The following is a 72089-nucleotide window of genomic DNA, read 5'->3' on the forward strand; positions in this document are numbered from 1 at the left end:
TATCCAAATGGACGATGAAGGAAAGAACAGAAGAATCTATGCGTAAAGACAAGGCTGTGTCAAAAGAGTATCAGAATATGGACAAAACCGATGATCAGTAATGTTTGCGACAAAGAAAAGTGAATAGGTATGGTCAATGTGGTCCCTTTTGCCTACCCCTTCAACCCCGAATGAAGATACTGTTCAACTATTGTCAAAATCGGTGTTGTTATGTCTTTTGTCTTTCACACCTGAAACCGTAACCACCTTTCACCCTTCAGTATTGTGTTCGATATTATATCAGCATCTGTTTGTTTTGAATATTTCTACTGTTTTCTCGATTTTCCGTCCAGTTCTGGGTTTGTATCTATGTAGGTGTCAGAAAGAGGTGACATTTAGTGTACTCTATCTTCTATTTGAAAACCCCTTCCACATCACATGCTAGTGATGAAGTGTGGATGTCGGTCGATAGGTATAGTTGTTGTTAGTAGAGGTTAGTACTAGTCAGTAGGTCTTGGTGTTGGTCACTATGTGTCTGTTTTATACATCATCATTTCTCTTGCGCTCACACAGACGCACACTGTTAAATCCATATAACTTTTTAACATTAGCTTTTCCCATTGTGCCCATACAGTCCCATGATGAATACTTTTGACATTAACATTTCCAGTTTAGTCTAATAATGTTAAACCTATGGACCAATGCAAAATGCCACTAATGCCCCTAGGATCATTTTTGGAAAAAATGGAATTGATGGGGACTTAATGTTAATTTACCCTTGTACCCCAATGGTCCATTTTTTTGCAAGTATCGTCTTCCGTTACTATTGACCTCATATTAAACTTTGTGAAGCATCAATTGCTATTTTACGTTTTTTAAATGGTGATCACATTTTCGACATGGTATTCGTAGTTCGTCTACCTTTTGATAAAGAGCAGATCAGGTTTTGGTAACATGTGCGTTTTTTAATTATAAAAATATAATGCTAAGTGAGTACAGATAATTTGTTTAGCTTGCTGCTTTATGGCACATCCGATTATTTAGTGCCGAGGCAATTGAGTACAATGTCTACAACGTGGTTTCCAACTCGCATTTACCTTAGTTGAGCACTCTGCGAACTGATCCACATCAAGTCCTCATCAATTCTTTTTTTCTCTCCAAAAAGTGAGTGCAGACCATAAATAAAGGACTTCACAATTAGCTGACGATTAAGAAGGACTGCGCCATTGGCCAATGATTAAAAAGGAATTCACATTTAGCTGACGATTAAGGAAGGATTTATTCAAGACACTTCAGAATGTATGTAGTAATGAGGCAATATTCTGGAGTGATAGCAAATCGAAAAGAATTTAAAAAATTCATTGGGACGTACGTTCTTACTGAACTAAAAACGCATAAACTCTATCGATTATATAACACGTGTAGCTTTCCGTAAGATCACAAGAAATACAGAGCACTCTGATCAAAAAGGAAAATATAACACTAGTTTATCAGTCAAGGTCAACTATCCCAAACACTTGAATCTTCAAACCCCCTCCTGGTTCTTAACCGTGTAGGCCTGCATGCATTATGGGTTGTCCAGCGTTACCTTTAGCTAGGAAGCCGATTCTGTGGGGGTGGGGCTGGGTATAAGGAGTAACGTGCTTCACCGCATAAAAATGAGCGCGGAACGACTGGAACATTTCCTAGCGTAAGTTTGCCCTGGAAACTATTAAATTCAAGACCTACTGTGGGATTCCCCATCTGGGCCTCCAACAGACTCCTCGCCTACTTGTTTACGCTTCCCCCTCCCGCAGTGAATCACCTATTATTAAGCGCAGTTGAGATTGACTGTATATTATTTGGCAGTGCATACAAATATAAACATTGTTACTTGCTTTGAGATCATGGCGTCCTTCAAGTTGTTTTCTGCCATTTTCGTCAATATACTAATTGTACGAATACAAATAACCAGCTGTGAGAAAGTAGTGGATTGTCCTCGATTTGATTATGAATACAAAGTACTGGAAAAGCTCATTAGGTTGGAGTTTCAACAGATGGAGATGAGGGAGACAATTCGATCACAAACAGAATTAATACAGAGGCAGGAAAAACGTCTAGCAGACTTGGAGAAAACGCAGTCTACAGGTAAGGCATTTACTTTTCCATAGGTAATGGTAAATTACAATGATAAATAGCAAAATTAACACTAAATAAAAAAATAACAAATAATTGCTTATTTTTTATAGTTAATTTTTTTGCGATTCATTAAAGTTGAACCATTTCATAATTGTAGATATAATTAAATTACGTATGATTTTGAAATATATATTCCAGATAGAAATTTACAAAGAGTTACGACCAGATATATAAAATATTGTTTAAATTAGAATCACATTAAGATTTGTAATGCCATCTAATGTGGAAAGAATTGCTGCTTTAAGATATCAGATATGTATAAGATGAGAGTTGATTATCGGTAAATACTCTGGCTAATGTCTAAAATGAGTGGCTTAATGCAAACTGCGAGAGGATCATTTTTAACAATCTTCGTAACATAATCAGTTTTGAACGGTACGTATAAGTCCTAATCATTTGCAAGAACAAACTGAAAAGGAAAACATGACCTAGTAGATCATGAAATGTTATAACGTTATCTCAGTAATATCGATTCTCATCTGTTAATACTGCTTGGTTTTAATCATATTTAACAAATATGACCCGAATTCTTAATGTTAACAATCTTAGTTCTCAGCCACTAAATATCACAACTGGTGTGCTACAAGGATCAATTCTAGGACCAACACTGTTCCCAATATCTATAAACATGTACCTTTAGTTGCAGAAGCAAGTTTATATAACTTGTACGCTGATAATAAATTTATGAAGCATACCAAATGAATTAGAATCTAGATTACACTTAATTTAGAAAGCATAAAATTTGTTGTCTAAGAATAAAATATTGCAATAAATTCGCTTAAGAAGCATTATGTGTGGGCGGGAAGACAGCGAAGTGGAGACAGAGATGACAACAAAAATTAGGAATCGATAATAATGTGATATCTATTGTATATGTAAAACAACATTTGGTATATACCGATCCAGCTCTTAACTGAATTACACAAATGAATACAGTTAGTTGTAAGCATCATGCAAATTGGCTCTCTTAAGGAGAATCTAAATTGTAATAAAAATATTCTACAATGCCTACACTCTTCCGTTCTTTATATCATGGCTATGTTACGTAGTTTAGGAAAACTGGAACAATCAACAAATTGACAGAATTATAAAATTTAAGGAAACAAAAGAAAACAGAACAAAAGAAGCTTGCTGCAAGACTGATACTTAATAGACCTCCATACAACGACTTTTTAAACCGCTACTCACAGCATATAACGAATTGGTAAACCTCTACTCAAAGCATGCAGCAACTTTGTCCCATTTTGTCCCATACCATTTTGTCCGTACCATTTCATAGGCACCATTTTATCCATACCAGCTTGTCCAATACCATTATGTCCACATAACATTTTGTCCATACCATTTTGTCCGCTACCATTCTGTCCGGCCACCCTTTATTTCATCTGGAACTAATACATGCGTAGGCCAGTAAACATTCCTTTCACACATCGGTGAATAAGCATCCAGCTATTGCAATCAATATATTAGAACGTGTGTGCATAGTAGTGTCATATTTCCACTTCCGAAACAAAGTTGTTTGCGTTTTTCTGTCACAGAAGTATCAACGTGTGACTAAAAAATATCGACAATGAGCGAAAGGCTACTTAATACGAGGTAAATCTCCCCGCGCAAATACGTCATTCAGTTCATTAACCAGAACAATATTTATTGCAACAAACATTTTCCCACTGCTAAAAATGCTCCTCAGTTTTACTTCGTGTAAAAATGAGTGAGTGGCTGGACAGCATTGTAAAACTCACAGCTTCATCCGGCCCAGAGAGAAGGCAATATTAAAAGAGAACAATTCTGGAGCATCAATAGACACCAGGACCGGCGAGGTCGGCCCTTGTGGCTTAAGAAAGGGTACTAAGAGATAATCATATTCTTTCAACATTTCTAAATGGTGTGTTGCTTGGGGATGTTTTAAAAGAGAGTATGGTTTTGTAAACTTTGTGGGTCGGCTAGGGTGGTTGCTGACACTGAATGGATGGGGACCCCGCCTATTTGGTCCGATCACCATCGCTGCTGCTAGTCTGTTGCACATTGTGTATTTTCAAATCACTTTCTTTAAAATCTCTAACAAGAAGCGTGGTTTTTGTGTTAGTGCAAACAACATGCCTCAGAAAGTCTTTTCTTCAATGAGAATTCTCCCAAGATCTGTGAAAAGCATTCAAAATTATTTATTTATGTTCTCGCTTGATCATTACTAGTTTAAAGTATTTGTAGTTATGATTACATTTGTGTTGTCTTTCGATGTTCGTTTTAGTATGTTTATTTTTTATTTCAGCATTTTGTCAATAAAACAGTAAAGAAGTTTGTCCACTGTTTTGATCAATTTCATTTCAAGTTAAACAAACAAAGTTTCAAGTAAACCAGTGATAAACTCAGCTGATTTCTCTGAGGGGACTTAAGATTTATATTTCCTGAATCTGACAGTTTAAGTAAGTTTACGATATCGTTTAAAAATGTTCTCGAGGGCAGCATGCTCACATGTTAGATATGAAATTAACCCTCAGGTTCAGCAATTCGACTTTCACAAATTTGCGATCTTGATTGTATCGTGTCACTTTCTCATTAATATCTACAGCACAAAACATTTACACCGTTTCCATTTTGCAGCGTCCGTGGCATTCATGGCGACCTTGAGCACCACAATATCAACCCCAGTAGCTGGACTTAGAGTTGTGTTTGACGTTGTCATCACAAATCAAGGAGGAGCATACGATCCCTTCACGGGCGTCTTCGTGGCTCCTGTTGGCGGTGTGTATCAGTTCAATCTTATAGCCAGCGTACAACACTCACCTGGAGTTCATGCCATACACCTGCTGATGATGCGGGCGAACACGAGGATTGCTTACACGTTCTTAGATCACCACGACAAGTACTGGCTTCAGAGAACCGTCTCTGCCGTCGTTTACGTCAATAAGGGAGAAAGCGTTTACGTCCAAATATCTGAAGCAGTGGGAATCACTTTTTTGAACGGAGGAGCTCTACACACGCACTTTAGCGGTTTTCTGATCAATTCACTTCCAGTAATTGCATCCTAGTGAAAGAAGATCGAAACTCCGGCTGCATAAATTCGTATTTCTTGCCCTGAATTCATGAAACGTTGAAGATTGAGATTAATGAACATAAGTTTTAAAATTAGATATCTCAAAAGCTGTGAAAGTAATTGCGTGAGATTTCCATAGTAGGCGATTTTACTGTTGTGAACTATTAGTGAAACTTTTTAAAAGCGTCGGCTTAGTTAAACTCTATATTCTATCGCTTGAAATCGATTAGAAAGTTCCAAAGTCTTTTATTGAAAAGAAGTTAGACCTGATCAAATACCGCAGAACAGAATATATTCAACTAATTATGCATTTTAATTATTGCGTGCATCCCGATACGTATAACTGGTTTTGTATCGACGTAGTTCACATCTGTTCCATGTGGGTTAAAGATGGCTTTCAAATACGTTCTCCGAGTTGATTAACGGTAGGAATACCCCTCGACCCATCTCCCGAATCCAGTATAGGTACCGCTAGTTTTACGCTTGTGATCTGACAAGATCGTTTGCTTCGTCTCCCGAAATCCATTGGAAGTTCGTGTTACTTTTCATCCCATCCAATGAGGATTTTGTTATTTTTAGATGGAATAAGGGTTATTCTATTGGTGTTATTTTTTTCTTCGTGATCGTAATTATGTGAATATTTTCAGCTATGCGGACTACGTTCCCGAGTTTTCTGTTTTTATGGCTCTGCACGGCTACACTGTAATAGAACAATTTGAAGTACTTGCTCGCGCACAATGTCAATTTATTTATCATCCCTGGTATAGTGGGTGTCTCTGGCGTTCGTAACGCAGTCAACTATGCATTTCTTTTTTCTGTTTTCTTTTCTTCCTTTATCGTTTTAGAATTAGCTATGACGACTATGTAAGCTAAATGCAAGAAGGCAAAGCCAGAGAGAATTTTCATGACTTCTGTCTCATATATACAAAGTGTACATCGTCGGCTACTTCAAGCATGTTGAGCCAGTTAGTCTTGAATGTAGAATACATTGTCGATACTTCGATGGAAAAACTGAAAGAAACAGGGAGTGAAGTAGGGATTCAAAGAACAGAAAGTACTGATGTTTTGAACATCTGAAAATCAAAGGATCGAAAGCGTTAATGTTTGGAACAGTCACCTTATACTGAGTATTTGGCCAACCTGGTGGGCGTACGAGGATTACGCAGGAGGCTACGCTTTGTGGGCTTTCGATTTCACTCCAGACCAAGGCAGCGATGAGGGACATTTCCACCCTATAAAATCTGGCCAGATTCGAGTGGAAATTCAGTTTACTACAAATCTTACAGAGACGGTGAACGTCCTCCTGTATGCAGAATTCGATCATACCATAGAAATCAACAGTTTGAGAGAAGTCATTCTAGATTACTAGAAACCATGGAAGACTGTTATCCCTCTTTGCCTAGTGGAGAAACTTTAGACATGGAATGTGAGGAGACTGTGAAAGAAGAAGAAGTTATCATGATGAAGTCAAGATGGCCAGAACATGAAGCCCATTTAGTCTCCTGTTTTGCCAAACACTTGGTCGAAACAATGACGGAATTGATCAAGAAAGATTGCTATGGATGTCAAAACGATCATCCCAGTCAAATTCAACACGATAAATGCCTGATGCTGAGTCAAGAAGAAAAATTGGACGAGTATCTGGATGAAGCTTGGAGTCTCATCTCGGACGAAATCGTGTTGCACCAGTGGTATAAAGACTTGCGTGAACATTCTTGTCCACCATTAACCACTCAAGAGATCCATCGTATCGAAGCTCTCCTGAATCAGAGTGAGGAGACGAAACGAAGAAACGGTTATTTGTCAGACATTTTCAAGCAAAAATTCAGGATCGAATTGATGACTTATTATTACCTGTGAAGAAGAAAAAACCACACAAAAAATGGATACCTGGGAACTTTATTACCTTTTGAACCACAGCTCGTACACGGCTTCTTGGAATCCTGTCATCTGTGCTAAAGATGAATTCCCTCATCGCAAATCTCAAGACCATCAAACTTATGTGATCAACACGGACGACAGTCATCTCCCAGGAACCCACTGGGTAGCCGTTTACTTTCCTCAAGAAGGATGTGTGGAATATTTCGATTCGTATGGATTCCCTCCTTTGGAAGACGATATCATTGACTTTATGAGAAGAAATGCTCAGACCACCCGATTCAATAATGTGAAATTACAAGGCACAGATTCCTTGGTGTGTGGACAATATTGTGTGTATTTTCTGCATCATCGCAGCCTGGGCTATTCCTTAGAACATTTAGTGACTCATTTTGATCCTCGTTCTTCTTCTAGAAATGATGTGAAAGTAGATAGATGGTTTTGTGACCATTATGCTTATCTTTTGTCTCAAGCTAGGAAACGTAGTGTCCATCAATGTCCTAATGACTTCCAACAATGGAAATCACAATTTCATTCACAATGTTGTCAACCCTGTTTAAAGTAGAGTGTTAATTTAAAAAAATGTTTGTCATTTAAAAAAATGTTTGATGTTATATTGTTGGATTATTGTTAAAAATGTTAAAGTTGTTGGTTAGTGTTAAGTGATTTTGAATAAAAAATGTTGTGTTTTGAAAAAAATGCCTTTGTCTTTTGTTTGGCTATAAGAATGTTGATTCATGCTCTTTGACTTCTTTCTATCCCTCTCATGACACTCATTGAACGTTGCGGCTCGAAAACCGTAGAGGGATGTTTTCCTTCACGTCCGCGCTTTGACTTTAAGAACCGGGGAAGTTTCCAGTCTAACCATCCATTGTCGACTCATCCTCCTACGAAGATGTGCTCCAAACTAGCTAAGCTAAACGAAGCCTACGTGAATTTGCATACGGTCAGACATAGTCTGATACCGAAGCTAGAAGAGATAGAGAATGTGAGAATGTTAAAAGCCACTGAAGACCTGATAGAAGAGCTCTTCAGAGAAGAAGTGAACAGGGAGAAAGAAGAATGGACAGAGAAGTACAGACTTCAGAGACAGCAGCAACAGCAACAGCAACAGCAGCAGCAACAGCAGCAACCTGAACCTGACAGAGGCTTTGTCGATTGTCGTATCGACACCAAAGAGTTCTTCTTCTCTTTCCGAAGAAGCAGACCTATCGTCAAAAAGTCTATCCTCAGAGGACGTCGCATTCTTAGAAACTAAAAGATTGCCATAGCAAACAAAAAAAAAAAAACAGCCCTTTTCAGGGCTACCCCATACTCTAGAAAAGAAATAACAATCCATTTGCCAATGTGTGTATGTAGAGTAGTGTGAATATAAACACTAACTCTTTTTTATAGTGTGAGGGTATGTGTTTGTAAGTGCTCACGTACGTTTGTGTGGATAGTAGATTAAGATCATGTGTTTTGCTGTTTGAGGTGTGGGGAGAGTAGATTTGGGGTTTGATTGGATTGCTTTGAGTATGTGAATAGTATATGATTTGTTTAATAATTTTTTTTTTGAATAGTGATGGGCAGTATAAAAAAGTGAGTGAGTGTTTCTTTTAGGTCCGCGCGTTGTTTGGTCATGATCTAGGTAAGATCAATTTTGTTTTAGGGGGATGTTTTCCATCACGTCCGCGCTTTAAGTATAAATTGAAACTCGCTTGGCAGTCTAGCTACCCCGTTCATTCGTTAACAAGACAATGAATACCAGAATCGTAAAGCTTCTAGAACTCCAGATGCACCTGGAATATGCCAGGCGCATACTAAATGAACTGGCCGCGGAGGCCATTGTCGAAGAGGGAAGGATGAAAGAGGAGGAGGAAAGAAGAAAAAAAGAAGAGGAGGAAAAGGAGAGAAGAAATTTCAGAATCCCAGAGACAAAAAAATTGGGATTCTGAAGCCACTTATCCCGCCTCTGCACTCCCAAGAAAAAAGGTAAAAGGAGACTGGGGAAGAAGATGTGTGTGTGGTGCCAGGCCTGGAAGGTGCCATCATTAACCAGGTGTCATGGAGTTCAAAAAAAAAACAGCCCTTTTCAGGACTACCCCAATCTCTAGAAAAGATATAGTAATCGATTTGCCAATGTGTGTATGTAGAGTAGTGTGAATATAAACACTGACTCTTTTTTTTTCCTAGTGTGAGGGTAAGTGTTTGTGTTTGTGTGTTTGTGTTTGTAAGCGCTAACGTAGGTTTGTGTGAATAGTAGATTATGGGTTTGTTTATTGTTTCTTAGCGTAAGTGGAGAGTATAGTTTGGGTTTTGTAACCGCTCACGTACGATTGTGTGGATAGTAGATTATGGATTTGGTTTTAATGATTTGCGTGTGTAAATAGTAGATTTGGGGTTTGTTTATTGCTGGTTCACGTATGTGGATAGTAGAGAAAAAAGTAGGGATGTTTTCCTTCACGTCCGCGCGTTGTTTGGTTATGATCTAGGTAAGATCAATTTTGTTTTAGCGGGATGTTTTCCATCACGTCCGCGCTTTCACTATAAGAACCCACAGTATTCGTCGTTCAAGCCATTCTACAAAGAATAAAAAAGAAGATGGCTTCAAACCAACTTGATAAAATGAAAACATTGCAAGACGTCCTGGACAATTTGGGTATGATGGAACAAATGTTGGTTAACATAAACGAGGATCACTATTCTTATAGTCCCCATCGTGTGAAGATGGAGATAAACAATTTAAGAAAAGTAAAGGAAATGATCAGTGCTCTGATGAAAGAAATAAAGGAGGAGAAGGAGGATGAAGAGGAAAGGATAAGGATGAGATTATGGAACGAGAAAATTGAAAAGGAAGAAGAAAATGAGAAGAGGAAGAAAGAAGAGGAGGAGAAACAGAAAGAAGAGAAAAAGAAGGAAGAAAAGAAAGAAAAGAAGAGAAAGAGTGTAGGACAGAAAATAAGAAGCTGGTGGAGAAATAGAAGAAATTAAAAGAAGAAGACGAAACCCAAAGGCCCTTTTCAGGGCCACTCATAGGTCTCGAAAAGAGATTGACTTTCAATTGGCAACCCTTTTTAAAAAATTTTTTTAAAAAAAAAATCCCATGTTAAATTCCCCTTGTCCTTAAAGTAGTTTTTTTTTTCTCCCATGTTAAATTCCCCTTGTCCCTAAACAAGCCCAAAATATATTCCCATGTTAAATTCCATTGTCCCTATAGTGGCCCAGCAATTTTTCCCATGTTAAATTTACATAGTCCCTATAGTGGCCCAGGGGGTGTTTTTAATGGTAAGTCCCATTGTCCCTATGGTGGTCCCCTTAACTACTGGCATGCATCATTATGAACCAAGAAAATGAAGTGGTACGAGAAACCGCGACCCAACGAATTTATCATTTCCTCATTCGTTTCTATCTGTACATTACTACTACTCGTGAACTCCTGGTATTTCTTCCTCATTGTTAGGTTCTTCTACCACTCTTCTAAGTCAAGTTTCTTTAAAGGCCCTAACGAAAAATAGAGATTGTCCTTCTCTAAATTAGGCTTTAATTCCACGTTCACTTTTGGCTTTTCTACCACTGGCTCTGTCAAATTTTATTCTTTGATGAGCCACTCACAATGTCTTTGTCATAATTAGTCAACTCTTGAATCCAAGTATCGAAGTCAATCCTTTTCCAATCAGGTACAGCCTTATGTCTTTCATTTGTTGGTGTAACCAACTAGCTTAACACACGTCTTGGTACTTGTGAAGGATGGATATAGTACGACGAAACCCTTCTATACACAGATGTATACTACTCGTGTTCATTCGTAACACTTTGAATACAATGACTTTATCTTGGACCGATAAAGCCATGGTGGTTATATATTTGGAGGTGCTGTTCATGAATTGTCCACAACGAAACTGAAGAAAAGTACTCACTAGAACACACACTAAACGTCGTCCAAAATTCAAAGAAAATCGTGTCATCTTGTGGAACCATTTCTTGTAACAGTACTCGATAATCCACCAAGCTGTGAACACTGTGACTGAGTTCCTTCCATGGAATTTAGTGTAACATTGATGACAAAAGTTGTGGTAAGATTTAAAACAGCGCATTATGATACAAATGACCCCATAAAATCATGCAAAGGAGCGACATAAAGACTGAGGCATCCAATATATTCCAAAGTAGTATATCTACACTAGTCTGCAGTTTGGTCCAATAAAATCATTATTATACTCGTCACGCAATAAATTGAATCTTACTTGTGTGCTCTTTTCAAATTAATTTTATCAATGACTATTTACTTCCACCAACCGCTACGTGTCACTACACGAGCCCGTTATTAAGATGTTGATTACGGGTACTAACTTTACGTTCGCCTGACACTGGGAAGACTGTATAAAACATGACATGCCGCAAACACTTCCATATTTCTTTATTACTATCAGACAAATTTATTTCCGCATAAATCTTGCACAATATGTTCTTAAATACATCGGAAGGTAAGTAAGCAAAAATGAATAAATGCATAAATAAATAAATAAATATTAATAAAGATACTGAGCCCACAAAATTGAGATAAATAATTCTGAAAAATTATAGTGATGAAAAAATGAGCAACTGTTGTCCATTTAAATGAAACTGAGGGAGAAATCGTACAAATTATCTGTACAAGGAAATTATACTGAAATGACAAAGTAATTGAAGAATCACCCATTTGATATATTTGATGGTTTCATTGTTTCCTTCCCTGATATGAATGTACAAGCACTATATATATATATATATATATATATATATATATATATATATATATATATATATATATATATATATGAGCTTTGTGATAACTTGCCGAGTTTCTATTACATGAAAATTTAAAAAGCCCTTACTATAATTTCCTATTTTTGAGAGGTACAGTCTTTGTAATGTCATCTTATTTGTACGATTTTGTACCCAAAAAATTCATTTTGTGGAAAGAAGTTAAAAAAGATTTCATACTGTTTTTCCAATTATATCTATAGTATGTACGATGTATCAATGATATACCACGATATGTATACATCTTTCATTACAAGGAAACGAGACTTGAAAAATGTATACAACGAGTGATATATCATTGATACAGCCTACATACTATACATATGTTTTATTTATATCACATACAAATACACATATTTGTCTTGTGAACGGAGCTACGACTGACTAGGGGAAACTGTGTATTGACCGAGTGAACGAACTCATCCCTGCCGAGTGTGTCTTCCTCAAAATGTAGTTCTGTTCTTTACTTTTGGTTATGCACAATCGCCTTTGCACATTGATAAGCTGATTGTTTTCTTTTTTTAATTTCTATTTTTATTCACATTTATTAAATCAATATAAAGCACTTTTATGATTTACTCACGAAAAATGGTTTTAATGAAGAAAGCAGAGCACTACAAAAACATCGTTACAGTCTTGAACATTAAGATGTCAGTCATTCATGTACACGCGCATAGAATTTAGTGTGGAAAAGAAACTAAATGACGTACCAACAGGAGGTAATTAAAATATTTTATTATATGTACAACTGACCTTGTCATTATTCCGCTTTAATTAACACTACCTCCGACCATAAAATTCTCTCTGTCTCTGTCTTTGTCTCTCTCTCGTCGGTTTGACTTAACATTTACCATCATTCTTCATAGATTCAGAGATATCATGGTATGACAACAAGCGAAATAAAAATTTCATGGATTTTCGCCCGTCTTCCTACGATAGTCAACAGAGAGAGAGAGAGAGAGAGAGAGAGAGAGAGAGAGCATTTTCATATTTAATTAATAACAACAACAATAAAGCCTTAAAACCCTTATTTAACGTGTGCCTCGTAACCAAGACATGCTATTGCAACTTTGTATCATTGATCGTATGAACCCTGTAGATTGATCAAAAGGGAAGTGTACACATACCGTTACGAAAAACCATATTTCTTGTAGGTTACTTAGTGCAAGTTCAGTTTCAATGTTATCATCCAGCCAAAATTCTTTTGTCTCTCACTCCTGATTTCTGCGTATTTTGTCCCTTATGCATGAGAGGGGAGGGGGAAACGGAAAAAGAATGGAATACAATGAAATTGTGTAGCATGTTTAGAAAACGGGGACTATTAATTATTACTTTTATCGTTATTTTCATACGTCACTGATGATAAATAAGTTAAAATTCATCATTGATCTATAGGAATAGAACCGGCAGCACACAGTTCTAAGAATGTTTATACATTCGTATTATTACGCCATTGGCGGATCACATTTCGATATATCAATAGCATTGGTATATGAAATTGCTTTATACCAACAATTTGAAAGCCATGTTATTTTTAATATATATATATATATATATATATATATATATATATATATATATATATATATATATATATATATAGATAGATAGATAGTATGTACGCTGTATCAAAGATACTTGCCGAGTTGCCTTTTAATGAAAAATGTAGACGAGTGGTATATCATTGATACAGCGTACATACTCTACATATATTTTATTTATATCACAAACAAATACATATATTTGCCCTTTGAACGGAGTTAAAATTTACTACAGGCAGCTGTTTATTGTCCGAGTCAATGAACTCACATCCCCGACTGTGTGTCTGAAACAAAATGTAGTTCTATACCATTTGTAGCTATATCACAATCACGTTTGCGTGTTGATAAGTTGCTGTTTTCATTTTTTAGTTTCTATTTTCCTTCACATTGATTAAATCAATATAATGCACACTTATGATTAAAACATGAAAGATGGTTTTAATGATAAAAGTTGAGCACTACAAACACTTGGTTAGCTACGCTATTCACATGAACGCTTAGACATTTACGTAGCGGCGCATGAAATTAATGTGGAATAGAAACTAAGTAAAATGACGAACCAACATGAGGTAATTAGAATATTTTAATATATTTTCAATTGATCTAAGTCATTATTCTGCTTTAGTAACAGTACCACCGACCATTAAATCTCTCTCTCTCTCTCTCTCTCTCTCTCTCTCTCTCTCTCTCTCTCTCTCTCTGGTCGGTTTAACTTAACTTTTACCATCATTCATAAGTCCAGAGACATCGTGGGATGACACAAACGAAAATCCTCTACGCTAGTCATTTCATAGATTTTAGCACGTATCTTCTGTATCTTGTTACTATAGTCCAGAGAGGGAGAGAGAGGCCGGCCTTTGGACATTTTCATATTTAATTAATAATAATCGATTTTTAGAACATTATAATATTATAAACAAAACATTAAATAAGTCATTGATAAACACTGTAGATAAATCCATTGGGAAGTGCATACATATCGTTACGAGGAACCATATTCTTGTAGGTTACTTGGCGTAATTTCTTTTCCAAGATTTAATCCAGCCCAAATTCCTTTTCTCTTTCACTCCACATTTCTCTTTCACTCCACAGTTTTTCCGCTATGAATGAGAGGGGAGGGGTGGAACAGAAAGCAGAAAGGATTGCGAATGAAAATGCGTACCATATTAAATTCATATAGAAAATGGGGATTATTAATTCTTTTGATCGTTATTTTCATACGTCACTAATGACTAATGTGTGGAAAATCATCATTGATCTCGAATCAACTGCACACCGTCACGAGAACACGAGAATGTTTATATATGCGTAGTATTGCACCAGATCACACTTTGATATACCAATAGTATTGCTATATCAAATTGCTGTATACCAACACTTTAAAAGCCATGTTATTTTTAATATATATATATATATATATATATATATATATATATATATATATATATATATATATATATATATATATATATATATATATATATATTGAAAGCGACAACACGCGTGCCCTGTACTCTGACTGGATAATAGGGAACACACCTTGACTGGATTATGCGACACCCGTTCTGATTTGTGCAATGTCTCATTTGCGATCCGTTCTTAGACTACATATTTATATCATCCGTAATCAAGAGAAATCAAGATATTAATGACTAGTGTATAGAGTTCGACCGCCGTCTCATATAATCTTGTATGAATAGAACATGTCGATCAACGCCATATCCAAATGGACGATGAAGGAAAGAACAGAAGAATCTATGCGTAAAGACAAGGCTGTGTCAAAAGAGTATCAGAATATGGACAAAACCGATGATCAGTAATGTTTGCGACAAAGAAAAGTGAATAGGTATGGTCAATGTGGTCCCGTTTGCCTACCCCTTCAACCCCGAATGAAGATACTGTTCAACTATTGTCAAAATCGGTGTTGTTATGTCTTTTGTCTTTCACACCTGAAACCGTAACCACCTTTCACCCTTCAGTATTGTGTTCGATATTATATCAGCATCTGTTTGTTTTGAATATTTCTACTGTTTTCTCGATTTTCCGTCCAGTTCTGGGTTTGTATCTATGTAGGTGTCAGAAAGAGGTGACATTTAGTGTACTCTATCTTCTATATGAAATCCCCTTCCACATCACATGCTAGTGATGAAGTGTGGATGTCGGTCGATAGGTATAGTTGTTGTTACTAGTAGAGGTTAGTACTAGTCAGCAGGTCTTGGTGTTGGTCACTATGTGTCTGTTTTATACATCATCATTTCTCTTGCGCTCACACAGACGCACACTGTTAAATCCATATAACTTTTTAACATTAGCTTTTCCCATTGTGCCCATACAGTCCCATGATGAATACTTTTAACATTAACATTTCCAGTTTAGTCTAATAATGTTAAACCTATGGACCAATGCAAAATGCCACTAATGTCCCTATGATCATTTTTGGAAAAAATGGAATTGATGGGGACTTAATATTAATTTACCCTTGTACCCCAATGGTCCATTTTTTTGCAAGTATCGTCTTCCGTTACTATTGACCTCATATTAAACTTTGTGAAGCATCAATTGCTATTTTACGTTTTTTAAATGGTGATCACATTTTCGACTTGGTATTCGCAGTTCATCTACCTTTTGATAAAGAGCAGATCAGGTTTTGGTAACATGTGCGTTTTTTAATTATAAAAATATAATGCTGAGTTAGTACATATAATTTGTTTAGCTTGCTGCTTTATGGCACATCCGATTATTTAGTGCCGAGGCAATTGAGTACAATGTCTACAACGCGGTTTCCAACTCGCATTTACCTTAGTTGAGCACTCTGCGAACTGATCCACATCAAGTCCTCATCAATTCTTTTTTTCTCTCCAAAAAGTGAGTGCAGACCATAAATAAAGGACTTCACAATTAGCTGACGATTAAGAAGGACTTCGCCATTGGCCAATGATTAAAAAGGAATTCACATTTAGCTGACGATTAAGGAAGGATTTATTCAAGACACTTCAGAATGTATGTAGTAATGAGGCAATATTCTGGAGTGATAGCAGATCGAAAAGAATTTAAAAAATTCATTGGGACGTACGTTCTTACTGAACTAAAAACGTATAAACTCTATCGATTATATAACACGTGTAGCTTTCTGTAAGATCACAAGAGATACAGAGCACTCCAATCAAAAAGGAAAATATAACACTAGTTTATCAGTCAAGGTCAACTATCCCAAACACTTGAATCTTCAAACCCCCTCTTGGTTCTTAACCGTGTAGGCCTGCATGCATTATGGGTTGTCTAGCGTTACCTTTAGCTAGGAAGCCGATTCTGTGGGGGTGGGGCTGGGTATAAGGAGTAACGTGCTTCCCCGCATAAAAATGAGCGCGGAACGACTGGAACATTTCCTAGCGTAAGTTTGCCCTGGAAACTATTAAATTCAAGACCTACTGTGGGATTCCCCATCTGGGCCTCCAACAGACTCCTCGCCTACTTGTTTACACTTCCCCCTCCCGCAGTGAATCACCTATTATTAAGCGCAGTTGAGATTGACTATATTATTTGGCAGTGTATACAAATATAAACATTGTTACTTGCTTTCAGATCATGGCGTCCTTCAAGTTGTTTTCTGCCATTTTCGTCAATATACTAATTGTACGAATACAAATAACCAGCTGTGAGAAAGTAGTGGATTGTCCTCGATTTGATTATGAATACAAAGTACTGGAAAAGCTCATTAGGTTGGAGTTTCAACAGATGGAGATGAGGGAGACAATTCAATCACAAACAGAATTAATACAGAGGCAGGAAAAACGTCTAGCAGACTTGGAGAAAACGCAGTCTACAGGTAAGGCATTTACTTTTCCATAGGTAATGGTAAATTACAATGATAAATAGCAAAATTAACACTAAATAAAATAACAAATAATTGCTTATTTTTGATAGTTAATTTTTTGCGATTCATTAAAGTTGAACCATTTCATAATTGTAGATATAATTAAATCACGTATGATTTTGAAATATATATTCCAGATAGAAATTTACAAAGAGTTACGACCAGATATATAAAATATTGTTTAAATTAGAATCACATTAAGATTTGTAATGCCATCTAATGTGGAAAGAATTGCTGCTTTAAGATATCAGATATGTATAAGATGAGAGATGATTATCGGTAAATACCCTGGCTAATGTCTAAAATGAGTGGCTTAATGCAAACTGAGAGAGGATCATTTTTAACAATCTTCGTAACATAATCAGTTTTGAACGGTACGTATAAGTCCTAATCATTTGCAAGAACAAACTGAAAAGGAAAACATGATAGTTTCATTATTTTGGGACTTAACAAGGATTTTGACCTAGTAGATCATGAAATGTTATAACGTTATCTCAGTAATATCGATTCTCATCTGTTAATACTGCTTGGTTTTAATCATATTTAACAAATATGACCCGAATTCTAAATGTTAACAATCTTAGTTCTCAGCCACTAAATATCACAACTGGTGTGCTACAAGGATCAATTCTAGGACCAACACTGTTCTCAATATCTATAAACATGTACCTTTAGTTGCAGAAGCAAGTTTATATAACTTGTACGCTGATAATAAATTTTTGAAGCATACCAACTGAATTAGAATCTAGATTACACTTAATTTAGAAAGCATAAAATTTGTTGTGTAAGAATAAAATATTGCAATAAATTCGCTTAAGAAGCATTATGTGTGGGTGGGAAGACAGCGAAGTGGAGACAGAGATGACAACAAAAATTAGGAATCGATAATAATGTGATATCTATTGTATATGTAAAACAACATTTGGTATATACCGATCCAGCTCTTAACTGAATTACACAAATGAATACAGTTAGTTGTAAGCATCATGCAAATTGGCTCTCTTAAGGAGAATCTAAATTGTAATAAAAATATTCTACAATGCCTACACTCTTCCGTTCTTTATATCATTGCCATGTTACGTAATTTAGGAAAACTGGAACAATCAACAAATTGACAGAATTATAAAATTTAAGGAAACAAAACAAAACAGAACAAAAGAAGCTTGCTGCAAGACTGATACTTAATAGACCTCCATACAACGACTTTTTAAACCGCTACTCACAGCATATAACGAATTGGTAAACCTCTACTCAAAGCATGCAGCAACTTTGTCCCATTTTGTCCCATACCATTTTGTCCGTACCATTTTATAGGCACCATTTTATCCATACCAGCTTGTCCAATACCATTATGTCCACATAACATTTTGTCCATACCATTTTGTCCGTACCATTTTGTCCGCTACCATTCTGTCCGGCCACCCTTTATTTCATCTGGAACTAATACATGCGTAGGCCAGTAAACATTCCTTTCACACATCGGTGAATAAGCATCCAGCTATTGCAATCAATATATTAGAACGTGTGTGCATAGTAGTGTCATATTTCCACTTCCGAAACAAAGTTGTTTGCGTTTTTCTGTCACAGAAGTATCAACGTGTGACTAAAAAATATCGACAATGAGCGAAAGGCTACTTAATACGAGGTAAATCTCCCCGCGCAAATACGTCATTCAGTTCATTAACCAGAACAATATTTATTGCAACAAACATTTTCCCACTGCTAAAAATGCTCCTCAGTTTTACTTCGTGTAAAAATGAGTGAGTGGCTGGACAGCATTGTAAAACTCACAGCTTCATCCGGCCCAGAGAGAAGGCAATATTAAAAAAGAACAATTCTGGAGCATCAATAGACACCAGGACCGGCGAGGTCGGCCCTTGTGGCTTAAGAAAGGGTACTAAGAGATAATCATATTCTTTCAACATTTCTAAATGGTGTGTTGCTTGGGGATGTTTTAAAAGAGAGTATGGTTTTGTAAACTTTGTGGGTCGGCTAGGGTGGTTGCTGACACTGAAGGGATGGGGACCCCGCCTATTTGGTCCGATCACCATCGCTGCTGCTAGTCTGTTGGACATTGTGTATTTTCAAATCACTTTCTTTAAAATCTCTAACAAGAAGCGTGGTTTTTTGTGTTAGTGCAAACAACATGCCTCAGAAAGTCTTTTCTTCAATGAGAATTCTCCCAAGATCTGTGAAAAGCATTCAAAATTATTTATTTATGTTCTCGCTTGATCATTACTAGTTTAAAGTATTTGTAGTTATGATTACATTTGTGTTGTCTTTCGATGTTCGTTTTAGTATGTTTATTTTTTATTTCAGCATTTTGTCAATAAAACAGTAAAGAAGTTTGTCCACTGTTTTGATCAATTTCATTTCAAGTTAAACAAACAAAGTTTCAAGTAAACCAGTGATAAACTCAGCTGATTTCTCTGAGGGGACTTAAGATTTATATTTCCTGAATCTGACAGTTTAAGTAAGTTTACGATATCGTTTAAAAATGTTCTCGAGGGCAGCATGCTCACATGTTAGATATGAAATTAACCCTCAGGTTCAGCAATTCGACTTTCACAAATTTGCGATCTTGATTGTATCGTGTCACTTTCTCATTAATATCTACAGCACAAAACATTTACACCGTTTCCATTTTGCAGCGTCCGTGGCATTCATGGCGACCTTGAGCACCACAATATCAACCCCAGTAGCTGGACTTAGAGTTGTGTTTGACGTTGTCATCACAAATCAAGGAGGAGCATACGATCCCTTCACGGGCGTCTTCGTGGCTCCTGTTGGCGGTGTGTATCAGTTCAATCTTATAGCCAGCGTACAACACTCACCTGGAGTTCATGCCATACACCTGCTGATGATGCGGGCGAACACGAGGATTGCTTACACGTTCTTAGATCAGCACGACAAGTACTGGCTTCAGAGAACCGTCTCTGCCGTCGTTTACGTCAATAAGGGAGAAAGCGTTTACGTCCAAATATCTGAAGCAGTGGGAACCACTTTTTTGAACGGAGGAGCTCTACACACGCACTTTAGCGGTTTTCTGATCAATTCACTTCCAGTAATTGCAGCCTAGTGAAAGAAGATCGAAACTCCGGCTGCATAAATTCGTATTTCTTGCCCTGAATTCATGAAACGTTGAAGATTGAGATTAATGAACATAAGTTTTAAAATTAGATATCTCAAAAGCTGTGAAAGTAATTGCGTGAGATTTCCATAGTAGGCGATTTTACTGTTGTGAACTATTAGTGAAACTTTTTAAAAGCGTCGGCTTAGTTAAACTCTATATTCTATCGCTTGAAATCGATTAGAAAGTTCCAAAGTCTTTTATTTAAAAGAAGTTAGACCTGATCAAATACCGCAGAACAGAATATATTCAACTAATTATGCATTTTAATTATTGCGTGCATCCCGATACATATAACTGGTTTTGTATCGACGTAGTTCACATCTGTTCCATGTGGGTTAAAGATGGCTTTCAAATACGTTCTCCGAGTTGATTAACGGTAGGAATACCCCTCGACCCATCTCCCGAATCCAGTATAGGTACCGCTAGTTTTACGCTTGTGATCTGACAAGATCGTTTGCTTCGTCTCCCGAAATCCATTGGAAGTTCGTGTTACTTTTCATCCCATCCAATGAGGATTTTGTTATTTTTAGATGGAATAAGGGTTATTCTATTGGTGTTATTTTTTTCTTCGTGATCGTAATTATGTGAATATTTTCAGCTATGCGGACTACGTTCCCGAGTTTTCTGTTTTTATGGCTCTGCACGGCTACACTGTAATAGAACAATTTGAAGTACTTGCTCGCGCACAATGTCAATTTATTTATCATCCCTGGTATAGTGGGTGTCTCTGGCGTTCGTAACGCAGTCAACTATGCATTTCTTTTTTCTGTTTTCTTTTCTTCCTTTATCGTTTCAGAATTAGCTATGACGACTATGTAAGCTAAATGCAAGAAGGCAAAGCCAGAGAGAATTTTCATGACTTCTGTCTCATATATACAAAGTGTACATCGTTGGCTACTTTCAGCATGTTGAGCCAGTTAGTCTTGAATGTAGAATACATTGTCGATACTTCGATGGAAAAACTGAAAGAAACAGGGAGTGAAGTAGGGATTCAAAGAACAGAAAGTACTGATGTTTTGAACATCTGAAAATCAAAGGATCGAAAGCATTAATGTTTGGAACAGTCACCTTATACTGAGTATTTGGCCAACCTGGTGGGCGACGCTCTTACATCTAATGCAAATCCCGACTCCTCCTTCACGAGTTTACACCGTGTCGGTACAACAAGAAACGACTGAGTTGATTGGTTATTGCCCGTCCTTCCGTCTTCTGTTTTAGTCGAAATAAGTTGTTGGGTATACCACCAAATCCCAAGAAGTCCAGGTTGCGATTTTCCTCTCGCATGTCTGAGTATAACCATCGGACCTATAAATTCGGGCGCATGGGGTTTAGAAATGACTTCAAAATGTCGTGCCGTCCAGTAGCAACTCAGCCTTTTTTCTGAGAGCCAAAATGCAGCATCTAAGACCCATTCCGACATCTTCTTCACTGATCTTACATTACAACTACGCTGCGATCAGTCTGACTTCCCCTGCTTCTATGTGGTGGATAAAGACATTGTGGACACCACTTCGAAACTCGTACGAACAACATCCACGTTCTCGTTGTTGTAATTAGCGTCTCCGGCGATTGTTTCAGGCTTGCAGACACGGCCGGCAATGTACATCTCGCCATGACCCTGCGAACCTCCCTTTGAATCGCGTCTGCTGATCGATAGCAAAATAAAGGACTTGTGGAGGAAGGCAGCCTAAGATCTGCCCCTCTATCTCTGTGAGTAGCAATCATAGCCATATACATCATTTCCGATTCACCCTCAATGACGTGATGACCGGAGACAAGGAGAGACGAGATCGTTCGCTGTACAACCCAAAAGCCATCCGCGATTCCAATCTCATACATGACGACAATCTGTTAATTAGTTTCAGAGCTAGTCGTATCAAATATCCGAACAAACATTTCATTAGTCTCGTTCTAATAGATGCATGTCTTCACGTTCTCGTCCATCCGTCCTTACGACAATTCCTGCAGCTTTCCATCTGTCTAGACCTTTAGGAGGAAATTGTTTTCAGTTTCGCGCTCTGTGCTGGTTTAAAAAGAAATCCATGGACCTTTATGAAATTACTCCACTGTGTCGTATCCCTGTTCCGTATGACTTAATCTGTTTCCAAGGCGGCTTATTTGGACGACCCCATCCAGAAACATATGATCAATTCCATTCTAGTCAAGGAAAGAACGATCTACATTAACTTTTACATCATCTACGATTTTTGATCAACTGGGAAATCCCATCTTGTCCATTTTATCAGTTTCTCCATCTTGGCATGGATTTTCTCACTCACCTCAACTTGGTACGTTTTCCCCACCTTTGGGTAGTCCTAATCGTCGTTTTCCTGGAATACATTTCCAGTACAAAATGGATCACAGTCAGGGAGTATCTGCAACTCCTCGGGTTGTTTTAATCAGCAGCGGATTAAGCCCTTCGCAGATGACCTTGCTATCTCAAGGGACTCCCTCTTCCATGCCGATAGATTACAGGATCAGAGTAACGAGTGAGATATTATCGTTCCTGGAGCGATGATCAACCAAGGTGGGCTCACGATAAGAGTATCCCTCGAAAAGACGCACCTGGACTGTATGTACAAACGATCCCACCTGTAGTTGAGGAACCCATCTGTTATCGGACTTAGATACTGTCAATGACCAGTGGGCCCCGGAGGGCACAGGTTTCCACATCATTCTCATGGAGATGAAAGCTATCCTCACAATATTTCATTTTTGGAGCGACCATCTTCAAAACAAGATAATGCTCCTCGTATCAGACAACTCGGCGGCGGTGCCGTACTTCCTCAAACAGGGCGGGACCAAATCATCGCAGCTCTACACTCTTGTCGGGGCATTCCGTCGTTGGTGCACTCACCGCAGCATAATATCCAGATCAGATATATTTCCGGCTGACGCACTGTCTTGGCCTATTCTCTGTCAAGGAGGGAATATATCCTCCTTATCGAATGGTCCCTACATCTATCGGTTTTTCATCCGATTTGCCAACAATGGGGGCATCTGATAATGAAAATTGTTACAACCAGGTGAATAACAAACTGTTCACCTTCGTTTCCCCAAAAACACGTGATCCCGAGGCTTTGTCCGTCGCCGCTCTTTCTCTCGATTGAGAAGGTATGTGGCCCGTTGCCTCCCTCAAGGATCTTAGTTCCTAAAATTACATAAAAATCGTGATGCCACAAGTGCAAAATGATTCTGATTACCCCTCTCCCCTGAGACAAATTCTGGATCAACGATCTTCTAGACTAGCGATAAAACTACCCAGGAAAATCCTGGCCAGACCGAATATATTCAACGTGTACCATCCTTGCCCGGACCGTCTTCTATTCACACTTAGATGTTGTCCAGAACCCTTCAATCATGGAAAGAATTGCACGAGCTAAAATACCTTTTAAAGGCGTTCAAAAGGACGTATGTCGTTTTCACTGATTGGTACAAAGTCAAAACATTGTTCTTTTCAGTGTCTTTTGCCCCACAAATAGCTGACTTTTTTCTTTGACCGTTAGAGGGGAAAATGTTGGCCCCGATTACTATTAAAAGCACATAACGTCTTCATGGTAGGGAGGATCTTGGTCATAACAAAGACCAATCTGGCTTGTTGTCCATCTTTGACTTCATAGACCTAAATCACTCACATTGTTTCCTAAGTGGAATCATTCCTGCGCTCTGACAAATTCGAGCCCTTTGCCAGGACTTCGCTTAAGCTCCTTTCGTATAAAACATGTTTCCTGATAACGTTCGCTTCGTAAGTCAATGAATTACATCCCCTCTCTATTGACCAAGCCTACCCTCAATTTCAATCAGATGGCTCGGCGGTCCTTATGACGCAAACTAGTTTCGTCGTCAGTAAATTTTTGCCGTGAGTGGGCATTCAAAAGTCATCTTACGACCTCTCTCCTGTATTGATGCAACCCAGAACGCTTTCAAACAGGACCTGGCCCGTTTGAACAGACTTTATCTGAAGCGGTAGTCCGTTTGTGGAGTTCAAAGACGCGTCTTTCCGCCAGTTAAACCTAGGAAAGAGGTCATAACTACTCAAGCCCTCTCATTGTGGTTTCAGTGGGGAATATGCACGGCATACTCAGACGTATCGCTGGAACAGAGCAGCTTCATGAACATCTCCGCTAATGAGATAAGATGAGATAAGAGATTCATTGTAAACATTACTTTGACCGTCATATATGTATCAGAGATAACCTCGAGGCCATCTGTTTTCATGCACAGTCAAATTTTCGATTTGTATCTGCAAGATCTGGTTCCACAGAGGCAACCTCTGGATCTTGCAAACCCAGTCTCAGTCGCACAAGCGGCTACAACATCAAATTTACATCAGCACAACCTCCGGATGGGTGTCCTGTGTAGCTTTCAAAGGATCCGCCTGGACATTTTATGTGGTAATAAGAACTCAATATATCTTCATCCCAGACTTAACCGGTTAGCATCCGGTTATGCTGCTCGCAAGTTAGGAGACCTGGTTAACCTTCATATGGGCAACCCGATATTCTTCCCTCAGAGCTTAACCAATGTATAGGTAGGGCGCTTATCATTCCATCCGCTTATTACGTATAATGTCAACGTTGATCGGAAAATGTATTCGAAGGAAAAACCAAATTTTGCATTAAATTATATTTTTCCTAGAATATTTGCCTTCTCGTCCTCCCGCAATGCGAGAATCCCGTTACACGATGTTCCGCTCATCATATAACTATGGCTACCTGTAGGCGGCATGGTGATGTAATGAGCAAGCGTTATTATCTTTTGCCTATAAAATATAGACAAGAAAGGCGAATTTTCGTCGTTGGGAAGGTTGCATTCGGGAGGTGGTACGGCTTATATACCTAATGTTAATGTGGAAAGGTAAGTATTCTAGGAGAAATATAATTTGCTGAAAAATTATCTCTCATCCGTGTAAGTAATATATTCTAGGTCAATATTAAATTTGTTGAGTACTTCGAAAACTTCAAACTGGAAATATTTCTAATGTTGATATCCTTTCGGATGGTATTACACACACACTTCTGCGCATTTTGTTTGCCTGCAAGGAAAGTTCATGATTTACTATAAACTATGCAGTTTTAATTGAAATTGTTTCTTTATCTTCCAAAATCAGATATCTTTTGTTTGAGCCACTTGACTAGTCACCAATAAATTGAATCAAGTTTAAATCTTGGCTTTCGAGAAGTAAGGTAGCTACTACTGTCCTAAAATATCAGTGGGAAATGTTTATTGACTTTAGCAATTGTTTTTCGAAAAAAAAAACTTTCGCATCAGAGTATAAGTATATAGAACTCTCTTATTACCAGATAGCACCAGGACCGTGATATCCTAAAATTGCATGAAATCTTTATCGACTTTAACAGTCGTGTTTTGAAAAACAAAAATTCCGCATCATAGGATATGTATATATAACTCATATTACTAGGTAAGACCCAAGACTGTGCTATCCTAAAACTGCAGGAAGTCTTTATCGATTTTAGCAATCGTTTCTCGACGAAAACATCCGCATCATAGTTTATGAAACTGTATATGTATACTTAACTCATATTACATGGTAACACCAAGACTGTAGTATCCTAAAACTGCAGGAAGTCTTTATCGACTTTAGCAATCATTTATCGATGAAAACGTTCGCATATTGGGATATGTAACTATCTTTCAAATGCGGGATTATTGGGACCATCATGTAGATTTCTCTACACTTCAGATCATGAGTTAGATCCAGGAAGTATATAGCTAATATAAATCGTTTGCATCACATAAAGTACAGTATATATATATATATATATATATATATATATATATATATATATATATATATATATATATATATATATATATATATATATATATATATATATATATATGGTATCTTCTGATGAAGGCTGGTCCACAAGACTAACACACCATAAAAACTAATCTACCAAGTAAGTTAGCTAGAGATTTCTTTCTTTAAACTGAATTATTTTTGACCAATTGAGGTGAATAGAAATGTTGTTGGCGTTCAATTGGACAAAATCAGGTCCATGATGCATCAAATATAGCAAGTCCAGAGTATCAGGTCCTGCTTGTTTTGTTCAATGAGTTTTCGGTCTGACAGTGCCTAAAAGATTAATTCCAGTTCATAATGATTGATTTGCAAAATGTAATCCTAATCAGCAATGCAAAGTCTCGAGTCCAGAAAAATAGATTTTGATGGATCTTCATACTTAAGTGATATATTTGAACAAAAATGAAATTTTTAGATCAGTTAAGAATATTTTATTTAATACAGCTTAGACAATATTATATATTGTACTCTTGGAGAAAACTTACCAAGTTACTTGTGCAAAAATCGAATGCACAATGTAAGGGAGGTAACAGTGTATGATGTTTAATATAACTCTACAGTTCTGTCCCTGAAGCAGCTAAACTTCTGGCTGATTCAAACTTAGTTCCAGTGATAAACATGGTGTAAAAGGTATGAATGCATTTCTTGCAAAACGTTACAGAAGTTTAATTCGTTAACAAAAAAATGCTCCTTCTAAAGTAAGAACGAATTTTAGAAATGGATTATAGATCTAGATAGCGAAACGACCTTAGACGCTTTACTTGACGGCCCTGACGGGTACAGATAAGACTAGTGAAATGGTCAGTACACAAGGGACTGACAATTTAGCTATCAGGTGCTTTGGGGGATGGGGGGTTGGGGTGGGTGTCTTTCTAGCTTGAATATTAGTAATTTTTATCTGAAGATAAATTTATTATTTTCCAACAGCTTTAATGGGTAGAGTTAGTTCTTTTTCATACGAATCAGAGCGATAGGGATGAATGACATTATGAACCTATCGATCGTTCATATAACGACATAACAATAGGAATGAATGACATAAATGCAATTTTGGAAATAACATGGAACACTACAACTATCCTGGCGCCCATTTGACGACGAAGATGTTAACTCTGGTTCCACGCGCTCTAGTAAATGGCCAGAGAAGCACCCACGCATGGTCCGCTCCTCTCAGTCTGCTGAAGGATCCCTCACATCACAGACCCGTTGGTCGCGAAGCCCTGGTCCCTCGCACTGAGAAAACCAGTCCACTCTTCCGACCCAACATCACCAAAACACAGCGTATACGTCACAGGAAACCCCACAGAGTTCTGTGACTCCACATCAAACGATGTACAAGGCATGGCTGGCATGTATAAAGCAGCTCTACAACTGGTGACTCCACATCAAATCATATACAAGGCATGGCATTTAGGCAGCTCTACAGCTGGAGATTTGCTTCTGTAAAGGGGTAAGCGTCCTGACAAGACTTGTCGTAATAAACGCCTTAGAAACCTCAATAATAATTTTAACGATGACGATTATATTGATCAAATTGCTAATAGTCTTAAATTTACATTTTACAGTTCGTCATACCAAAGATTTACAAAAATGGTACTAACAGTTGCTTCGTTTGGCGCTCAGCATTAAGTGGTTAGTGTTAAGACTGGCCAGCCTGTTGTAAGGATATTGTGTCGTTAAAAATCAAATCACACACACACACACACACAGTGTTCGTACTATTTACTTGTTGTATTTTAAAAACTTTACAGGTCTTTCTCAGGTAGAGCACTGCAGTTGCGGTGAAGGTACATTCTAATTTGTATCTCCACCATGTGGAAACCGAATCGATAATACACGTGAAATCTTTAAAATATGTACAAATGTACCGGCTTTAATTATTAATAGAACATAACTGTCTAAATTGGATATTCCGGACGCCGGGGACAAATCAGTTTTTCTGTCGGACAAGTGCCTAATGACAGGAGCTTAATTAAATGAAAGTGCAGTTTCTTAAAATTAAAAGTCACAATTTCATTCGAAAGATTTACGCATTTCTGCAGTACCGTCCTCTTCCAGATCAGCATTTTATTATTAACCGTGTTATTTAATAACGCGCAGTTGGGTGGCAGGGGACAGTTTCTTAAATTGGTTCCTGGCAAATTTCTTAACTTAAGGCTATGGCGGGACATTTTGAGCTATTATTGTGTAACAATTAAAGATATGGATATATTTGTGAATTTAGTCCTTCCGGCTTGTGTTGTTCTTGAAATTGATTGAAGCATGTACACCTCATGTAGTCACTGCACAGTATGTAGCCAGTGAAATACCAACAGTCGACTAGGAAGTAGAGCTAGCCACTTAAGGCAATAGACAAGTAGGTTCAAGACAGGTAGAATATCTCAAAAACTGCCTGGATGACAACTATTTGAATTGCTTCAAGCTATTAAGTACACAATGCTTTTCAAAATTGCTGCCTAGGGAAATGGCTTGTGTTTGCACTGTGAGCATTACATGTTCTCAGAAATGGATTCGGACATGAAAAATGTATATATAAATGTGGGGGTGGGGTGCATGAACTTTTTATTTTATGAATTTCCACTGACTTGTCCGGTCAAGTGAATGAATGATATTCTTATGTTTTTCTTTATTATACCTATCCAAAAATATGGACCTTTTTGACTTCACTCATATATTTTATTTTTTAATGAAATTTATATTAGGCAGGTGTATGCAACATCAGATTTGTTCATAAAAACTGTCCCTTGCACCCTAAACAATTTAGTATTTTATCGGTGGTGGGTTGAAATGTGAATCCCTACATTGGCGAAAGATATTCGTTTGCTGGTAAGGAATGGCTTTTCTATTATCGCGATTGGAAAAAAAACCAAAACAACAGAGAACACCAAATCAGTAATTGGTTCGTTTTGTTGAAAACTCCATCCTAAAATATCCATGCATGGTTTTCTTCGATCGATTTACATTTGTTTAAATTTTGAAACAGATTCAAGATTAAATTCTTGGATCTGAGTAATTCTTTTATCTGATAATGTTGGGTTTCCTAAAGGGTTAAAAGTTCGGAAGGGATGGGGACTGTGGCTTAACTATGATATCGTATTTGATTAAACATACCTAAATTTAGGTTGATGCTGAGGCCCGATGACTTTCATGATCGGTTTAATAATGAGGCGGAAATTAAAACAATTAGATTTAATATAAAAAGAGAACAATTAATTATTTAGAGCTAGATGCTCTTTTAGATGTTCATGTCAGTCCAAGTCATCGTCGTGAAGCATTTAGAAATAAATATCGCAAACAGTGGCTGACAGGAAGGAAAGGTATACACAGTAGGGACTAATCTACTGGAACGTATCACGTTGCTGCTTTTTCTTTCTTGTTTTTTTTTTCTTTCTTTCTTTCCTTTTCTTTTTCTTTTATTTTTTGAACATGTGATACGGTTTGAGAGCTTGCTAGGCAAAATATATTAGATAGGTGTGTCGACAGGAAGGTATTTGAATGTTTATGATGCGGGCATACTGGCGGCCGCCATTTTCTCCGCTGGCGTCCCTATCTAAGATATTTTATCAAGTACATTCTTGATTCGTATCGTATACAACACCATCTAGTATATTCCGGTTGTTTATATCCTGCCAAACCTACATTTTCTTCCTTTCTGGTACTTTTTGCAATAATAATATTTCGTCTTCTTTCCAACGCTTCAAGTCGATTAGGAATGCTCTCTGCCATAGTATGTGTGGCGTGCGATGGGTGGGTGGTGGTGTGGAATTGAACTAAATATAAGAATCTCTTGTAACGTTCGATAATCTGAACAATAATTGTTTCAAAAATAAAAAACACTGTTATTCTGAAGGAAGAAAACCCTGTCAACTAAAACAGTAAAACGAATAGGGTAGTCATTATACAAAGAAAAACTCAATGGATCTACAACAGCGATTCGCAACACAAAGATATTATCTTAACATAATTACACGTGTTGCCCTTGTACAACATTATGGACACAAGACACTGGAACTTGAAGAAAATATGAACATTAAAACAGGGATAAATAAAAGTGTGGCCAAGACAAGTCACTTTTTCAGAGTCACTTGTCCAAGACAAGTGGACGGGGCAAAGAATGTATAGAAATTACAACCGATTTTATAGTAATGGAAAGAAATCATTAATATAAAACAAAGCTATATACAACTAAGTAAATAAAGTGAATGCAATACACTAGTAAGGGTAATAAAATCATAATTCTTGCATTTTATTCATTTTATTTTTCCATACATGTTATATAATATAAAATAATTATATACTTAGAGAAGGAAAATCAATTATATTAACTTTGTAACCAAATTAACCCCATATATACCGAACTTAGGAGGAACACTGTGGGTGTATTTTAAATGCTTTGCCTTCATGGATCCCTTTATTAGAAACAAGTAACACCGACTATGAACCAAAGTCAAAAGAAAATTCTTCGAAGTTATTACATGCATTCTTCGTACAAAATGGGTGGGTTGTGGTCGGGAGGAGCAAGGCTTTAGCTGGGGGGGGGGGGGCAATCCCGAAAGAGAGAACCTTTTACACATCAATAACAACTCTCTGAGTTCTTGATGACCATTGACACTTGCACTAATATAAACATTTAGTATGGGGTAGCGTGTCAAATACAGAATTTTAATGCATAGAATTTACTCTTAAAAGTAATAATTCTAGTCAAACGAAATAAACAGGAGCTTGATCAAAATATAAAGAGCCTCAGACGTGGAATAAGAAGATTGTTCAGTGAAACATCCTCCCAGTGGAGTCCTTTCATAAACAAAACTAGTTGTGTCAGGAAGCTGTCTACTTTACGGATGCCTTCCTGACCACCAAAAAGCCTGTAAAGCGAAATATATTAGACCGGGCTCTGCCCAACCAAACCAGGTATTGACTGTATGTTGAAAAATATATGCACCAATCACCTTTCATTAACATGTAACCTCATTCTATGTCTAAAAAGTAAAATTCTGAAACGAAAAAGAATACACAAATTTTTCAGGTGAAAGAGGCAGAAATGTCATTGGGATGAAATGTCCCGGGTTAGAATACCCTGTATAAAACGACACCGCGGCGAATTAGGTTTTCTTTTGATCCTTTATCTTTCATAATGTAATATAAAAAAAATACGAACTTGTCCGGTAAAACATGATGAGCCTGGTGTGATGAGCAATCAATTATTGAAATAACACAGTAACTACTGAGTGAAAAAATTAATTTTGTGAACCATGCAACATTATTCCACAATTCATTGCAAGCACTTTGCCGAAATTAGTAGGCACTGCGATATGATCAAAACAAACATTATTTTTGTACGCGAAAGTAGTGTGCCTAAACATTGAGGAACGGATACATGGATCCGTAATTGGCTGGAAGGTAGACTGTATCTGACTGTCATGGGGATGATATCTGACCTATCGCCAGATCAGACATGATCAGACCCCATTCGTTAGCAAAACACGTCAGAAAAATTCAAACCACTTTATGTTTACACTTACCCTATATGAATTAGTCTTAAGTTTCAGTGCATACTGAAAGTTACTTGGTAAATGGCTGAAACATGATAAAACGATGACCATTTGAATTTGAATACGATATATAATGTCAGTTATATATATATATATATATATATATATATATATATATATATATATATATATATATATATATATATATAATATATATATATATATATATATATATATATATATCTGTGTGTGTGTGTGTGTGTGTGTGTGTGTGTGTGTAGCATAACCTAGATCTCAAATTATGCTGGTGATATTGGTAAATGTCATCGTTGTAAGAATACTATAAGGCCTGAATGCAGTGGCGGATTTGCTACTAGACAGGCAAGGCAGCTGCCTATGGCGGAAAAATTCAGGGGACGGCAGATTTTAAAAAGAAATAAAAAGCTCCTTAAATTATGCCATTATTTAAAGTCACAAAGGTCTTTTAAGGCCTTGATTTTGACGCTTTGCTTTGGGCTGGGGTCTGATAGCGCCTGAGGGCGGCAAAATGACAAATCCATCACTGCCTGAATCTCCGACAAGCTGCAAGCGCGCCTGTCAATCCCACGATATTAACACTATTGGCAGCAGTCACGTAAATGGGCCCGGGCCGACCAGCACTTTTAACTTTTATAAAAGAAAATATTTGTTTGAACAAGAACTAGGACAGGCTAGGTGTTTCTTACCCCAGGGCCCGTGATGGCTCTCTACGGCCCTGTTTGCCAGCGAAAGTATTGATCAGCGGTCCTTTGGTATAGGCACGTGATGCGATTCAATGGGATCCGGAGACATGTAAATACGAGTTTCAAATACGGTTTGCCTATACATCACTAGTCAGTGATACCTCACATTACACGTGCTTACACGTTGTTTTCTGTGATTTAAAAAAAGGATAAGTATAGCATGAAAAGTTCTGTCCAATAAAATATTGTAGTTATCTTTAACATGTATTATACTTTTGAATGCTGACTGCATCTCTCGACCGATCGATCGACATGTATGCGGGTCTTCTGAAGAGTTCTGGTCTGAAAACGGTTTCCTGACTCATTAAAATATCTGCAGACCTGCCTCGAACAACACAGCACGTTTGTATAGCTCAGCTGGTTTGATCTGTTAATTTGAGCTTTCGTGTCTAAGCCGTACACCATGTTAGCAAGCGTGGAAAGCATCCACACTTATATCAGGGATGCTGTTCAACCCAAACTATCTGATGTATGTGAAATCATCGTGGGCTATCGCCAAGACGACGGAAAAAGCTACTTGGAAGAGAAGGATTTATGTGTAGAGGCAATGCTGTCTAAAGAGTCTTGCTTTACGTTCCTGCTGTGAAACAAAGAAGATCAGTGAGATGCGATGTATGTTAACACGATTTGGTTAACAAGTTTCAAATGCTCTTTTCAGGGCCCTCCACTTTCCTCGAAAATACACTCTTTCACAATTGCCAAAATGTGTTTTTGTCCCTGAGTAGCGCGCGCGTGTTTGTAAGGGGTATTAAATGATATAGGTATGTTTGGATAGCATATTTGTGTGATTTCGTTTCCTTCTTATTCATTCTGAGCCTTTTCTTTTAATAGTCTCTGTTGGGACACTAGATATGCGTTTTTAAATAGTGTGGATGGGGTGTTGGATGGTTGAGACGATGTAATGGATAGTACGTGTGTTATATAACATGTAGTTATGGATAGTACGTGTGTTATATAACATGTAGTTTGTTTCAAAATCTTCCCCATTTGGTCTGATAGTTGGTGTATGGAGAATACGCAAGTCCTTTTGGATGGTGTGTGGGTGTGTTGTTGGATGGTATAGTGGTATGATGCATGCTATGTTTGTGAGATTTCATCTCCTTCTTTTAAACTCTACTCAACACAAGACGCATTTATGAGATAAAGTTGCCAAAAAATAGCAATTATTGATGGACGCTTGAAAGACAAATGCCCATAGTACAAGCCTAGTGAGCTAAATAAAATTACGAATTCTATTGTCATTTAATTGCGTAAAATTCTTATAGATTCACGAACCGTGTTGAGAAATATGTGATATATATTTCATAGGTTAAGGTCGAATGGCTTCTGCGTAATGCTAACGAAGAAACAAACCAACAACATTTAGAAGGATGAGAACAAACCAAAACTGATTTGGCTGCATTAGACGAAATGGCAAGGCAAAGAACAAATATAACAAGCAGGTAGAATAATTAGTACAATATTTTAAAATTTATAGGAAGGCATTTTTAATCGGCAGAAGTAAATTAAAATTTTCTTCTGTACGACGACAAAGACAAATTGATGGGAAGAATGCTGATTTTAAATCTGAATACAATCTTCAGGTCATGACCGTAAGATATTCCTGTTCTATTTGTAGGGCATTAAATAGGGTACATTCGTTTGCTGGCATTGCATTGTGACTTTCATTTTCATTTAATATACGTGTAGAACATCTAGTTCAATACAAATTAGATTTCTTATAATACTTTTAAAACAAATGATACATTATGAAACAAAGATAAAAGAAAGATTCCCCTAAAAAGATAGATGTTCTATTAGTATACTGTCAGTGATATAATCAATAGAGAATGTGAATGTGATTGTTTGGTATCTGACTGGGTATTGCACACCTAATGGGTGGTACATGCTTTATGCCCTAGCACAAACATTTTACAAACTGTCCAACCGATAGATGTAAAGAAGTTAATGGTATAAATAAAAAAAAATAATGGATCTATTTTGGAATGTCAGCAGGTACAGTACACGGATGATCAAATATGGCAATGCATGAACTGGGTCAGTTGCTGCTTACGGAGGTCGGTGGTTGGTTAATTTCAGCATGATCAAATCTCTGTAGTACGCATAGTACAAAGCATTATAATAAAAATAAACTATTTATTCACATCTCAAATTAAAATAAAGAAAACTTTCCTTTTAAGGCCCTTCTTAAGACGGGCTATCCTCTGATGAGAAACCAGATTGTTCTGATTTAAATTAATACTTTATTACCATGTTTTATCCCCGCCCCCCTTACTGACGCTTACCCGCGCATATTTGTAAACATTATGCATGCAGGATTGACCTTATAATTGAGATGCATACAATTATCCAGTTCTTAAATCTAGCATGAACATTTCTTGTGAAGTGGACACAAAATATAATCAAAATCTGTGAAGTTGAAATATGGCCTCACAGTGACCTACTTTTATTATCAGATTTTGTTGTCAGATGTAAAAGTAACAGAAGTTAGATGTAGGACCTTTCAGATCTGGAGACATCTTGAACAATACTAGTTAAATAAGAGTAGTGACATCTTGAACATTACTAGTTAAATAAGAGTAGTGACATCTTGAACAATACTAGTTAAATAAGAGTAGTGACATCTTGAACAATACTAGTTAAATAAGAGTAGTGACATCTTGAACAATACTAGTTAAATAAGAGTAGTGACATGTTGAACAATACTAGTTAAATAAGAGTAGAGACACTTGAACAATACTAGTTAAATAAGAGTAGTGACATCTTGAACAATACTAGTTAAATAAGAGTAGTGACATCTTGAACATTACTAGTTAAATAAGAGTAGTGACATCTTGAACAATACTAGTTAAATAAGAGTAGTGACATCTTGAACAATACTAGTTAAATAAGAGTAGTTATATTAAACCATTGCAAAGCGATCATAGTTGAACAATGGGCTCATGGCCTTTGCCATAACTTTTCTGCTCGTTCACTTGAAGCGCTGGAAGCTATATGTTGTGATTTAAATGCAAAATATAGTCAAATACTAGCAATTGAGTTGTGTCCCTTTGGGTAACCAATAAACCTGATGAATGAATATATTAAACTGCGTTATATAAACACCGCATTCGCCGTCAGGAACGTGAACTGTTTGGCCTGACTGACACATCATTAGATGTAATCTTGACTGCATTTTATATCACAAAATGAATTTACTTACTGAAATCATATTATGTTGTTTGATTAGTCATAATGAAAAGAACTTCGCTTACCAGTAGCTTTAGTGTTAATGCTGAATGGCTTGGTTAGTATTTGCAATTACCAGTATCATTTTCTGTATATATAAAAAATGTAACAGTCATCTCCCACTCGGGTATGTTTAGGACCCAGTTTTTTTATATTTCTTTGTAGTAAACAGAGATCTTCTGGTCTTCTGGAGTGATTACTAATCCCACCCGCATAACTCTTTAAACCTTTACATCATTGCATTTTTGAATTATTGGAGATTCTGAAAACTTTCATTTTGTTTTGTTACATATGGTTATTTTGAGGGCTGTTTTAATTTCTTGAAATAGAAGAGTACATCCTTTTAAAACTGCCACGATGTAAAGAAATCATTTACACAGAAACAGTATGATTTTGTTGATGCTATACTCCTTGGGCAACCTTCTTAAGTTAAACATGGATTTTATAGTGCCAACACAAACAGATAGACTTCTTTATTGAGCTTAATCGGGGTGGGGAAAGACGCAGTGTCGAATCAAAATAGATTTATGGAAATTTTCATTAATAGTATTAGCAGCTACAAATAGGAGACTCACATTTGCCAAACAGAGTGTTCAGAACAGATTGTAGTTAGATATATCCAGCTATCCTAATAATTTTGGCAAAATACACCAGACATCCTTAGGTGCATGATTGTAAATACATGGAGCTGAATTGTGTCACATTTACAAAATTCTAACTGATCAGTTCTATTGAGTTATCGCTAAGTAGTGTCTTCTCCTATACGGGTACTACAGTTGGTTAAAGTAGGTCATAGGTACTACTTTTAAAGGCCAGGTGAGTATATACGTCTCTATATTTACAGTTCTTACAGTTGTTATGTGTGTGCTCATTTAAAATCACTACTTACAGAAACATCTATATAGCTAAAAGCCATTTTTATGACTCTAGGTCTTAAACTATGAATAAGAAATAAAGTGAAACCAACAAATTAATTAAAATCAACAACAAGTTATTTCTCTACAATACAGAGTGAAATTTCAAGAGACGCTTATAATATTGGGAATTAAATCCCCAATAATCCTAAATATCCTTTGAAAAGTCCAAAAATGTAGAATGTTCTAAATGAATTCCAGTAGTGTTGAATGTATTGATGCAATCACACTGATGCAGTCCAGAATGTCTTTGAATGAGTTCACAAGAATTCAAAGTAGTATGTAAAAATCGAAACAAATGAATGAACTCTATTAATTTAAAAGTAAATTAGCTCTTCAGTAATTCCAATGAATATTTTAAATTAATAAAGAAATTTTCTCGAATTATATTTGGACTCGGCTGTAAAGTCTGATCTCTAACTGATTCACACAGACTGACCTAAAGCAGAAATGAATTATTTGTTTATCAGATCCCTGTTTTTATACATATTCTCTTGACCTAGATATGAATAATTCCAACGGAAAATTCCAATCGCATTATAAACAAGACTGGGCCTAGAATGTTCTAAACTCACCTGCCGTGTAAACATTTTATTTACAACTTACAAAACTTATAAACATGTACAAATGTTAGCTATGTAACATTCTGTTTACATTATCTACGGTGTAACTTACAATCGTGTACAAAAGTTAAGCACACATTTAAATATGCATATCAACCATCTATCCACTTCGTTCCACGTGGACACAAATGTGGAATGAAGTGTATCGATGAATCTTGGCTAGCAAGGATGAGGCAGAAGGTAGAGGTGGGTAGAGATGACATGTATATACTTTCCATTTTTCATTAAGTATTATATCTTCTATTTCATTTACACGTAGCTCAGTATCTAAGGGTTGTATGATCATGAAGTCTGCTGTACACATTCGCCTTTATTATTTATGGTAGTACCTTAAAAAGTAAAAAGATGGTGGATCATGTTTTTTTGTTGTTGTAGCAAAACAGATACGACATAACATTCAACACAATTTCCTGTTCCTCAATTGGTTATCGTAAATATTTAAAACATTTTGTAGTGGTTCGTCGATTCTCGATATCCAGATTGTCTAAATGGAGGACTTATATTTATTCATTTCCTGAAAGTTAAGACGAAACTTTCACGGATAAAAGCTTGTAGTCGCCCGTGGGATCAGCTGAACATGGACACAATTAATGACCGTTACATCAGTATGTTCTTAGGTCGCTTTAAAAATGATTTTTGTGATTTACGGAGAAAAAAACTAGCAGGCTAGTACAAAATGAACTTAAATACAAGTATACAAATTATCTACTGCATTATTATTCTTACAACATATAATTTTATATTTTTTAGGGGGAAAAATATTTTTTAATAAACATATAGCTAACTTTGAAACATTTCTTTGCCAAATACTGACTGTTTGTCAAAGGTTGACATGTCTTTATGTCGCCTGATTCAGGAGGCGAAGAGATCCATTATTCACGTAAGGTAAGTTCGAGATTACTATTGACCTTAAATGTTTTCTTCCAGCCCGTAATATGTTAAAAACACAAACACGTAATATACTTTCCATACACGTCATTCATTCGTTGGATCTTTATTTCCGCCAAATGTTGTATGTGTACATTAAATGTCAAGGTTTTACAATAGGGCAACTTTATTTCTTGATAAGAATCAACAGTGGAAACAAATTTCATAAATTGTGCAGACAAGAAACTAAGTGCAAAGCTTTCATGTAAATGGTACCTTTAAAATGTTTGCACAGGATAAGAATATAGATACTGTGTCTTGCTCCAAAATCACTCGCTTCCTAGCCTGACGTGCAAAAAAAAATGCGCACCTCCGAAACTGAAGATTTGACAACGGAAGAGCTTCTACAGACCTGGACAATATATCGTTTTGCAAACATTTTTTTTAAAATAAAAATTAGTTCAATTTAAAATCAAGACAGATCATATACTGACCATGAGAAGTCATCACAACAAACACATGCGGATAGTAAATCGCTAGTTAGCAGCAATGATGGCGCAGAGTATATGGACAATGTGCAGAAATTACGGAGCTCCGAAACAAGATCTCACGATGGCAATGCTCCAATGCGCATGGTCAATTTTAAGTTTTGCAATAGCTCATGAAAACAAACTTTTGTGATGAATTTTTACTTAGTTCAAATTGCCAATGAGACATGTATTACTTTGATCTTATCGAGTCATCTTCAACAAAACAAGGTAAATATTTGGAACTATTTTGTTAAGCTCTTAAACACATACGTGTCATCTGAGCAGGTGGGAGTAGGGGTAATATCTAAATATGGATAGTAAATCGCCACATAACATAGAGGCATACCTGGCGGCGATGGTCCTTAGTGCAACTGTTAGCTTTCCGATCATGGCGTCCTTCAAGTTGTTTTCAGCCATTTTCACCAATATACTGATTATACGAATACAAATAAGCAACTGTGAGAAAGAAGTGCATTGTACTCGATTTAATTATGACTACAAAGTATTGGAAAAGCTTACTAGGTTCAGCAGTAGGAGCTGACTCAGACAGTTCGATCACAGTCAGAGGTGATACAGAGGCAGGAAAAACGCATAACGGAGTTGGAAAAGACGCAGTCTACCGGCAACACACCTACACGTTCATTGGTGATGGTTAATTATAATGATCAATTGCAAAATTGACACTAGAATTCAAAGGGTTTGTTGAAGAAGAAAAAAAAAACAAAACAAAAAGTTGCCTCTTTTTGAAAATAAAGTATTCGGTGATTCATGAAAGCTGAACCATTTTAACTAACGTTAAATATAATCAAGGTACATACGATATTAAAATAGATATTCCAGGCACAAATATATAAAATATCCCATCAACGGTGGAACGCATTTCTGCTTCAAGATGCTAGACGGTTATAAGACAAGACTGTTGATAAATACTTAGGCTAACATATTACACGAATACCTTAATATATGCTGCAAGAAATTATATCACTGTGAAATAAATCCTGGTTCAAATCATATTTAACGAACAGAAACCAGCTTATACATTTTAATAACCTTAGTTATTAGCCATCGAATATCACAAGTGGCATGCCACAAGGATCAAGTGAAGGACCAAAACTCTTCTTAATATTTATAAAAGGTACACCTTTAGTTGCAGAAGCAACATACGTAGATTTTTATACTGTTCATACATTTTTCACGCATCTGAAAGATGTTAAGTCTAAATTTCACTTAATCCATGAAAATATAAATCTGTGATTTAAAAATAAACATGCGCACTGAATTCGCTTAAGATGTCTTTGTGGATATGAACACAGATAGGAGAGCTAAAATGACTGATATTATGTGATATAGACTATACATGTATAACAACGTTTTGTAACTACTAGTCGAAAGCTTAGCTGGATTACAAAACTGATAACAACTGTTCTTAAATTTCACGCAAATTAGAGTTTTATTAAGATGAATTCATGAACTTTCCGAAATTGTAATTAAAATATTCTACAATATTCCTTGTACTCTTGATTGCTTTGTGTTATTTCTCTATAACCCGGGTACAATGTAACAACAAACAAATCGAAACGACAGAATAATAAAAGAATTTTTATCAAAATAATTAGATGTTATACTGAAAAATGTAAACCTCTACTCACACCATACAACGACCTTTTAACGCCATTATAATAACTGCCAACTGAGTACATATGCATATATAATAATATATTAGTTTATAAGGCCGTATTTAATCTGACACCAACCTTTTTAACCAAATATTCTAATTCAGTCCTCAGCTGCTGATAAATGTTATCGTAGACCAGTTTCTCAACATACTCTTTTACCCAGGCCAAATACTGCAAGTTGGAATGATATCCCTAAAGGTGTACATAACAGCAATAAACATACGTCTTTTAAAATCAGTATCGGAGGTTTCTTATAAACTGGTAGTTAATAGCTTTTAGTTATATTTATTGGTGGATCTCTTCCCTTTGACACAAACTTTATATATTTCTTGCAATATAGGATTTCTTTTTCGATCATGCTTTCTATTAAAGGTTAGGGTCCGACAATTTAATTTTCTTGGCTGAGGAGGGGGTGTCTGAGTTTTTATTTCTGACGGTTATTTTTAAAACTATTGTGATGGATATATTTAATTTTTTATACAAATCCGAGCGAGAGAATTATATCCAAGTTTTGGGACGTACGAAATTTTTATGAACTCACAGCCCCCAACCCTCCGCCTTGAAAATTAAATGGTCGATCCTTTATATTAATATTACCTTAATGTGTGTGTGTGTGTGTGTGTGTGTGTGTGTGTGCATAAGACACGAGAGCCTTGAGATAGTGTTACGCGTGTGAGTATGTACATTAATGTCAGTAAGTTTGTACGTGAATGCATTTGAAAAGTGTAAGTATGGGTATGTGCTTTAAAAATTGTTGCGTCAATAAATAGTGAAACAACACAATTCTTACGAATAATATAATTTTCTTTTCTTGTGTCTAGATTCACTCCACCATTTCTTTTAAAAAGGAAATGTCTGGAAATTATTTATTTGAATATTATTAATACTATAGATTATTTGTAATTGTTATTGCAGGTCTGACATCTGTTAAGGATTGTTTCAGTAGTGAATTTGCTAATTGTATATTTTGTCAACAAAGTAGTCAAGACACCTGTTCATTGCTTAGGTCCGACACCCTCGTTACAAGTTCAAAATATACTCGAATAATTCAGCCATAAATGCGACATATTTATCTGCAGGAACATCAGATTTAAATTACTTGAATCTGACAATGTTATTAAGTGTTTGATATTGTTCGAAATTTTTTCGAAGTCATAATGATCACATGTTAAATATGAAAAGAATCCTCTGGTGGTAGAGTACGACATTCACTAATGGGTGATCTTGACTCTGGTATGACTTTCTATTTAATGTCTACAATAGAAATATTTACTGGTGAAAACATTTACGTGTTTCCATTTTGCAGTGTCCGTAGCTTTCATGGCGACCCTGAGCACCACAATATCTAACCCAGTAGCTGGACCTAGAGTTGTGTTTGATGTTGTGATCACCAATCAAGGAGGAGCATACGATTCCTTCACGGGTCTGTTCATAGCTCCTGTTGATGGCGTGTATCAGTTCAATCTTATAGCCAGCGTACAAAATTCAGATGGTAATCATATAATGCAGCTGTTCATGATGCGGGCGAACACGAAGATTGCTTACATGTTTTTAGATCATAACGACAAGTTCTGGCTCCAAAGATCCGTCTCTGCCGTAGTTTATGTCACCAAGGGAGAAAGCGTTTACATAAAAATATCTTTAGTCCAAGGAATTACTTATTTGAACGGCGGAAGTCTACACACGCACTTTAGCGGTTTTCTGATCAAGTGAACGCATTTTCGCGAACGGAAATTGAAACTCTAGCTGTATGAATTCGATAACAAGAATTCTGTAATCAGATATCTCCAAGAATTTTCAAGCAGTTTTCGACGTAGGTTACTGAACCGCGTTTGGACTATTTCTGCAAAATTTCAAAGTTGTCGGTTTCTTTGACTCTAGGAATGATCATATATGGTTTGCTGTGTTCAGTCTTCTGCTGGAGCATTCGACTAAGGCTTTTGACTCTAGGAATGATCATATATGGTTTGCTGTGTGCAATCTTCTGCTGGAGCATTCGACTAAAGCTTTTGACTCTAGGAATGATCATATACAGTTTGCTGTGTGCAATCGTCTTCTGGAGCACTCGACTAAGGCTTTTGACTCTAGGAATATCATATACTGTTTACTGTGTGCAATCGTCTGCTGGAGCACTCGACTAAGGCTTTTGACTCTAGAAATGATCATATACTGTTTTCTGTGTGCAATCGTCTGCTGAAGCATTCGACTAAGGCTTTTAACTCTAGGAATGATCATATACGGTTTGCTGTGTGCAATCGTCTGCTGGAACACTCGACGAGGGCTTTGGACTTGGAATGATCATACACGGTTTGCTGTGTGCAATCGTTTGCCGAATCATTCGGGTTAAGACTTTGACTCTCAAGCTGAATCTGTTCCATCATGCTCTGGCAAAACGATTCCGCACAACATGCCATGTATGATCGCAATAATCATTCGGGCACATATAATGAGAAATGTCACGTTCATGATTTATGGGCCATTCAAAGCATGTACTCACGAATATCAAAATGCAAATTGCAAAGGCTATGAAGATAATTCGCGCTATGACTAAAATAAACAAATCAATAAAAGTATAACTATGCGACAAATATGGCATTAGAGCCAATCGAAAGGTTCATCATATGAAGTAAAAGTATTAAAATAGGAATTAATTCAAATGCACTTAAAACAAAGGTATGTACAGAAAACACAAGATGTACATTCACCATGTAAATTGTAATTAATGTCCATTTCATTTCATCATTAATGAAACTTTTAATGCGAGATATGCATGACTAATTATGTTGTTCATACGCGTGTTTGAAAGAAAAAGATACAATTAATTTACCGATTAAAGTACACATACCTTCTATACTCGCTCATAAGATGAGTCCTCCTGCAAACTGCGCAGACCCAGATCTGCCGTTGCATAATGCGCATGGGTCTGTGCAGTTTGTTAGGAATAATCAATCAAACAACCATTGATTCGCAACCATTTACATTGGATAAATTTACGAAAATATTTGATAAAATATGAATATGCAACTGACCGACTGAAGGTTATTGACTTAACTAATTACTCTTTACTAGCCTCAAAATCAGAAAACACTTCAAGTCCTTCACATATTTGGTTATGAAGAAGATAAAGGTGTATACATTCAGATGAAATATCACTGAAACACGTGGAATTAGGAAACGTTCAGCTCTTAACACGTGAGAAATACAATTCAAAATTAGACATATGATCAACCCTGTTTATGAACTGATTAATACACTTTGATTTAAATATCATCAGTGACACTTCAAACAAGATCTTGGTCTAGCAGTACCTTGAAGACTATACAGTAAACCAATTTTGTTATAAAGAAAGTCTCTTATAGTTCGTTTAGCTCGTCATCGCGTATCGTATCCACGTTTGTAGCTCAGTGAATTTTAACCTGAGCGTCTTGAAATGTAAATAAAATTACCCCTTTTGTTGCGCGCACGAATTATTTCCTCATCATCCGTATCGACATAAAGGACAACACCACTCAATCGACGACGATCTGAACGAGCTATAATTTTGCCAGCACAAATAATGGTCGGAACGAAGTAATAAATCAAATTTTAGAATCGAGATTCAGCTGGTTGTGAAAATGCCTATTGTTATGAAGAATGCTTTATTTGTCCATAAATATGACCTCAGCGGTGATCTAAATGTAGGAAACTATGTCAGACTTTCGTCTTCAAAAAGAGTTTCAAAGCTGTTTGTACGGACGTGAAATAGTAGTCTACATAATCATAGAAAGTAACGCATTTCCTGTTTGATTGTAATAGATGAGTTGTTTTCCTTATAACTGCACCTGGAAAACTTTTCCTGAAAATATTTCTAATGTTTGTGAAATATTTTGGGACTGTGTTACACTTTATTTATTTTATGCAAGGAAATTGCAAGATTTAAGATCATTTGCGTTGTATTTAATTGCAATAATTTCTTTATCTTGCATATGGCATTGAAAATACAATTTGTACGAATCACTTCTCCAGTCTCCAATAAATTGAATCAAGTTTTAATATTGGCTTGAGGAGATAAGGCAGCTGCTGGGGCCGCGGGTGGCCGAGTGATCCAAAGCGTTCGCCTTTACCAAACACAGAGTTCGAATCTCGGGCTCCGCCACTATGGGTGGGAGAAAGCTTGCCAGAAGATTTCAGTTGGTCATAGATTCTTTCTGGAGTTTTCCCGGGTTCTTCCTCCACAAGTTATACATTCCGCCACGTATCACATATCTTGCCCTGCCTTAGATATGCCTTTAAACCCAATATAACAACAACAACAACAACAACATGTAACTGCTTCTATTCTAAAACAATCAGTTTGAAATCTTTATTGGCTTTAACAGTCATTTTTCGACGTAAACTTCAGCATCGAAGTACATGTAAGTCTCGTATTACAAGGTAACACCAAAACTGTGATATCCTAAAATTGCATGAAATCTTTATTGACTTTAACAGTCGTGTTTTGAAAAACAAAAATTCCGCATCATAGGATATGTATATGTAACTCATATTACAAGGTAACACCAAGACTGTGCTATCCTAAAACTGCAGGATGTCTCTATCGACTTTAGCAATCGTTTCTCGACGAAAACGTCCATATATTGGGATATATAGCTATCATTTTACGAGGAACACAGAGGCTGGACTATTGCGCTTACGAGGAACACAACGGTTGGACGCTTGGGATAAAAAGGAACACACATATAGTTGATTACTGGGACCAACATGTATCAAAGTTATCAAAGACTGAAACAGGGGAAGAGAAATGAAATTCTAAGTAATGGAGTGCACCTCAGATCAAGGAAGAATATAGCAAATACACATACATCCTTGCATAACAGAAAGTTCATATATATATATATATATATATATATATATATATATATATATATATATATATATATATATATATATCTGTGTGTGTGTGTGTGTGTGTGTAGCATAACCTAGATCTCAAATTATGCTGGTGATATTGGTAAATGTTATCGTTGTAAGAATACTATAAGGCCTGAATGCAGTGGCGGATTTGCTACTAGACAGGCAAGGCAGCTGCCTATGGCGGAAAATTTCAGGGGACGGCAGATTTTAAAAAGAAATAAAAAGCTCCTTAAATTATGCCATTATTTAAAGTCACAAAGGTCTTTTAAGGTCTTGATTTTGACGCTTTGCTTTGGGCTGGGGTCTGATAGCGCCTGAGGGCGGCAAAATGGATCTATAGATTTCTTTTTTAATTGAGTTATTTTGACCATTTTGAGTGAATAATAATATTAATAAATTAAAATTCTTGAAAAATATAATACAGAAAGTCGAGTGTAAAAGGCACCACATATCTTGTGCATTGATGGTACTGCCTGATAATTCACCTGAGATATTATTCCAATTCATAATGACTGACTTTTTGAAAATAATATAATCCCAATAAAGAGAGCAAAATCTAGCCTCCAGAAAATTACTTGTTATGGAATCAATACTTAAGTGATACATTTGTGAAAACATATTTAAAAAAATCAGATCAACGAAAAAAAAATTGATTTAATACAGTGAAAACAATCTTTGTCCTTTCAATGCATAAACGTATTTTAGAAATAGATTATATTTCTCCATAGTGAAATAACGTTTGATTTAGTTAATAAGTACACTACATAAGGGACTGTCCATTTAGTTTTCAGACGGGGCGGGAGTGTCTATAACCAAGATAATAGTCTTTTATTAGAAGATAATTTTATTATTTTTCAACAGATGCTATGGGGCAAAATTAGTTCTTTTCATACAAATTAGAAGAAGGTTTGTTTTGTTAATCTATCTGGGGACTGAACACGTGTTGAAAAGATCCTAATAAATTGGAACCACAGAAAATAAATGGTGAGTCCCGTAGGGCTTAACACACCATTATGGTATATTTGTGAGCTGTATGGTTTCCAGCTGGATACGACAAGTCAACTCACCAACCTCATGCAGTTATGCAGTTACTTTGCTGCAAAAGAAGCTACAATGCCTTAACCGGTCTTAAATTTATATCAGTTATATATACTGTTATGTTAGGAATGTGTGTGCAATCGATTTCACTATTTTTTGCACATTTTTTTTTCTCTCACGGGGATGGTTGGGGACATGTACAAATAGAACAAAGTGGAATACATCATTTCTAACACCTTCGTACGTTCATCTCTGCTAGCTCTTCGCATTCCCTCTCGTAATGTAAAACCTACATGAATAAATAAATGTAAATCTAGAGTACAGCTTGTTTTAACGAAGTCCAGATAATATTAGAACGTGCCTTTCCTGGGGTTGGCAGGTATGCAGGAAGGGAATCTAAAGCTGTTTTTTCATCTCTCTTTTCATCTTTCATCTCTTTTATGTTTTGAGCTTATTATGCACAACAGAATGTGTCGTTTCTGTCTGTCTAATAAGTGTTTAGTCTTTCTATTTTTGTTTAAATTTATTTCACAATCAGCCGCATTTAAAATATGTGACTCTGGCTTATACTATAGCTTGCATATTTCAATACAGGCTTGCCTTTTTAAAAAAATTGCCGTAAATTGTATTGTGAGGAGGCATTGGGATTTCTTTACCTTCAGTTGTGTTTTCAGATTACCAGAGGTGACTAATAATTAGAGATGTGAAATTACTATCGACCATTAGGAATGTTAACTATGTTTTCAAACTCAGCACCTTTTGATGCAGAAATAGAACGTTGTGCCATTCTTAGAACATGACAAAATACGGTACCTCAAAATATATGCATGATTCCAAGCGAATTTCTGTAGTTTAAAGCCCCAGTGCCGCTGTTTCTCATAAATTTCACCTTCTTCCAATCTAACTAAAGTTTGGAAGGAAGGAAATGATTTGTTATAAAGTTATCTGACATAAACCGTTCTTTCAAATAATCAAGATGTTAGATTTAAACGAAGGTCATATATTCAGTTTAAAATTAAGATGTGCAACCCCTTCGTTCATTCAGTGAAGTCGCTCTTCATGCCCTTCTTTATGGGGAGTGCTCCAGAAGAAGTGATTTGATACATTCGAGAAATTCCGTTAATGAATAATCTAATAGCAACAACATTTGCACATTGCGCAAAAATTGATTCATGTGAGGAAATTAAAAGAGGTAGGTCCTTTTTTTTTTAAATTTGAGAAGAAAGAGCGTGCATTGGATAAAAATAAGATTCTGGTGAATACTGGTGATCAGCTGGGGCGCCGATATACTTTGAAGAGCGAAGTTGGATTGAAGGCAAACCTACCTGTTCCGGCTTTCCATATTAATTGGCAAGCATACGACACGGATTTGTAAAATATAATGTACGTCAGTTATGCCTTTAAAGAAAAAATGTTCTAGCTCGAGTATTGCATCATATCAAATACAAAATGGAAATAGCGGATCACATAAGGGTTATCTACCGTATCCAATATAGCGTGTTGTTGGCCTCTGATGCCTATAACGGTGAAGTCATCAAACCTTGTGTTCCAGCTTTCGACTCAAATCGGTTAACCTAGAATGTCGCCGACCAACATTGGATTAATTTATACACATGTGAAAAATGGCAGAGTTTCTCATTTCGAGAAAGAAATTACATGGATCATAATGTGAAGAAACGTCGATATTGTCTTATTTTAATTCAAACCAACGGTGTGTAAGACCAATATCTGTCAAAATTCAGTATTTTTCAGATGATTCGGCGTATACCACTTTTCACGTAACGGCTGCACTGGGGCTTTAACCCGTGGAACATATTCCAGATTATTTGCAGGTGTAATGAGTGGCCGAGTGGTCCAAGGCGCTCGCCCTAAGAGATTATTTGCAGGTGCAATGAGTGGCCGAGTGGTCCAATGCGCTCGCCCTAAGAGATCACTGACGTGTCACCTCACTTCTATCCACATGAGAATATGAGAAAGCTTGCCATGTGTATTCACGCATTCATACACATGCAAGAAAAAGAGACGAAAGAGTTATTTTCTGAAACTCAACACTTCATTCAGTGTTCACATTAATAAGAAACATATGACATTATTCACAAATATCAACAACTCCCTTGTATATGTACTGCTCTATTTCAATATCAAATATGTTTTCACCTGATTCTATTTCGTAAATGACTTTTATACATTTCTCCCATATTAGACTTAATAGCTTCAAGCTTAAAATGAAATATCAAATCAAAGCAGCTCTGTTCTAGAATTGGTGTTTTGTTTCTAAAGTTGGATCTAAATAGATTTTGCAAGTAACAATAACAGTTTTAGAAAACTTAACTCGCAAGATTCATTTAATTCTCCAAATAAAACTAAAATTTCGAAAATGACGAAATCTACTCCAATCTCATTTAAAAAAAACCCCTAAAATCTCGATACGAATATTCTTTCACAACATCGTTGCAATTTAAATATTTCATAATTTCTTCCTCATTATTACATGAAAGGACGCCCTATATCAGCTACAGAACCAGTTTTGGATTTAAAAAATGGGGAGGTGGTGGTGGTTATCGATGTATAAGTGTCTAGATAGTTATCGGCGTCATCACCGGGATCGAGTGAATAATTAAAGTATGAAATTAATGGATTGAATAAATGGAGATCTAAGCAGAATAGAACAACACGAGTCCCCTCACATAAAATATAACAATTTAATCAATTAGATAAACAAAATAAAATATTTATAGACGCTTGAAGGATGCACTTCTACTAGAAAATAATTACCAAAAGTAGTTTCGTTTACACATATATGACAAATTTCTTCATAAAATCGGGTCAGAGTTCAAACTTAACTGTCCAGCATGTCCGCATAACCTGATGACTGATTGCGGGTAACTCTAGATTCAACACCAGTAGTACGTTGGGGTCGATTTAACCTCCCCTCTGTCTGTTTGTCTGTCTGTCTCTCCCAGCCTTTTACGGGGCATTCATTGCAGTATGGATCGTATTTCTTCTACGTCCCCCGTGGAGCCCATTTCTATTTGAAACTAGATAAATAGGCAACCTAAATAGTTTGTCAGGTCTTTACGTTTTTAGATAGAACATCATCTCCTCTCTCGTTACGTCAGATATCGTCATATCGTAATACAAACAGACACTATTTGCAAATATGGCTTCAGCTCGCAGCCTGCATTATAAATTCTAACTCAGTTCCTTCCATAAACAAAACAGTATAGGAAGATTAATGTATTTGTTTTTACAGATCTGGTTACCGTTATTAAATGACCAAAAGCATATCCTGCTCTCGCCTCATACAATTAACCTCTTTCAGAAGTGTGAACTTTTGAAGTCGGACACACGTACACATACGGACGACGGTAAAAAGAGGTCATTGTTGCTCCAATGCGAATACAATCGATAATGGCTTTAAAAAAATCACATTTTAGTTATACAAATGAATTAACGAAATTCACTTGTCTTAACTACACGATTTGCTAACTAACAGTTAATTGGCATAAATATCCTACAGACCTAATAATAATCAATTCCTAGCATACACGATTTGTATGACACATAAACGAAAACATTCAATTATCTCAAGACTTCTATCAAGAAAATATTGCATGAAATTCGTAGAATACACGAGTCATATAACATCCAAGCAAAATCAAATCAACAATTATCTTAATACTCGTATCAAAGAAATATTGTACGAAACTAAGGAAAGCAAAATTGTATGAAACTAAGACAAATAAATTCAACAAGTATCTTCAAACTCTTATCAAAGAAAAATATGAAACTAAGATCATTTGTTTTTAATTTTTCAGCTTTCCTGTAATCTGGCTGGTCGTAGGTGCGCCACTGATGACTTTGCGACAATCTCTCTCCATTTTGACCTATTCTCCACTGCTTTTTGCGACTTGAAAAAGCCCATACCTATACACTCTTCGATGTTATCCTCCTCTGTTATTCTGTTGCCTTTATTTCTCTTCCATCCCACTGTGCTGTGTAGGATTGTCTTTGAGAGGCTAGACGAGACTGAAACGTGACCGTATAATCTTGGTCTACATTTCTTTACGGTGGTGAGCACATCTTCATGTGGTCCAATTACATCTTGGATTCTAATTCGCACCTTCTCATTACATTTTTTTAAGAAAAAATTCCTACGATGGTGTCTGGAAAAATAAAAATATATAGCTATTAACAACAGACTAAGTTTGTACAAGTCGTGAGTGTCGAAGGAGACAATATTTATATAACATTCTTTGATGAGCAAGGTCTATATTTATCATATGAAGGGTGTTGGGAGTAATGATTTACATTATGATCAAACCAGACTTCACAGTTTTATGCGATTGTAAGAGCATACATGCACTTATGCTAGAGTTGAAAAGGTTAAATTTGCACACACAAAATGATAAAAAAATCTTTTTTCAGGAAGAATTTTCAAGCTCCCCTCAGGAATAGACAGAACTGAAAAAATGACGCAACTAAAATATTATATAAATATAATAGTTTAGTCATATAAATTTTTCAGTGTCTTAAAGCACACAAAACGTTTTTCATTAAACTCGACATTCCAAAAGATAGAGATTGGTATAATAAGGTATATTCGATTCCGTATTATATTACATTGGATACAAAATTATTTTGCAACTATGGTGTGTGTAGCAGTATGAATTTTGCAGATGCTTGTTCTATGCAGGCGTCATTGTGATACATAGCAATATTAAGTTAATGTATGCGATTTGACACGGGATTAAATACATGACCAGTAGTGATGATACGCTAAACTAATGTGTTTGTTGACGTGATTGATTCTTAATGAGGTATGTCCAATAACTGTTTCACGTTTACGGGCGAAGCTTTATTTGTTTGCTAAGAATGCAATGGGTTGAAATGTTAAAGAAAAAGTGTCTGTGCTTGCTGAAATACATGTATTTGTCAAAAATTTAAACTTTGCTGAGATCGGTTTATTAAGGGAAGAGGGAAAAAGTGTGAAACCCTGAATGAGCGTGAGTTGATTTTGGTGGTTAAATAAACCTAAGATCCTGATTGGCTAAGTTAACAAGCGGGGTTGTATATTGATTGGAAGTTTCGTGTTTCATAAATGTCTACCACGGCAAAAGTCGTTAGTTTTCTGCTGAAGGCACAAGGTCTTTACTCCGAGGAAAGAAGAGAGTATTTGTCTCGTTAATAAAAGATCCATGTAACGTGTATTGGCAGTCTTTAGAGGCGATTATGTAAATGGAGGAAAGAGAACAAGGCACCTTATTTTAGTATATTACAATTTTTCTTTGATAGGAATCTGAAGATAATTATTTGGATTTATTTACTTTAGTTTCTGTCCAGTGGTTTAATGGTTATAACGTCGGCCTTGTATGCAAGAGTTCCTGGGTTCGAATTCCGACCGAGCTATTATTCTAAGATAAAAAAAAAAAAAAAATGACTCCACGAGCAAACTCGATTGACGATCGTCATAAAGAACTTGCTTGGACTGGAGAGGTATTTGGCAAGATGAAACTTGATTTAGACACTCCCGCCTCCACTAATCTTCCTACGGTGAAATAGTATGGTGGTAACATGACATCACAGGGCGAAGTATTCCAAGCTGAAGTCAAGGGCCAGGGCAGAAAGATTCCAAGATGAACTCAACAGCCAGATGTTCCTGACCAGGGCGAGCCATACGGTAACATGGAGATTATTCAACTCGTTTCATAAATTCAATATTAAATCATTACCCATTTGAGATATTCTCTCTCTCTCTCTCTCTCTCTCTCTCTATATATATATATATATATATATATATATATATATATATATATATATATATATATATATATATATATATATATATATATATACTTTTTAATTTGTTCACCAAAATTAAAACAAACCACTTCCTATATAAATCTCAGAGAGAGAGAGAGAGAGTCAGCTTTTCCAAAATCAACTTGCAAATAATACCATTCATATTATTTTCTTCTGTATCATATATCAGTCAGACTACTTCCCTCATATACATACCTTTCATCTTTCATAAAGCCATTTTAATTTTCGTGTATTAATTTGTGTCAATTTTTTATAACTTAGATTTCCTTGTGGTAAAAATTCCTTAAATTTATTTTCCTCTGGCAATAATGAAATATTCCCTCCCTCTGCATTACAGATTACATACTTTCTGGAACTGATCAAATACTGTCCTAAATCCATCTAAAACAATTTACACACTTCAATAGCAAATCCATCGCTTTATGGACTATAAACATCACTCATTTTTTTAAGGCATTCTGAGGTGTCCGCATGAGCTCTTCTGCCCCATACCTTTTTATTTATCTTGTGTCAGTTTAGGAAACTAAGATCTCTAAGTATATTGCATAGTTCTATTATTATTGTCTTGTCTGCAAATAATGTATTATAGAATTCTTAAATTATTTGTTAGAATGATAACTTAAGTCTTTAAAAACAAAACACAATAGTGTGTATGGTTAAGTTTGATCCTGGATACTACCATTAAATTTAAAGACATCTTTTGAATAACTTATGCTATTCAAATGGTATGCAGCCTATTGAAACAAATCTGACAGTTGCAACAAAAGTGGTCCAGGTTTTTTTCAGAGACAGAATATTACCATATGTCAATGTTCAATTATATGATATCATCCTTAAAATTACTATTACATTAGCTTTCTAAATTTGTGCACAGTTTACAGAACATTTATTTAGTTTTACATATAATGGACAATGCAGATATGCATAATAAAGTGCAGCTGGTGTGTATTTGGCAGTTGCCATAGATCAAGCTAGTTATAGATGTTATAAATAAAAAAATAATATGTTCATGTTTATACCTCATTTGTATGATACACTGATTAGCTTTAGTCATCTGTATGATTCTGTGATTATCTTCAGTCATCTTTATAATAATTTCACTAGCTTCAGTCATCGGTATAATACTTTCACCAGCTTCAGTCATCTTTATAATAATTTCACTAGCTTCAGTCATCAGTAAAATGCTTTCACCAGCTTCAGTCATCAGTATAATGCTGTCACTAGCTTCAGTCATCAGTTTAATACTTTCACCAGCTTCAGTCATCAGTATAATACCTTCACTAGCTACAGTCATCAGTATCGTACTTTCATCAGCTTCAGTTATCAGGATAATGCTTTCACCAGCTTCAGTCATCAGTATAATACTTTCACCAGCTTCAGTCATCAGTATTATACTTTCACTAGCTTCAGTTATCAGTATCATACTTTCACCAGCTTCAGTCATCAGTATAATGCTTACACCAGCTTCAGTCATCAGTATAATACTTTCACTAGCTTCAGTCATCTGTATCATGCTTTCACCAGCTTCAGTCATCATTATAATACTTTCACCAGCTTCAGTCATCAGTATAATACTTTCACCAGCTTCAGTCATCAGTATAATGCTTTCACTAGCTACAATCATCCAGATGATATTTATATGAAGTCAGCAGTGTGTAGTAAACCTGAATAATATATTTGATCAATAGTTTTTCTGTTACCTATCAATTTCGGTATATATCAAAGGACCAGATCATGTATGTATGTTTGTATGTATGTATGTATGTCTGTACGCATGCATGCATCCATGTATGTATGTATGTATGTATACATGTATGTATGTATGTATGTATGTGTGTGTATCTCTGTCTGTCTGTATATATGTATGTATCTATCTACACTCACACACATATAAAACATGTGTAACCCTTTTAGTTCAAAACATAAGTAATTGTTTCTCAAAATAGTTTTTCTGATGCCTATCAATTTCAGTATCTATCAAAGAACCGGATCATGTATGTATGTATGTATGTATGTATGCATGTATGTGTGTATGTATGAATGTATGTCTGTATGTATGTATGCATGTATGTCTGCATGTCTGCCTGTATATATGTATGTTGTTGTTGTTGTAGGGTTTAACACCATTTTTCAGCACACGATAGGCTATACATGGCTGCCAGTATTAATGGTGGAGGAAGAACACGGAAAACCTCGGAAATAACCACCGACCCACAAGAAGCTACTGGCAAGCTTTCTCACACACCCACATAAGCCGAATCCGAGACTTGAACCCATGCAGACAGAGGTGAGATGGCAGCGATCCGCAACGTAGAGCACTTTAGACCACTCAGCCACTCTTGGCCCCGTATGTATGTCTGTGAGTGTATGTATGTCTGTCTGTATGTATGTATGTCTGTCTGTATATGTGTGTGTGTGTATGTATGTATGTATGTATGTTTGTTTGTCTGTCTGTATGTATGTATGTTGTATGTATGTATGTGTGTGTATGTATGTATGTATGTATGCATGCATGTATGTATGTCTATATGTATGCATGTATGTCTGTCTGTATGTATGTATGTCTGTCTATGTATGTGTGTATATCTGTCTGTATATGTGTGTATGCATGTTTATCTGTCTGTATGTATATCTATCTCTATGTCTGTTGTATGTATGTATGTATGTGTGTGTATGTATGTATGTATGTATGTATGTATATATTATGTATGTATGCATGTATATATGTCTGTATGTCTGTCTGTATGTATGTATGTCTGTATGTGTGTGTATATCTGTCTTTATGTATGTCTGGATATGTGTGTATGTACGTATGTACGTATGTATGTATGTATGTATGCATGTTTGTCTGTCTGTCTGTATATATGTATGTATGTGTCCACACACTCACACACACACAGATGAAACATGTGTAACCCTTTTTTCTTCAAAACATATGAAACTGTTTCTTGTAATAGTTTTTCTGGTGCCTATCAATTTCGGTATCTATCAATGAAACAGATCATTCAGATATATATATATATATATATATATATATATATATATATATATATATATATATATATATATATATATATATATAAACACAAGCACATGCAGACACACACAGAGAAAAATATGTGTAGCCCTTTTTTCAGTTCTACGCATTGGTTCATTATGATCTCATTATATTTAATTCTAGCATTCTCATGATGTGTCCTTATAGAATAGCTATATTTTATTTGGAAAAAACTGTAGATGTCTACAATGCCTATTCAGTGACCTCTTGAGCTGAATTCGCAATCCAGCCAAATAAAAATCTGCATGATTCACTCTACCTACATCAATTGCCCAGTCATCTTACCATGAAAGTCCTTCTGGACATGAGGGACAAGTCTCTCACATCAAGCACTCAAATTTTGAAGTGATGCTAACATCATAAGTTAATCAGAATGAAGAATGTTATTACTGTAATATTTGCATTAGACATTCAGGTGCCTTCCATCAATCACCCAGAAACACTGATACCATTTGTTTGAATTGCAGTTCTTGATTTTTATCTGATGTTTGAGGTATTTTGGAGCTCCAGCTACCAAAATTTAACTGTGTTTATATATGTTTAGTTTCAGTGAACATTGTCATTTGCTATTGTTGATTTTGTTTTTATTTTCTTACAAGATTTGATTACAAGGCAAGGAAAATTTGGAATGACTTGACACAGAATACAAAGAGTTTTACAAACAGAAACAGATTTGAAACTGCAGCAAAGTCTAAATTAATCAAATAAGTTGAAATTACTAAAGATTACCAGTATATTTTATCTGTTACTAATTTCAGGCAATTCCTTTTGTTCTTGTTCCCTTTTTAAAAAGATGTATCTAAATGTTTTTTTATTCTTCAGCATGAATCTGTGGGAGATATTCTTAATCAATTAACACAGCATTCCATGTTTATTTCCATTATCTGTGGCAGATATGCTTAATCAATTAACACAGCGTTCCATGTTTATTTCCATTATCTGTGGCAGATATTCTTAATCAATTAACACAGCGTTCCATGTTTATTTCCATTATCTGTGGCAGATATGCTTAATCAATTAACACAGCGTTCCATGTTTATTTCCATTATCTGTGGCAGATATTCTTAATCAATTAACACAGCGTTCCATGTTTATTTCCATTATCTGTGGCAGATATTCTTAATCAATTAACACAGCGTTCCATGTTTATTTCCATTATCTGTGGCAGATATTCTTAATCAATTAACACAGCATTCCATGTTTATTTCCATTATCTGTGGCAGATATTCTTAATCAATTAACACAGCATTCCATGTTTATTTCCATTATCTGTGGCAGATATGCTTAATCAATTAACACAGCATTCCATGTTTATTTCCATTATCTGTGGCAGATGTTCTTAATCAATTAACACAGCATTCCATGTTTATTTCCATTATCTGTGGCAGATGTTCTTAATCAATTAAGACAGCATTCCATGTTTATTTCCATTATTTGTGGCAGATATTCTTAATCAATTAACACAGCGTTCCATGTTTATTTCCATTATCTGTGGCAGATATTCTTAATCAATTAAGACAGCGTTCCATGTTTATTTCCATTATCTGTGGCAGATATTCTTAATCAATTAAGACAGCGTTCCATGTTTATTTCCATTATCTGTGGCAGATATTCTTAATCAATTAAGACAGCGTTCCATGTTTATTTCCATTATCTGTGGCAGATATTCTTAATCAATTAACTCAGCATTCCATGTTTATTTCCATTATCTGTGGCAGATATTCTTAATCAATTAACACAGCATTCCATGTTTATTTCCATTATCTGTGGCAGATATTCTTAATCAATTAACACAGCGTTCCACATTTATTCCCATTATCTGTGGCAGATATTGTTAATCAATTAACACAGCATTCCATGTTTATTTCCATTATCTGTGGCAGATATGCTTAATCAATTAACACAGCATTCCATGTTTATTTCCATTATCTGTGGCAGATATTCTTAATCAATTAACACAGCGTTCCATGTTTATTTCCATTATCTGTGGCAGATATTCTTAATCAATTAACACAGCATTCCATGTTTATTTCCATTATCTGTGGCAGATATTCTTAATCAATTAACACAGCGTTCCATGTTTATTTCCATTATCTGTGGCAGATATGCTTAATCAATTAACACAGCATTCCATGTTTATTTCCATTATCTGTGGGAGATATGCTTAATGAATTAACACAGCGTTCCATGTTTATTTCCATTATCTGTGGCAGATATTCTTAATGAATTAACACAGCATTCCATGTTTATTTCCATTATCTGTGGCAGATATTCTTAATCAATTAAGACAGCATTCCATGTTTATTTCCATTATTTGTGGCAGATATTCTTAATCAATTAACACAGCGTTCCATGTTTATTTCCATTATCTGTGGCAGATATTCTTAATCAATTAACACAGCGTTCCATGTTTATTTCCATTATTTGTGGCAGATATTCTTAATCAATTAACTCAGCATTCCATGTTTATTTCTATTATCTGTGGCAGATATTCTTAATTAACACAGCATTCCATGTTTATTTCCATTATCTGTGGCAGATATTCTTAATCAATGAACACAGTGTTCCACATTTATTCCCATTATCTGTGGCAGATATTGTTAATCAATTAACACAGCATTCCATGTTTATTTCCATTATCTGTGGCAGATATGCTTAATCAATTAACACAGCATTCCATGTTTATTTCCATTATCTGTGGCAGATATTCTTAATCAATTAACACAGCGTTCCATGTTTATTTCCATTATCTGTGGCAGATATTCTTAATCAATTAACACAGCATTCCATGTTTATTTCCATTATCTGTGGCAGATATTCTTAATCAATTAACACAGCATTCCATGTTTATTTCCATTATCTGTGGCAGATATGCTTAATCAATTAACACAGCATTCCATGTTTATTTCCATTATCTGTGGCAGATATGCTTAATCAATTAACACAGCGTTCCACATTTATTCCCATTATCTGTGGCAGATATTCTTAATCAATTAAGACAGCGTTCCACATTTATTCCCATTATCTTCCACATTACTAATTTGTTGATTTTACCAAATCAATATTTCTTGTACAATTATGTCAAAATTTTCATGCAAAATATTTATCCAATAAAAGAAAACCACCATTTTCAGTCTTCACATGGGTTTTGTGTGTAGTGTGTACAGTAGTTTAACTGCTCTAGCAAACTCATATGTCTCCAACAAATTGTATCAATAATGCTGTTAACCACTACAACAGAAACTAGATGCAAATTGTAAAGCCAAATATCCAAACCCAATTTTAAGTTTTACTTAATGTGAGACTTGTCTCTGACGCAGTTGACTGATGATGATAAATATGAAGAAAATTTTAAATTCAGTGCAGGTACAAGGTTTTTGTCTGAGAGACTTTAGATATTGCAAGTTGAGTCTTACACATTTATAGAACATGGATCCAATGGCTATTTCATTTTCCTAGAACATTAAGTGCCATTATAAATTGACATTCCCACCCCCTACTTCTCAGAAGATTAAATGTTCAATGACTAGAATTTGCCATGAAAATCTCCAAATTCCAAACATGTATATCTGTGAATTTAAGTGATTACAATTCATTTAAATATTCATTCATCGAAATATTGCACATTATAGGATTAGATTGCTGAGTGCAAATCTCTGTATTGTTATATGTAGCTTAAGTGCACATCAGCATGATCATGTATCTTTAATGAACTTAAATAATACATCTATGTTTATGGTTGGTCTAAAATTTATTGCAAATTTCATTTTCTACCAAAAGTCTAATCTTTCCTGATTGCTGAGTAAACTGCAGCTTAGTTGGCATCACAAAACTTCTGGACAAAAATTATCTGTTGCAGCAAACTATTAAACTTGGTGGCTGGACATTAAATTGAGCCTTGAAAAGAGGATGTCAGATTTAATAATTACCAGTGCAGAGCAATACAATAATTTCTCTTTCCAATACATGGTGCTAATGTGGAATATGGCGGAAAAAGCCAATTATGTTCCAACTGAGGATGATATCAAAACGTTTGATGTAGCAAACTGAACTGATAGGGGATGCAATTTGTGCCGTATTTCTCTGGTTGTCTCTGGCTGACCACATTGGCTTGATGCAAAGCTTCCGAGGAAAATCAGTATTAGAGGATGCAACCATATTTCAACATCATGCACAGACTGCCTGGCAACCATATAAATCCATTACAATCCCATACCTTCAGAGTTGTCCTATAATGGCCAAAAGAACAAGCCATGCAGGTCATGCAGGAGTGAGGTACAGACTATTTGAACTATAGGTGTCATATTTTAAAATTGATTACACATGCTTTAAATGGTTATTATTCTGTTAATTTCATTACTTGTCGATCAATATTCCTGTGGAGGTCATTTTATAACTTCTTAAGGAAATAACTCCAATACAACTAGTGTTACGATACATGGACATTATTGAAGCCAACCAAGTGGTGTGATCCAGTGTAAAATGGATTGCTTGTCTTGTGCTATGTTGTCACAATGAAGGAACTGTGTATTGAAAAAAGTACACTAACCACTGCATTTGTAATGATTAAATCTATCATCCGCTTTTCTTTACGTAGTAAAATACTTGACCTCTATTGTACAAACCCAGTGTGATCGTAAATTTTAGACATTATGTTCTGTGATGATTCCATTAGGAAGTAACAGGCTTGGGTAAAACTGCTTTGATGTAAACATTTAGAGTACAAAAGACATCTACAAGGCTAGGCTGACCTCCACATAATTTCTCTCACAAAAGTGTTATTTCTTTATCATTTTCTGTCCTATAAAGTTGAAATTGCATTTTGAGTATTTGCTTTTCTTGTTTCTTAACAGTTTTAATAAATGTATCTGCTGGTTGAATCTTGTATTTGATAAATTCTGCAATGAGAGTTCTTATTTAATTTGAAGTCCAATCTATATATCAAATTACAATTTTAAAAAAATTCTTGTCCACCATTTTCAGACTGCTTGACTCGCATGCCTTGTATGGAGAGTTGCTGTTGTGGCACACCTCGCCAGATTCATTTGAATCACTGAAATACTCCTCTGTAGGTGCATTTTGTGTATCGTATCTGTAAGTTGTCTACTGTGGCATACATTTTATTGCAATCTGTATGTTTTTCAGCTTTAGCAAAACTTGTCGACACTGATTAATACAAATGAAGATTGACAAGACAAAATAGTACATACATTAAGGAGCTTGTAACAGCGCTGCCAGTTAGTCACATAAGAAAATAACAATGTCTCATATTTTCAATGATGTTTGATCTACGTATCTTAAAATCATAAATCACAGAAAGACATGAAATGCTGACTTCCAGAGTAGAACAGCAGCAACAGAGTTTGCTCATGAATCAATTATTCATATGGGGCATGCCTACTGCTTCTTACTTCAGGGATTTCCATAATTCTAACAGCCAGTTTGCTCCAGGCAAGCTGACTGGAAAACTGAACTTGTCCTTGGGAAAATTGAGCTTGCCCGAAAAAGGGTCAGGTAGAAAACGGTTTAGAAATAGCTAAATTTTAAAGAGATAAAGAGTTTTTTTAAACAACCATTAACAGAGCTGCAATAATTTAATTTTAATAATTTTTTTCTGTAAAACAGGTTTAAAAGAGCTAGAAACTTTGTCAAGTTTCCTTTTATTGCCTAAATAAGATATAAAAAATTCATTTCATGAACTAAATCAAGAATAATGAAAGTTATACTCTTTTTAATGACTGATTCATGCTCGTAACTGAAAGATCTGTAAACACTCATTTCATCAATATACTTCACACTCGTCATCTAGTCATCTTGAAATCAATGACATCCATCAAAACATTTGGCAAACTGTCTTTTGAGATTTAAAGCACTTAATTTTATCCATTTAATTGTATGCCAAGCAGTATTTACGTATTGATCTCCCATTAGTTACCATATGAACAACAGATTATAAACACTGCATATTGTTGTTATGTTTTCGGTTCATTGATGACACTTTTAATGAAATCCTGGTGGTTGATCATAAGTTATATTATTAACAATTAACGCCTTACTCACCTAAAGATGGCAACATGCATCAAAACAATCTTTAGACTCAGCCAGCTAACGAACTGTCAGAGCCTAGGCTAGGGACCTGAATGATGGCTAATCCCGGATATGTACAAATATTACAATTAAAATGTAATTGATAAGATGGAATATCAATATTTAGTCTTTATTTGTCAAAACTGGCATCAATTAGTAAATATTTACATTATCACATCTATGCAAGAAATTGCGAGTGACCTTGACATTGACCACAAGATGGAAATATTTATTGTGACATTAGAAACAGAACACTGTGGACAAGTAACTTGGAAACTTGAGCTTGTCCTGGGAGTTTGACAAGTTGATTTGTAAATCCCTGTACTCTGAAGGCCTCATGGATAATCAAAAACTCTTCCTATGTTGGCGCTAGTATCAGCTAAATGTTGCAGTTTTTGTGCATGCCAATGTGCAAGTTTTGTGCAAGCTCATAACTTCAGCAATGTGAAAGCCTTGTGCTTCAAAAAGGGTTCATGTGTCAGTTGTTATGTATATCTATATTATGTGTATTAATTTCCTGATCACAGTTTATATGGGTTATCTCGTTAATAATATTTTAAATACTAATTATATATATTTGATTGTACGTTTACACATGAAGGATGACACATTCTTGTATAGTGCATAAATTCATTCATAAAGTTCCAAGTTTTGAGTTGTACTGTTAATCCTGGTAAACATCTTGTGATCCAACTTCAGGACATGAGTATTTTAAAGGCCAGACTGACCTAATTTCTGATAAACTAGTGTAACCCAACTGACCTTGTTTACAGCCAAGATTATCAATTGCAAAACTTTCTGAAACTACATCTTAGCTTTCTTAGAGGTTTTTGCTGGTGAATTAGACATTCCTAGTATTATTATCAGCCTTGGAAGATATTTAGTTGTGTTTGCTTGGGGGGACACATTTAATTTAATCATTAATTGGAATTACAAAGTGCTCAAACTATTCAGTCTATTTGGATTTATATCTATTATGGAACTACTGATAATTCATTTAAAAGAAATATTGGAATTATATCATTGTGATTTCACCAATACCATTGGTACACCAGTACATTACTCAACATCATTCAGAATACCATTGGAGTGTATTTGGATTACTTCATAATTTTGGACTTGATAGAACATTTAGGATTATTTAGGATTTTATTTACCATCCTGTAAGTGATTTTTACCTTTTAACTATATATTATATTTTCAACTTTAAAAAGAAACTTTTCTATTTGTTTTGGCTTTGCTATAGTAACTGGACATAAAGCAAATAAATCATAACATATCCTGCGAGTGATGATTCAAATAACTTGGTCCAAACATATATAAATGTTAAATTTCATTTATTTCTATTTTAGAATAATTAAAATGATATGTTATTTTCATGTAAATTGTAATCAGTTCACTTTAATATTTGGTGAGTAATTTGGCTTTTAGGGAAGGAGAAAGATGCCATAAATAGTCCTATGATTTCCCTATATTGCTAATCCTGTGAAAATGGGACTAAAAAGGCTTAATGAATCTCAGAAAAGTTATGGTCACTGAAGCTGATGTCCTGATTTATTTTGACTTAACAACAATAAGATGAAGTTTGAACTGTACACTGAATTTGCTAAGCATGAGTTTAGTTTGTAAAATAAGAAACAAATATGATCATAATCACTGATAGCATGTAAATATAAACCAAAAAATATAAATAAATCTTTGGGAAGCTAGTGGATACCTATTGTCCCACAATATCAGTTATTCAACAGACACAAAAAACAATCAAGACCCACTTACCAGCTTCTAATGAAACATAGATAATTGCCTATGCTAGATACATCATGGTTTAAAGAGAACATATATTAAGAAATATCCAGGGTAGCACAATATAACATTAAATAACAGCCAACCCCGAAGGGCATCCCTCATTTCAGACGGCCATATTTTGATGAGAATCAACATAATATATTCCATATAAATCAGCCTCCATATTAAAATAATTTATATTATGGTCTGTTTTGACGAGACCCAAATTGTGACTCCGGTTTAGGTGTTGATAAATTATTTTCAGTTCATTTAAAATCCCTGGTTTTTATTTCCTCTCTTTTTCTGGGTGTGTGGCTGTTTTGAAGTCCTGTCCAATGGTAAGGCCAGGGCAGATTTGTTTTGTTGATTTCTTTGATCAACCAACTGTTCATCGGTACCAGAAATGCCTTCAGCTGCATTCGCCAGAGTTTCATAAATGTTTCTTGGTTGGGTACTAATGGAGCTGAAATAAAATTGAATAAAATCTTATTTCAACCAAATGTATACAATACAGGAAAGTATTTCCATGCTTTATCCAGATATTCACAACTGTATTTCCTTTTACATAACATGCATCTAACTAGGAATAGTACTGACCTTGATCCATGATGTCCTGATGTTCTGTCATAGATCTTGATGTACACCTTTCAAATTTGGATATGGGCTGTTCAAATTTAAATTCACTCCAATTCAGCCATCTTCAAATTTAAAACCAATAATGATAGATCATTTTCTTTGAGATGTTTGTATGAATATGTTGAGTTTAATTGCACATCAGCACAATAATGTCAACATATTTCTGAATTAGTTTATGTCTCAATAAAATATACACAAACTGGGCCGGCCTTAGGCTGATTGGACCAATTTGCTGCGCCTACAGGGGTCCCGTGCTTTAGTAATTTTTAAAAATATTTCTAATGAGAGAAAATAATTTTAAAGCAATGGAAGAAAATGCTAAGTTCAATATCATATAATACTTCTTTCAAAATTTATTTCTAAATGCAGTGCTCACAGGGGGCCCCAAGCGTAAATCCAGAGGGCCTCGCCAAAATGAACCAAATCAGGCCCCGCATTTGCTAAGGCTGTTCTAGTATACAAAACTAAAATAAAGGCATACAATTCTTTAAAAAATACAACTTCATAATCTTTCATATATACAGCACACTTAAAATATCAAATACATTCTTAGCAGGAACCCAATCATAGCTAGTTTCCACCATAGCTCACACTTCCATTAGTTGCCTCTAATGACATGCAGGATAAGGGCATCAGGCATATTATTCATCACCAAGCCCGCAAGATATATTTTTAGATGAAATATCTCCATTTTTTTTAACATTTTATAGGACCTGCGCAACAACAAACATGAACTCTGTCATAGACGAATACATGCAAACAAGGATGGTTGATTTAATATATTGCCACACCTCTGTAAAGTGCTGTGACAGTTGGCTTAACCAATGTAATTGCAGATAATATGAATGACATCTATTGATATGTAGGTGAATTATTGGGAATCAGTCAGTGCAATATTTGTGTGGGGATAATGATTTTAATAATTGATTTCTTATCAAACTTCAGGGAAATCGAGGTATACTACAACTGTTTCTTTGTCCATCACGCTGTCTCCTACTTCACAGTATCTTATCGAGTTACAATAAAATAATAGAGTATTTGACCTAGTAATGATAAGGTACAATAATACAATAAAAATAACAGAGTATTACAACTCCATGGTCTTCACAGAAACAAACAAAACCAACAAGTGTTTGTAAAATTCAACAAAAATCAAACTTCCCTTAGTACAAAGATAACATTTAAAAGGAACTTACAGTATTGTGAATTAAATCCCAATAATCCTAAATGTTCTGTCACATGTCCAAAAGTAAAGAATGTTCCGAATGAATTCCAAGTATCTAGAAATTGCTGATGTACAAGTAGTCTTGACGTATCACAATATCATCTAGAATATCTTTTAATGAATTCACAATAACCACAAAGTAGTGTTAGTCCTAAAGTCAATGAGCACTTTTTAACAATCAGCACTTTGTAATTCCAAACAATAATTTACATAAATAGTTCCTCTCAAATTATACCTGAACACAACTAAAAGTGATTCTGCTAGACTGATATTAAAATAGGAATAAATAATTTCCCACCCAGTCCCTTAAAAAACAGACTGTTACCTGACACATGACACAACAAAATGCAAAGGATGTGGGTCATTTCCCCATTAAATTCGTTAAAAAAGTTTGTTTCAAGAAAATACCAAATTGGTGAACAAGGTCAGGCCTTGAACTTAAAATCAAGTAAACATCAGGACAAATAAACAAAAAAAAAAACAGGTAGACAACAGAATTTCCAAGGGAGAAACTAAGATTCTGAATTCAATGACATTAGTCAGGTAGGCACAAACTTCTACCCTTAACTACAGAAAAAGGTTAAGCAAACAATACAGATTAAATATATGAGCTTTTGACCTTGTAGTGAAGAGGTAAAATATTAAAACAAAATAACAGATTATTTAACCTTTTAAAGAAAAGGTACAATATTACAATAACAAATATGTAATCCTGTAATTAGGAATGTACAATATTACAAGAAAAATAACAAAGTATTTAACTCTGAAGTTATGCATTTTCCCACATTTTGCATTTTCAAACAAGAGAAAAATATACACTAAAAGATAGTTTACGCGGTAGGGAAGGTGGCTTTTACGGTATGTTCTAAAAACATTTGTTTTTGTTTTATACTCTCATTTTGCTTTACTTTAAAAACAAGGTTATCATAAGACACCTCTTTTCACTACTGTTCCTTTATGGAAACTGGCGCATGAGAAAAAGCTAGAGAATTTACGATGGGATGTCATAATGGTTGTTTTACTTGAATATTTTCACATACAGAAGTGTGGAAGAAAATCTATTACTTCAAATGCAGTTAAATATTATATTGATAGATACTGATATAGAGACATTTGTAACAACCTATAACATTTGCAGGGTCGGATGCCAGCCTAGTCTCCACCCCCACCAGGAAAAACGCTGACAATTTCAGATATTGGGGGTCCCATTATGCCTTCAGATACCAGGATCAACCAGGAATTATATCAGTATTTGGTGACCAGCCTAAACCTGAACATTTGGTTGATAGTGTAAGTGTGTGTGTGTCTGTGTGTGTGTGTTTTGCAATAAAGAAAGTGATGATACCTCGTTAACATATGTGTCAGAAAATGCTGATGAAACTGAATATATTGTTAACACTGATCTTGAAACTCTGAAGTCCTAATCTAACAAATGCTGGTTAAATTTAATTCCCCCAAAATGATGATGCTCTTTAATAACTGATTGTTGGTCTCCTTCCTATATCTAGTCTTTGTCAATGAAAGACTTGTTTCGGATCTATGTCAAAAATATTTGGGTGTAATTGTCAATAGTGATGGAGCATGGACCTCAAAGGTAAAGGTTCTGTGTAATTCTGTATCAAGAATCTGGGGCCCATTTAGAACATTGAGACTTCAATTAAACAGGAGGTCTTTAGAAACAATATACCTGTTATTTATACAAACACGTTTAGAATATAGAGATGTGGTCCGGGGCAAATGTTCTGAAGAAGACTCAGACTTATTTTAAAATAAATAAACTAAAAACTTCTGATTTGAAGTGCCACAAATTTCTACTGGACTTACCAGAAGTACCAGAATTGAAAACTTGTTCCTGGAAACTGTTTGACCCAAAAAATGCAAAAAACGAAAATTTCACTATGTACCTGTTCTATAATGACTGATAGACAGTGCCCATTTTATCTGTATGGTCTACTACCACCTCCTTATGCCTATCTAACAAGCTATAATAATTAAATTAGATTTGATTTCTAAATTCCAAATTTTATAAAATCACTGAAGTCATTTATTACTTTAATCTTATTCTTGTGGAACAACCTTCCTGAATATGTAAGACCTGCTCCATCAATTTGTGAATTTATACAGCATAATTATCTTGTGATAAATGTGAACCACACCAAGACTATTCATTCCTCAATGCCAGATTTAGTAATAATGATATTACTCAATATATGATGACTTATTTATTAACCATGTTATTTAATCATCATAATGGTAGTACTCAGTATATGATGACTTATGATGTTATTTAATCATCATAATGGTAGTACTCAGTATATGATGACTTATTTATTAACCATGTTATTTAATCATCATAATGGTAGTACTCAGTATATGATGACTTATTTATTACCCGTACAGAAATTTCTCATGGATTCTGTATGGAATACTTATGGAATCTGTATGGAAGAGATATGGACTGAAAAACTTACGGAATGAGACAACTTATTCCATATCAATTCCATAAGTACTTCACAGCAAGTGAAAATTCCATATGGAATAAAGTTGCAACTTTAATCCATAAGCACTTTTTTCCATATGGAAAGCAGGCTCATGTATTATAGCATCATGGAAAATACTCTCTGAAGAATTAATAACCTAAACTATCTGATTAAAATAGAAATATTGGTGGGAGTTAGAGCACATGTATATGTCAGTGTAGCTGATGTGGAAGGATGACTGTATACTCATATAAATTTGAAGAAACAGATGTATGTCAGTTTTCTTTAATTTATTTCCAAAGATGTTTAAAAACAAAGACATGACCCAAAAAGTAGGGAAAAAAAAATGTAAACATGATCAGAAAATTAATATCTGGTAGTACAAGCATAGATGAATCTTTGGACTTAGAAAATTTGGTGCAAGGTGGATTTTGGGCTTGATCTAATGTTTATTCTGAAAAATAATTTTGTTGGCTTCCTATTAAAATATGCTCTACAAAAATCATACCCTTGTGAAAATGTGACTTAAATTTCAGCAAAATAAATGAACATTTCTTGACATTCACTTAAAGGTCCTTTTTCACTTAAATTAAGGTATTTTAGGAGATTTTACCAAAATTTCTGAAAATATCAGTGAAATTTTGTAATTGAAATTTCACTGACTCTGCCAACATTTCTGAAAATATCAGTGGGAATTTGTGATTGAAATTTCACTGAGAGTATGTCAAAAATTCTAAAAATATAGTGAGATTTTGTGATTGTAATATCACTGACATTTTAGTAAAAAATTATCAATAAGATATAAAATTTATTTTTGTTTCTTGTATAATTTGATTGATTTTCAGCAGCATTTATATTCCCTGTTTCAGATAGCTGTAATTGTATTGTTTATTTTGGGAACAATAACTTCTTTCCACATCTTTCTGTATTATATTTCTTTATCAAATTTTGTTATTGTTGTTGTATTTTTTTAAACTTAAACTGGATTTAACTGCCCTCAAACAAGTTTTTTTTTCTGTTTTGAATCAGAATTTCGCTTTTCTCCTGACCTGAATCTGATTTTCCTCGACACGGACCCTTTTTTTAATATCGTCTCCGAAACTTTTTTAAATAATGCTCTATCCGGTCCCATTCCGCAATGGGCTTTCTAATAAGTATTTGTTCCGTTTATTATTTAAAGGGTGATCATTGTAAAAAGCTTTCTGATTGATCAAAATTTTGTACTTGCCCAATGAATCGTTGCCTAACGAAAACTGACGGGAATGCGAAACATGGCGATTCGAGCGGGATACGAATTTGAATAACCATTTGAAAAAATGTGTGGCAAAGAGAATAGCTTGAATGCAAAGTCGATGGGAGCGTACATTAGTCAGTCTGTATGAAAACTGAACGCCAGGACAAGCATTTTGCTTTTTGTGCCATAAACAGCTCTACAGTAGCGGCTAACGTGCTAAATAGGACAAGGAATCGAACCAGGTTGATTTCGATAACTCAAAACTGATTAACTTCCAGGATGAATTTAAGGAGGACAACGTATAGATCACTGGTGGGAATTCTTGCGAAATACCCATGTCTATCAAAGATCGTCATATCTTTGTGGAATTTTCTTGGCCCACACGTAGAATCATCGTTCAATATCGTGAGGCATTATTGTGTATATTATCAAAATATTCTAGGTGTGTTGGAATTCAGTGTAAAATAAGAGTACTTCTATCATGATAAACATTTGTCAGGGCTGCTTATGAACAAGGACAAATTCAAGAGACCACAACAGCATCATAGTTTGTACATTAATCAAAAATCAAGTTGCAGTACAAGTGACATTGCAGGCTTTTAGAATTTCTTCTTTTCATGTTTCAAACGGATGCTTTTCTGTATTTTTGCATTATTTTCACAGTTGAATTTTTAAATGGAGATTATTTTATATATGTTTATGTGTACACAGATGCCTGTGTATGTATTCCAGGCTTGATACTTGTGATTTTTAAAATCACTTAATTATTTAGTGTCAAGCCAGATTCTTCACATGTTGTATATACTATAAATATTGTACATAACAGATAGAAGGCCTCAAGGTAGATTAGTTCTGTAATTAAGTTACCTTCTCTAAATAAAGTCATTATTATTATTATTTTTATTATTATTATTAACTCCCGTATCTCTAGCCTTGGATGTCATATAATTACAACATCTGTAAAAAAAAAGAACCATGCAAATTTAATATCACCTTGGTTAATAAAGTCCTGTTTAAGTCATATTCATTATTGATCTGAAACCTTCTGAAATGTATGAAAAACTTCTGAAACTTCAGTAAAATGCTATATAATGATCAAAATTGTAGTGATATCTCACAAATGTTTTAGTCAAATATTTGTGAAATCTCACCAGACTTTTCATTTAAATGAAAAAGACTTAAGTGATGCCATCATGAATTAGGCTTTGTATTTGAGAAAGAAAATGAGGAAAAGAAAAACCTAAATCTTATTTGATAATGTCTGTCAAAATTTATGATCCATTTTAAAAATTGTGGTGAATATTCATCATTGATTCCCAATAATGTCTAAGAATCATTAGACAGTTTAATAGAAACTGAAGCAGATTTTTTTATGGTTTAGACAAAGCGCTTAAAAAAACCCTGTTTGAAATCGCCTTAAGTAGGCATCACAATTTTGTTATGGAATAAACTATTACCAAATTCCATATGAGCTATTTACAAATTCCATATGGACCATTTACAGATTCCATATGGTATATCTGCCAATTCCATATGGACTATTCACAAATTCCATATGGAATATTGCCAAATTCCATATGGAATTTTAATTTTATTCCATATGGACAACCTACAGATCTCATGGACTAATTAGCATATTCCATGAGATTTTCCATACGGAGTACGTACGGAGTCCATAACATTTCCATATGGATACACTGAAATCCATAAGAGTGCTTCAACTATAGAATCGAAATGTCCATATGGATATTTCTGTAAAAGTACGTATGGATTCCATATCCATTCCATGTGGAAAATTTTGTACGGGCAACCATGTTATTTAATCATCATAATGATAGTACTCAATATATGATGACTTATTTAATAACCATGTTATTTAATGATCATTATTTAATTGTGTAGAAGCACCCGAAACTGTATCTCCTTTTTCTAGAGAGCAGCTCACCATCTTACTTCTCAATCTTAAATTCCTACATTTGCCAGCGACTACTGACATGTTACTGTAAGGTTTATCTCAAATAATTTGTGATCTACAGCGTAAAGTGTTAGAAATTTTTCAAGATTTTATTAATGAAACCAGACCATTTTCCTATTCTCTTCATTTGTTTGTAAATGATTCTTTAAAATACATACATAAATATTATTATCTGTATCAGGCATGTCCATGTATTGCACTTGCACACACACCCCATTTCTCTGACACCACTCAGGTGGCCTTTGTGGTTAGAGTGTCCACCTCAGATTTAGGAGGTCATGGGTTCCAACCCCAGCTAAGCCATACAAATGACTTTAAAATTGGTCCTAGTAGCTGCCTTGCTTGGTGCTCAGCATTAAGAATTTAGTGCTAGGATTGGTTGGCCTGGTGTCAGGATAATGTGACTGGGTGGGATATGATGCTTCATGTCTGCAGCATGATGCCCCAGTAAACTGCCGTACTACAAACATTGTAGCAATATGACTGAATTTTAAAAAAAGCTAAGTTAAATATCCTAATCACACACACACAGAGACACACACAGAGGCACCTACCTTTCTCTCTGTTGTATACCAAGGACTTTTATGTAGGGGCGGGTCTGTAACTAAGCTGGAAAGCATGTAGTCCAACCCTAATTGTTTCTAAGAAAAGTGATAATTTTGAACTTTCAAGAACAAATCAATACATTTTAGAACTGACGGAACATGCAACAGTATTTTAAAATCTACATGCACTAGAGCTCTTCCTATTATTTTGCCATCACAAAAGTGTTGGTATATATTTAAACAATTGTTACCAATTGTAAATGTTGTTAAAGATGATGTCCACATGTAGAGAGCTTAAGTTTCAGGTACTTCCAATTACATTTGTTAATTCATTGTTACAGGTATTTCATTCCTGTAAAAGCATGTTAACTGTATAGAAAATATATTGCTGTGAATTATGGGGAGAGTGATTTGAATAAAAATTAATTTTTGTATCAGAAGGTAAACCTGACATACCTAACTCGGATTTCAAATCTTCCTTTTTCTCCAAATTTGTAAAGAAATACTCCACCATTAGGCCAAATTACCTGAAAATATAAAATTAATTGAAAATACATGATTGTATACGAAATATCAGTGTTTCTAACCGTAAAAATTATTCATAACTGCTCACTGTTCGTGTACTACATTAAATCATACATTTCTTTTCCAAATTGAAGATTTAATTTATTTCTGTTTAAGACAAGCTATCAATTGGGAACACCACAGACTCAGACCTGCAGTTGGGTAATGCATCTAAATCTGTCACTGCCGTCACATGAAATTCTGACAGCAAAAGGACACCAGAACTCATATCTACTGGCACATTTCTCAACAGCAGATCTGGACTTTTGCTAAACATGACTGGTTGTACTTTTATTACACGTTTATATAGCACACAACAAATAGAAAAACATACTTACATGAACTATTTCTGTTTGTGTGTTGAAATATATTACAATTCCTATGTTTCCAGGCCCACCATCCTGA

The 72089-nt window shown here is 35.3% G+C and overlaps 3 protein-coding genes across 9 annotated transcripts in view; 2 read left to right on the plus strand and 1 right to left on the minus strand.

Moving 5' to 3' along the window:
- The first annotated feature begins 1699 nt into the window (after positions 1-1699).
- Positions 1700-45793, plus strand: LOC149801936 (collagen alpha-2(VIII) chain-like). Of its 2 annotated transcripts, none has more exons than XM_089956322.1 (2): positions 1700-2106; positions 4759-8031. In XM_089956322.1, the coding sequence occupies exons 1-2, from the start codon at positions 1866-1868 to the stop codon at positions 5184-5186; spliced, it is 669 nt and encodes a 222-aa protein (XP_089812448.1). In that variant the 5' UTR covers positions 1700-1865; the 3' UTR covers positions 5187-8031. The 2 variants fall into 2 exon arrangements, with proteins under 2 accessions (XP_089812448.1, XP_089812449.1); XM_089956323.1 differs by lacking the exon at positions 4759-8031 and adding an exon at positions 41648-45793 and having other exon boundaries at positions 1740-2106.
- On the plus strand, positions 16647-25567 carry LOC149801937 (collagen alpha-2(VIII) chain-like). The gene is made up of 3 exons (XM_089956324.1): positions 16647-16786; positions 16978-17221; positions 19921-25567. The coding sequence occupies exons 2-3, from the start codon at positions 16981-16983 to the stop codon at positions 20346-20348; spliced, it is 669 nt and encodes a 222-aa protein (XP_089812450.1). The 5' UTR covers positions 16647-16786; positions 16978-16980; the 3' UTR covers positions 20349-25567.
- Positions 45794-48960: 3167 nt separating the features above from the next.
- Positions 48961-72089, minus strand: part of LOC149801938 (uncharacterized) — a 115881-nt gene continuing 92752 nt past the window's right edge. For 3 of the 6 annotated variants that reach the window (XM_089956326.1, XM_089956325.1, XM_089956328.1), the window contains 3 exons: positions 72023-72089; positions 71577-71647; positions 48961-50438 (listed from right to left, as the gene is read on the minus strand). The exon at positions 72023-72089 is cut by the window's right edge and continues 22 nt beyond it. In XM_089956326.1, coding sequence (XP_089812452.1) covers positions 50087-50438; positions 71577-71647; positions 72023-72089 — 490 coding nt within the window. In that variant the 3' untranslated portion in view covers positions 48961-50086. Of the gene's footprint in view, positions 50439-61356; positions 63489-63622; positions 63724-71129; positions 71217-71576; positions 71648-72022 lie in introns of those variants that run through there. The other 3 variants (XM_089956327.1, XR_016420760.1, XM_089956329.1) reach the window with 3 other exon arrangements.

Source organism: Sinohyriopsis cumingii, chromosome 4 (genome assembly GCF_028554795.1).
Source record: "Sinohyriopsis cumingii isolate HCF-2022 chromosome 4, ASM2855479v2, whole genome shotgun sequence".
NCBI classification, from domain to species: Eukaryota; Metazoa; Mollusca; class Bivalvia; order Unionida; family Unionidae; genus Sinohyriopsis; species Sinohyriopsis cumingii.

Coding starts and splice junctions, on each gene's coding strand:
- LOC149801936 (XM_089956322.1), top strand. CDS start 1,866: ATGGCGTCCTTCAAGTTGTTTTCTGCCATTTTCGTCAATATACTAATT. Junction 2,107..4,758: donor GGAGAAAACGCAGTCTACAG/GTAAGGCATTTA, acceptor TCCATTTTGCAG/CGTCCGTGGCATTCATGGCG.
- LOC149801937 (XM_089956324.1), top strand. CDS start 16,981: ATGGCGTCCTTCAAGTTGTTTTCTGCCATTTTCGTCAATATACTAATT. Junction 17,222..19,920: donor GGAGAAAACGCAGTCTACAG/GTAAGGCATTTA, acceptor TCCATTTTGCAG/CGTCCGTGGCATTCATGGCG.